The sequence below is a fragment of the Glycine soja genome, chromosome 19 (genome assembly GCF_004193775.1).
Source record: "Glycine soja cultivar W05 chromosome 19, ASM419377v2, whole genome shotgun sequence".
NCBI classification, from domain to species: Eukaryota; Viridiplantae; Streptophyta; class Magnoliopsida; order Fabales; family Fabaceae; genus Glycine; species Glycine soja.
The window spans coordinates 28,848,026-28,920,114 of NC_041020.1; the positions used below are offsets into that span (position 1 = coordinate 28,848,026).

The following is a 72,089-nucleotide window of genomic DNA, read 5'->3' on the forward strand; positions in this document are numbered from 1 at the left end:
ATATTTGAGCCATAGAAAAATCATTCACAACAAATCAATTAAGAAAATTTTTATACGACATCTTTTTAATTTAAAAAAATATAAAATTAAAGTATTTGTTTTATTCTGGATATATATTTGATATTGTTAATGGAAAATGGTGTATATTATTGTCAATTTAAAAGATTCCACGTATTTTTTCTTGTCACTTCTAACTCTTACAAATACAACTTACCTTAAGCTTTACAATGCAAGTATTCTTTCTCTTCCAAATCATTTATAACTCTTAAACAAATTAGTAGATTTGTTGAGGTTTGTTTGTTCACAAACTAGCTTAATTGTCTTATAGATAGATATACAAGTTCAACACTTAAACTTGTTCTCTCAAGATTTACAAGGTTGAGAGTTTTACAACTTAAGAATTTATAGAGAAAGAGCTTAGAGAAGAGGGAACAATGAATTTCAAATATTAGTGCATTGGTTCATGACTTTAGTTCTTCAAAAATTCTCGTATTTATAAGCACACTTCAGAAAGTGTCGGTTGTCTCTAAACAACTTTTTTTCTTCGTTGAATTTTTGCATCTAAAGATGTATTTGTTGATGCATTAAATGCATGTCTTCTCCGTGCTAAAACACCACTCTCTTTGGCTTTCTTGAATCACACTTCAACAAAAGTCAATGTGCTTTCGTTTAGAGCAACCTATCATAGCAGACACATCTTTTAAGATGAAGGGAGATGTTGCTCTTTTATAGTCTTTTATTATTTTGTTGCTTCTTTGGCCTTTGATAGATCCTGGGAAGAATGTTTTAAAGACAATTTCTGCAAAAAAGAATCTTAGACACAATATTAAATGAAGTCTTAAATGCTTTATCAGAGCTTAGCATCTTTCTGCTTTCGTCTAATCTATCAGACATAAATACAATGCATTTTTCTGATGGCATATAAGACATAGCTTTTAAACTTTATAATTATTTGCATCTAATCAAAATTATTGAGGGTCCTAATTTGTCTTATGGCTCAATAGAGTGTGTTTGTGGAAAGGATGACTTTGTTGATTAAATTGTTCATTACCCGTAGTAGTGAATTTACACTAAAAAGAATGTGAACCTATTAAGGTATGAATATGGAGTAATTAATTATCCTGAGCTATGAGGAGGAGAAATGTGGACTTAGAATTAAAGTTAGGTCATGTTGTGACCAATGACGTGGACATAGACATGAAGTGAAGTGAAAGGCATGTCAATCAAGTATCATGGTGCTTGCAATATGTGGTAGCAAATATGAATAGTATATAGATTAAGTGGGAGTTTCGATTGTGATAAAGGACGTGTTGTGGGAGATGAAGCCGTGTTTGGGGGTTGTTATGCCCACGAGGGGGAGGGAATCACCATATAAGCATTCTTGAAGCTTTGGACTTCCATTAGGTACCATTGACAAGGGAACCCACACCAATCTTGTTGGGCAATCCCAGTTGGGAGAGTCATTGAGGAGTCAGTCCTCAAAGAAAAGGATGGTTATACAATGGTACTTGGGAGATAATCGTATTGTGTGATCATCCTTGGGGTGTGGCACCAAGTTGTGACTATGGCTTATTGAACCAACTTAGCAACCCCAACTGAATATAAACTATCAGTAGTTGGTGAGAGCTCACCATTTTATGATGATGAGGGTGTACTCCCGACAATCATCCGACTAAAAAAATGTAAGTCCACTGAGTTTTCGAAGTTCCAATGCCAGTAGGCCCAAGTGTGAAAAAGTAGTAATCAAATTAAGTTATGATGACGTAATGTGTTCGACTATGAGTATATCAGTGTAGATGATTGGTTATTGTGTTATGAGTTTGTTTGGTGGAGGCACATGGTGATGCTCAATCGATGGAGATGGAATGGAAAGACTACAACAAAACGCAAAGGATGAGGAGGATACCTCTTGAGCAGGTACATAAGGGATTGATTTTATCAGGTCATCATTGTTCCGAGTCATAGATATTTTATTGTATACAAAAGGGTCTACTAGGCTTTCATTATATGATATAATATTTCTCTTGTATGTGACTCTGTTGTATTATGTATATATTTTCAAATTTGTATACATATATTTATATTTGAAGAGTAAACTTGTTTAATGATGCAATTTGAGTTTGTTTAAATGAAATCTTTTGGAATTCATTTTCTTAAAGGAAGTCAAGCATTTGATAAAGTGAGATGATTCTTTAAGAATGGTTTTCCATCGATGAACATTTTTTTTTCATGTATGACGAGTTAATGAAAATTAGCTTTTTTTAGGAAATTCCATACAAGATGGGTTTTTATATACAATTGTTAAAAAGGGAAACATATTTCTATATGCAGGAAGGATGTTTTTTATAGTCAAAATTTACCCACTATTTTTTAAAATAATCATAAAAGTCCTTTATAGAAAGAAGGGTGCTAAAAAATTAGCTTAAAAGAGAATTTGAATAAGTCAACACTCATAAATTAAATAACACCAGACAATAGATCAATGTCAATTTGTAGTACTTCAATCTCATATGCAATGTCAACATGACTCGACTCCATGAAGATTTCTATAACTTTTGGGTGGTCCCCATAGGCCTCATCCCCTACCATTGTCCTACTCCCTGATCATTCAGGAAGTCCATTGAGTTGTTTTATCGAATATAGACAAGTGTGGATATTTACTTACCTTTGTAAGATTTGCAAAACCTTACATCTATAAGAATTCGTCCACTCATCTATTCTATAAGCACTTCCCGTTAGCCACCAAGAAAACCTCCAACACTAGGTTGAGAGCCTACCGAGCACTCTCAACTTACGTTCCTACCCACATGCAATGTTATGTACACAAGTACAATATAGATACCACATGTTCCCTCTATGTTACAAATTCACCATTTCCTTTATAATTTGTTTTTGAACACATCTAGCAGTTCAATAAGCCTAGGTAAGGCATTCTCACACTTTAAATCCTTACCCACATCATAAGACTTTCCTTTACACAAAAAATGTGAATTTTCTAACATAGCTCTAGAACTCTAGTGTGGCATTTTCTTAATCTTCACACATTTGTGACCATTACAATTGCAAGTTCATTAGAAGCCATATGAATAACATTTTTTAGCATGAAATCTTGCTTAAGCCAAGTATAGGGCTCACTTAAGTGCAATTGTCTCCAAAGAAGCTCTATTTCATTATCACAAATCATGCTTAAGTGCACAACAATCTCACTTAAGCCACCACTAATCACGTTTAAGCCAACTTGCTTTTAGGGATCACCAAACTTATTTGCACCATTACATGCTTAAGCTAGAAAGTTTCATGCTTAAGCCATTCGGCAAGCTTAAGCGCTAAAAATTCTCAATTAAGCGAAATTTTGTCTAGAGGCAAGGCTCTTCTCTATAACCTAACATGCTTAAGCAAGATTTTTCTGTGCTTAAGCGTGATTGGTTATGCAAATTTTTGAAATTCTACAAAATAGTTTCAAATGGCTTCCAAATCTTTTCCAATCCAAAATTCACATCATATACCATACATACAAATCATTCCACACCCAAAAACAACATTTCAAGAATCAAACATTCAAACAAAGCATTCAATCAAATTAAAGTTTCCTTTACCCTAAGAATTAACCCAAAACCTTGAAGAAAGAGCAATGGAAGAGACTTGGTAATCTAAGGATGATCTTTACTCAACTTTTGCTATGGAATCAACTAGGAGGAACCTAGACCAATACCAAAACAAGCTTTCATCAAGATTTCATCTAACCCACAAAATTAAAATCAAGACCCATTTGAGAACTTCTTGGGGAGAGAAGAAGATGAGCTCAAGAACCTAAAAGAGAAGAGGGAAATTACTCACCAACTAAAAATCAACCAATGAGGCTATATGAATTCAGAAAACAAGGCTTCTTTGAGTGAATTTTCAAAATTCTTGCTCTAGAGAGGTGAGGAGAAACTTAGAGAAGAAAAAAGGTGAGAATAAGAGACAATGGGAGGTGAAACACTATGATTTTTGTAATGGTTGATTAAGTATTTAATTAGATTACAAGAGTAATTAAGTTAAATTTAATCACCTGTAATTAATTTATTAATTATGAAATAATGGCTTGTGGTGTTTATATCTATGTTTTTATTTATGTTTATGTTTAAACCATATTTTATGTGTGGTTAGTTGGTTCATTCTTAGAGTGTTTGGACCTAGTTGAGTGAGTCTTGATTGATAGTAATAATGTGTGTGAATTTAGTGAGTTGTAGAGTGCAAAGAGACAAAATAGGAGGAGTAATAAACCCTTCAAAATTGAACCACAACACAAATACTCTCATTTCACTCTTTTCATCCTCTCCAAGACAGCCTACCATTAGAGAGTGTGAGACCTTGAAACCCTAGCACAAAGGACCTTTTTGTTGAGCATCTTTTTCAAATTTGGACTAATTTAGAGGTAAGAGACCTCCTCTTTCCCCTCTCATCCTCCATTTTTGTTTTCCTCCATGGACACTTTTCAAAGCTTCATAAAAGTATGTTATTTCAAGGTTTTGATGTGTTTTATGTTGGCTTTTGGGGTTTGGGTGGTGTGGATGATGTAAAATTATTGTAGGAGTGAGGGAAAGCTTGTATCTTGGACCCAAAATCCCATTTTCCCCTTCCTTTCTTCATCTCAAAGAAAGTTCATTGATATGCGTATCTAAATGTCTAGATGTGTTTTTGTCTGTTGTTTCTTTCTTAGTATCTTGTATAGTGTTGGCTGAATCAGAGTCTATGAAGTTTATCTTCATAGAGCTGCCATGTCTATATGTGTGTTTTAAGATTAATGACAATCATCTCAGAGAATAGGGTGTCTGAAATTACTTCCCACCATTTAGTGAAGAATTCAATGTTGCTAGAGTTATTAGAAAATTGGCGAAAAACAAATGACTAAATTTGGTGTTGATATCTACTAGAATGAAGGAATCTATTTCGAATTATAGAAAACAAAAATGTCAATTGACATAACCACATGAAAAATGAGTGGTTTGGGGATCAATTGTATTAACCTAAACTGCCTAGCAAAGTATTATGATAATATGCTTCAACGACTTTCTTGTTGTTCCTAGAAGTAGGCTTTTCACTAAAAGAAATCCTATAGAAGTCAAAACAGAAGCTTAATTATTACAGGTAGAAACCTCACCTTCTTAAAGCTTAAAGATATTTAGCCGAGTCCAAGTTAGACTAGTTAGTCAATGGTGCAAACGAGACAAAAAATATTGAACTCAAAATCATTTGACTATAACCAGTTGGTGATGAAGAAGGATGAAGCCTCAAGCCATTGATGGTTATGGAGAAATAGCTCAAAACGCCTATTAAAAGATCCCTTTGTCAATGAATGTCAACAACAAAAAGCATAATCATGTTTTGTATCCCCCATTCCTTACTATATTCACTCTTCGCGGCTGCCACTCGCTTGAGCCAAGCATAATACTCTAGAAGTGCCTTGGGCCAAGTGCGAAAGTTAAAAGGGAAGGTATGAAGCCTATACCAGTCACCACTTGGGGAAATAATGCATTTTTCTTGGTTGAATAGTTTTGCCCTACTAAGGTCACTATTTTCACCATTAGCAACATGACAAAGGCCTAAAAGGAACTTCTTTTCCTCCTCATTGAAGGTGATCAATATATCAACTTTGTTTTGTGTAGCATATACAAGTGAACCATGGGAAAAACTCTTTATTTCCTCCATTATCAATTGACCATAGGAAGCATGGGGATCACTAGCTAAAGACAAGGTTTGGGAATCAAGGTTTCATGCTAAGGGGAGAAGAAGAAGAAGAAGAAGAAGAAGAAGAAGAAGAAGAAGAAGAAGAAGAAGAAGGGTAAACCAAAAAGGTTGTCATTGATTTTTTTAAAAATAATTTGGCAACAAAAATCAATTGAGAAATGAAAAGAGGGAGGGAAGTGAAAAGATAAGAGAAATTTGAAAATCAAAGAGGGTGGTTAGTTGTTTTACTTGATAACTTTGAAATTTGAATGAACTTGAGTTTCAGGTTTTTGTTTGTTGTTGTTCAAGGAGAATTAAAGATAATGATCATTGAATCTCGAAAGATACAATAAAAAGAGACAATTATGTTGGCACCAAAATTGTTTGTTGACAACAGTGTGGCGACCACCACTAGATGACTGATAGGTAGCTGATGGCAAAACATCTAGTTTAGCTGTTAAAAGATAGAAGGGGCTAAATGATAATAATGTAAGAATGAGATCCAAGATTCAAAACACAATTGCTTTAAGGAACATAGAGTTGCAACGTTTACAAAAGCTATGAGGTTAATGTCATGCAATACACAATCTCCCTAAAATCTAGGATTGTGGTTAGTTAAGGGTTAGGGATGACTAGAGGCTTGCAATAGTTTGTGGTATTATAAATGTAGAAAATACAATGTAATTTAGGTCCACAACCAAAATCAATATACATTCACCTTCTTCATTCAAATTTTCTATTTCCCTTGTTACTTTCATTGTTTTCATTTTTTTTTTCTACACTTTATATTAGTTGTTTATCACTTTCTTTTTTCGCACTTTACATAGGAGTAGCGTAGCATAGAAACCTCATAATGACAACTACAATAAACCTCTTTAGAGTGAGCTAGAGACTCGATCAAGAAACATAATCTCTTTCTTAAGTCAATCACTTAAGTGAGAATTGACTGGTGTTAACCAATATTACAACTGGTCGAATTTTACATGAACACATAGTAACATACATGTTTGACAAATATCATATTAACCGTGTCTAATGTTGAAAAAAAACAAACATAAATTAGATAATGCTTACAAGATTAACAAGAAACTATTCTTACATTCTCTTAAAAAACAACTATTGTTACTTTTCTAAAATGGACTCATCTCAACTCATACGAATATTAATTAGTAAGATGGGTTGATAGTTTATCCTAAGTATTATGAATCATTCTTTATGTTGTGTTTATGACGATAACAATTATATACGTGTATGATAAGTAAGATAGTTATTTTATGTTATAATAGTAATCTTACAAAAAATTTCATTTTAATTTTTTTTTTATTTTACTCATTTGAAAATAAACTATTTAAATTGAATTATAAAAAAGATACATCAACGAAGATATTTGTGTGGATTGTATTTAGACACATAGCCCAGGTGTTATTTTGTACACGGGGCTGCGGGGTTCTCACGGCAGACCAAAAGCGAAGAAAAAAGAGCGGGAAGGTGGGACCCACGCTGCACTTTTCTCGTGCAAGTCGTCGTCACTGTGCTTTCTACACCTCTTCCTCCGTCTCTCCCCTAATTCTAATTGCATGCAAACAAATTCATTTATCATTGATCATTATTCAATACACATGACTCCTCTCTTACCATCCTCAACCAATAACAAATTAATATCAATAATAGTAATGACAACAAGAACGGTTCAATTGGGGGATGATTGCATCTCAATATCAAAGAATAATTTAATTTTGTAAATACATAACTCATCAACTTTTTAACTTTTTTCTTAATAAACATCCAATTTAAATATAAATTGACATAATACCGTCTAAGTAATATAAATTAATTTAATGACATAATAAATAATCATTTACAACTCCTGTTAGTAGTAAATATTTTCATCAGCTATTGAGAACTTGACACTTACAGGAATACTAAATCAATTAACTCTCCTTTAAGAAATGATGTACTAAAATATTCATTTTATCGGAATTTAATATCCAATACATTATTTTTAAAAATACTAGTAGTATAAATTTATTAAATTATTTTAAATGTTATATTAGTATAAATAATATTTTAATAATTAAATTAAAAATTTAAATTTAAATTAATGTTATATACATTTCATATTAAATCGTAATTATATTTTTAAAATAAAAATGGAATGTGGCATATGTACTAATCTGTACACGTGAATATTCAGAGTTTTCTAAAACCTTCTATGCTTTGAATATAAGCAGAAAAAAAAAAATTAACAATTGGAGAGAATAATGTAAATGTAATCTAGAATGCCAATAAGGTAAGGAGAAGCTTTTTACTTTTTTAACACTTGCACCAATTCCTCCAAGCCCAATCTATCACCTCATCTATTCCAAAAAACGAAATCCAGATAACATTGGAATCCACTCTCCCATCCAATCAAAACCCTCCACGTGGTAGACGGGCAACACGTCACATCATCCCTTCATGCGTCCGTGTCCCACCCCACGAGAAAAGTCCTCACCTTTTTGCTCACTTTTTCTTTCTCTCTTCTCCCCTCTTAAGCCAGAAGAAACCGAAACTCCAACAAAGAAAAGACTCTCCAAAGAGTGAGTGTGTGTTTTTTTTTTGTGTTGGTGTGTGTGTTTGCGCATTCATTCAGTGAGTGATGTGCAACAAGAACAGTCCTTCTTCTTCGGACATTCAAACAACCTCTATTATGAAGAGGACGCGGAAGCCGAATAGAAGGTATTATCATAACTCTTCTTCATCCTCTTCTTCTTCTTCCTCGACGACGTCGTTTAAGCTGCACCGGCGTGGGAACAGAACGAAAACGCGGAAGCCCAAGTTCGTGAGCCTGAAGCTTCAGTTATCCGAGCCTAAGAAGAAGATGGCATCCACCAAGCCCAAGCCCAAGCCCAAGGCTGAACAACTACAACAACAGCAGCAGTTACAGCAACAACAACAACAACAACAGCCGCAGCTCAATCTCTTCCCTCTCCATCCGGACCACCACGACATGCACGAGGAGCAGAACATGGCGCTTCTCTTCAGCTCCGACGGCGGGGCAACCCTCAACGGGCTACTGGAGGAGGGTTCGACGACGACGACAACGACGTCGGTGCTGACGTGTCCGGCGGAGGATACCGGGAACTGGCTGGTTCGGAAGGCGATGCGGCGGAGGGAGAGCGAGGAGGGGAGTGAAGAACGGTGGGTGTGCTACTCGGAGGTGGTGGAGGAGAAGAAGGAGGCGATGGAGGAGGTCACGAGTTATTCCGTCAAGGGGGAAACGAAAACGACGTCGTTCGGATTTGGGTTGTTGTCGTTGAAGCTGGATCACCAGGGGATATTGAATGCTTGGTCTGATAAAGGCTCTCTCTACGTCGCGGGGGAGGAGGAGGGGGCCCTACAGACTGTCCCTGACATATTCAATGGTTTCCTCTTTCATAATGCCGTCGCCCCCCATGTAATTTTTTTTTCACTTCACTCTCAATTATTTTATGGGCTAATAGTTTTTGTTTATTTATTTTTGGCTCCGTAAAATTGGCAATTATTGGTTTTTGTCCTGACTTTTAAATTAAACCTCACTTTTGGTTACGCGTTTTTTAAATATGCATTTTTTATTTATTTAAATACCCAAACATTCGTCACATGGGTTTTGCTCCTTGTTGGACAAACCAATTAAGGCTATGCTTGCTTAATAGTTTGTTCTTCTTCAACTTGTTCAGTGTTGTGATATGTTTTTGATTTTCTTCAAAACTCAAAAGTAAATTTGCACGATAATATTTGGCTTGAAAAATTGAAACCAAGTTTCAATTGAGAAGTAATATCAAGATTGCTTTTGCAAACTGAGTTGGCAAAATAAATTCATTCAAATTTAAATTTACAAATTATAATTTTAGCTTGCATTAAGTAATTATACATAGAGATCTACTAGAATCGGCATGATGGTGAGAGTTGAATAGATGCATGAGGATTTGGGTTGGATCTTCATTATTGTCATTGTTAAAGACAAAGTATTTATACTGAAACTGTAGAGTTTAGACTCATGAAAGTTTGAGTATTTAAAAATTAGTGGAAGTTTCAATTTTGCGGGAATGAAAAAGCATCGTTAACTGAGTATTTATGTGAATATTTTATCAATTATGTTAGATCCATAGGTATGGAGAAATACTGTTGGAGAGATCACACATATATAGCGCTGTTTATAGTTTGAGACATCATTGACTGAGAATAAAAAATGAGGATGGGCCATGGTAGATTGTCACGGATTTGTTTGTAAGATTTGGTGGGCGTTTGTGAAGTACAATTAGTTTATTTATTTGTGTCGGATTGTGCCTTAGTTTAATTGTGTAGTGATGGGGGATTGTTTAAGCATTGGCAACTTTTTGGGTTAACTTTTTGGTAAAGGGTGTGCTCCGATTAAGATTTTTAATTTATATAATATTGGGGTATATTGTGGAGCTTTTCTTTCTTTTTTGTATTTTTTACCTGATTGGGCTGAGGTAGAGGAGCATGAGTGCATGACCCAAGTTAGTTGTGGTGAGAGGGGTTGGACACTGTTCAGATTTTTATCGATCATAATTAATGAATAATAATCAACCGTCAGAAAGGTACATGCAGGGTGGAGGGTTACCAGAAATTTATAGCTTTTAATGGAATGGCTAGATATTTTTTTTTTAGGTTGGGCTATGCATGGACACATGAATATGTGATGCTCTCACTCTCTATTAATGGGTTGGTTGGTTATAAAACAGGTTGCATGGGACGGTTGGGGGAGTGGTGGTGTTGTTGGGAACGCATGGAGTGTTCATGAAGAGTGTGGGGCTAACAAGGCGAATGTGAAAGAAGAAACGAGTTGGAAGTTGGCGCAGAGAGAGGCAAGTGTGCAGAGGTACAAGGAGAAGAGGCAAAGCAGGCTCTTCTCTAAGAGGATCCGTTATGAAGTTCGCAAGCTGAATGCTGAGAAACGGCCCAGGATGAAGGTACTACTCCCTACTTTCGTTAAGGGTGCCATAGTTTGATTGCTTCTATTCTCATTGCCATGCAACTTCATCAGAAAAGTGTTACTTTTTTTTTGAAAAATAGAAAGACGTTATGACCTTATATTAAAAGTTGTTTTTCTTTCACAAAAAAAGTTGTTTTAACAAAAGAATAAACAAGTTTTGAGACTAATGGTAATAATAATATGAAGGATGTTAACCTGCACATGAATGGATGGGGATTAGAAATTTTCTGGGAAAATAGATCAACATAATAACAAATTCAATATCAGAATAATAGGCCGTGAAAATAAATTCTCTCAAACTTGCAAGAACATGTGAGAAACACCAATAAGATATAGAGCGCAAAATAAAAATTAAAAAAAAAAATCAGAGGCAATTTGTTTAACGTGTAAAACCCTCAATGCAAGGGTAAAAACTATGAATTGTCCAGATTAAAGAAATAATTTTACTATAATCAATAAAGATACAATAGAGTCTCCAACCAGTGCATAAAAATGTGCTATAAACAGGCAAATCAAAATAGACACTCGATTGGTACAATAGAAACAAGAAGATGGAACTCCAAAATATAAAACAGAGAATGCGAAACACTTATCTCTCTCCATATATCTTTTTGACGATCCAACCGAACAATTTGAATTATCACGTGTGTAGAACCTGTTGTCTAAAAATCAGTCCGATCCAAGTTGAATGAACTCGTAATTGCAATCTGAAAAATGCTCTTTGGTGGGTATGTGAAAATCATAATAATTTTTCCTCTCTTTTCTCTCTCAATGATTTGTAATTATTTTTTCCTCTCAAATGAGTCTTTCTCTCTATTTAATCTGATCCCTCTCCACTTAAAAAAATGAGACAAAATGAACCTTCTCATTTGGGCCTTTACTCCACATAGGAAGGGAGTTAAAAAAATCCAACAAATCTCCTCCTCACAACTATGTGGAGGTGACCGCCAAACCGACGATCTCATAACAAGCTTTAAACTTCATTGCATCCAGTCACTTTCTCTTTTCTTCACTTTCGATGGTCTCTCTAAAGCACTCAGGTTCTCTATCATCTGTTAGGATCACATACTCATTAGGAGAATACCTCTTAGAAGGTTGTCTCTCCTTGTTGGACCTTCTGAGTTAAACTTGATTGGTTTGGTAGCATCACCAAGATTTTCATCTTATAACATGTCATGCTCCTCTTCATCATCATTAGCAGGAACATCTATCTCATCTTCAGGTTGTTGGACACCAACATCATTTTGAACATCAGTATTCATATTCTGAATAGGCGACTAAACTGATTGAAAATCAGCCACACCATTGTCTTTCTTGGGTGTAGACTTCTCCACATTATCAATGTCTTCAATGGTTTGATTTTCCATGAATTTGACATCACGACTTCTAACAAGCTTCTTTTCAACAGGATCATATAACCTATAACCAAATTCATTCTCACCATAACCAATAAATATGCACTGCCTTGACTTTGCATCCAATTTGGATCTCTGATCCTTTGGAACATGCACAAAAGCTTTGCAGCCAAAACTCTTAAGTAATCATACTTCACATTCTTGCCAAACCAAATTTTGTTCGGCATCTCACTATTCAAAGCAACAACAGGACTAAAATTGATAATATACACCGCCATGTACAGTGCCTCACCCTAGAAGTGTTTGGGTAACTTTGCTTTAGAGAGCATACATCTCACTCTCTCAATCAATGTCCTATTCATCATCTCCGCCAAACCATTCAGTTGAAGAGTTTTCTCATGAACAATACTATGCTGCTTGCAGTAGACATCAAATGGACCACAATAATCACCACCATTGTCAGTACGAATGCATTTTAGCTTGTCTGACTGCCTCTCAACTAAGACATGAAACTCCTTGAACATCTCAAGAACTTGGTCTTTTGTCTTCAAAGCATAGATCCAAAGTTTCCTGGAATAGTGATCAATGAAGGTAACAAAATAGAGTGCACTACTAAAGGATTTCACCTTCAAAGGATCACAAACATCTGAATACATCAATTTAAGCAACTTAAATTTTCTGAAGGGATGATGTTTCTTGAAGGATACTCTGGTTTGCTTACCAACCATGCAATGAGAACATTTCTCTAAATCTACATTCTTCAATCTTGGAAGCATATCCTTCTTGGCTAAACAATTCAGCCCCTTCTCACTGATATGACTAAGTTTTCGGTGCCACAAAAATGCCTCCATATCCATAGCACTCACACTGTCTCTAGCAACCAAAGTTTTCGTTCAATACAACTTTGAAATTTTCTCCCCCTTGACCACAACCAGGTTACCCTTGGTGAGTTTCCATTTTCTAGAATCAAAATGATTATCATAACCAGCATCATCAAGTACTTGCACAGTGATCAAATCTAGAGCATGTTTCACTTCTCTAAGTAGCAATTGCATTTCCATGTTGGTTTGCAAACAAACATCACCAACACCAATCACCTTGGACATGTCATCATTACCCATCTTCAAGACTCCAAAATCACCTGGAGTGTAAGATGTGAAGAACTCCTTCCTGGATGTAACATGCAGTGTAGCACCACTATCAATTATCTACATGCTCTCATCAGATAAAAGATTAAGCGAATCAGGGTCATGGAGAATAACAAGATCATCACTAGTAGCAGTAGTCACACGATCATCATCATGATCTTGTCTATACTTTTCTTCTTCCATAGAAAACAATTCCTCTGGATATGCCTTGTTTTGTGACAATAATGACACTCAACATTCTTGTATCGAGACCTAGACTTGCTCCTGCTCTTGTCTTTATCACCCTTCATCTTCTTTTTTTGGCTTCTCCCCCTGTATTTAGTAAAGCACCTCTGACTGAGAAGAAGTATCTTGCACCTTCCTTCTCATCTCTTCATTAAGAGCACTAGTCTTTGCCATTTGCAAAAGAACAACACCATTGAGGGCAACACTAATCATGGAAACTCGGAATGTCTCCCACGAATCAGCTAGAGTTATTAATAAGAACAATCCCAACACATCATTATCAAAGTTAATACCTGCAGCTGAAAACTGATCACGGCGTCCTTGAAATTCACTCAAGTGCTCAGTAAATGGAGTTCCGTCCTTGTACTTCAATTCAACAAAGTTCTTCAACAGATATAATTTGTTGCTCCCTGATTTAGAAGCATACAAGGACGTAAGAGTTTGCCACATAGTTCTTGCATGTGTCTCATGAGAAATAAGATTACGAATGGGTTCATCTACAAAGTGTCTAATAAAATCACATACACGTTCATGTTCAAAACCCCACTCTTCATCAGACATAGAATCTGACTTCTGTGTGCTAAAGATCGGAAGATGTATATTCTTCACAAATAGCAAGTCCTTCATCTTGCCCTTTCAAAAGTGATAGTTTGCTCCACTCAAGGATACCATCTTCATATGTGCCTCCATCGTTCAAACAAGTAGAAAAACAGTCCCTTAACCATAGAGCTCTGATGGGGAAATAGGCCAAGACAATAACAAACTCTATAACAGAATAATATCTGATGGGAAAATAGGCCAACATAATAACAAACTCAATAACAGAGTAATAGGCAGCGAAAATAAATTTCCCAAACTTGCAGAACCTGTGAGGAGCACCAATAAAACATAGAGCGCAAAATATAAATAAAAAAAAACCTAGAGACAATTTGTTTAACGCGGGAAACCCCTCAAATATAAGGGTAAAAACCACGGGTCATCCATATCAAAGAAATAACTCCATTATAATCAATAAATATATAAAAGAGTTTCCAACAAGTGCACTAAAACGTACTACAAACAACCAACTCAAAACAGACCCTTAATTGGTACATTAGAGACAAGAAGATGAAACCTCAAAATATAGGACAAAGAATGCGAAATACTTATCTCTCTCTTGAAATATCTTTTTGACGATCCAATTGGAAAATTTGAAATATCACTTGTGTCGAACCTGCTGTCCAAAAATCAGTCCGATCCAACGGTGAACGAATCCGCAATTGCAATCTGAAAAACACTCTCTAGTGGGTAAGTGAGACAAAATGAGTCTTCTTATTTGGGCCTTTACTCCATATAGAAAGAGAGCCTAAAAAACCCAACAATCGTTGTGTGTTTGTGTATATGTATTGACTTCATATTCTTGATGGAGGACATTTGATGTTGGAAAAGCACATCTTCATGCCATCGGTTATATTGATTGCAAAGATATAATAATAAACTTAATCTATGCTTTGTCCATTAGGCATTAGGAATTCCTCTTTGGCCTAGGGTAAAACACTCTTTGAGGTTTTTCCAGATTAAGGATAATATCTATCTTTGTTTAACGTTTACAACAACTTCCCTTATAGGGGTACATGATTCTTATTATTTTTTCAAATATATGGGGTGTTGATGTAATGTTTTGTTCAAAAAAGAATCACGTTGAGTGCATTTCAAAAAAACTCAGGGAGTACGAGTGGAATTTGCTCAAAAAAGAAATAGTAGTTATCTTCTAAACATTATAGCAAATCCGAACACATGCATAGTCATAACTTGTCAAAATTTCAACATTTTCTTAAAGAAACAATTGTATTTTTAATTTTTAATGACATACAAAACAAACGCTCTAATTTATTTATAAAGATACAATAAAAATGCATCCTTTTCTTGAGACAAATCTTGATGAAAGTTTTTGTATTGAGTTTATGGGTTGGTTTACTTCCATCAATTCTATGCCAAGAAAAAAAGTTCATTGGTTTCCCTATTTAGATGAATAAAAAATTTCGTAACATATCAAAATCATACTATTGAAGGATTTACAGATTCAAGAATTTACCTTACATGGTATAAACATATTTATAAAGTCATATGTACCAACTTCCCTATACTGTAGACTATGTACTAAAGCTAGGTAGTTGCCATTAAGCAAATAGGGCAAATGAATCAAAATACTAACTTTGTGTGTGTTCCATAGTATTGAGTATGACGATAGAGGATATAGGCGGAAAAGGGGCAGGAGGGGAAAGTGTTAAATAAAAATTGTTCTGTTCATGCTCCTGGGATTTAGGCTCACCTGGTCCTAAGGTAGAGGTTTAGAGCTCCAAAAGTTGAAGTGAGCAGAAAGTAGTATTAGGAATGACACTTCAATGCTTAAATCAATAATAGGTAGGAGGAAAACGTGTTTTTGAGATTTTATTGTTACCTGTGTTTGTCCAGATTTATAGTAGGACCTTCAAGCATGGTCCTGTGATGATAGGATAGGGATGTAATGTTCCTCATGATTGATGGGAGAGAGGAATGTTTAGTGGTGAAGGTAACAATTTTGAGAATGTGGTACTATCTTGTTTGGGCCAATTGGCATGCCCCCATGTGATGGGAGGTGGGCATGTTCTAGTTCCTAGGTCACTGCAAAGTTCCACTCCAGAAGAAACTAACGAATCTAAGTAAATCTTCAATTCTATAAAAAAAAGACCATTAGACTAAATTAGTACCTTTTTTCTCGGGATTGCATATTATTAATATTAATATTAAAATTTAATTTCTTATAAAGATTATAGTTATTGAGTACTGGTTTAGAAAAGGACAGTTGGAAAAAAGTAATAAATATTTTAGTCTCTGCCATTTTTTTTCTTTCTTATATAAGTAATGTCCTTTCATCTTTCCTTTTCTCTCCAAGCATAGCCTTTCTTCTGCCTTTGCTATTTGTTAGTCTACTCCGGCACGTATTAACACCACCTGACCAATAAATTACTTTCCCTATCACGTTCCATCCTGTATTGTCTCTAGCATGTGATCTTATTGGTACAAAAGTTCATGTTGGACTCAAAATGGTTCTACAATAAATTTACCAGTTCTACCCTAATAGTTTTTCTTAGGTTACATTGCCGTCTATCATTTTAATACAATTCAAATGTCATTGCAATTACATGGTGGTAACTTGACATTGTGCAACCCCATGAAACACTTCAACCACAGTATTAGAAATCTCTTGCTGACAGTATCCAATAAGCCGTAACACTATCAGTCTAACAGTAGCATTAGAGATCTCATTTCTTTTTTTTTAAAATAAAAATGACTATTTGATTCGGTTGAAATTAACAAGCTTACTTACAGTATGTCCGGCTTAGATTCACTTTTAGCAAAATCAACCAAAAAAATCACTTTCACAGTTAAGCAACAAAATTTAACTTTCGATTTTTCACATTTTTTTTATGTATATCTTGTCTGGTGGCTTCAATGCCAAACCCAAACCAAACATACAAAGTGAAAGCGAACTACTAAAAGATGAGAAATGCTATCAACATTTTCTTTCCAACACATTTTCTTATTGGGTGAAATTCATGTGGGTCTCACATATGTTGGTTTCATTTCATTTCTAAGTTGGTGCATCCTATTCTCAAACTAGTGTGACTTAGATGAATTTCATATAAAACATAAATATACTGGTTTGAACATGTTAACAATCATAAAGAATACATTCATATCAAACAGTGGAAGCAGAGAAGAAAATTAAATTTCAGAGGTACCTACTTTCAGCCATTGCTATCGACCTTCTTCAACTTTTACATTTTTAATTTTTTAGACCCTCATTCGCTCTAACTCGATAGTGTGCTTATCTGAAAAGAGGAATAGGCTTTGGTGATCAAAATTGAGAACACCCGGTTCTATTTATAGAGCTTTGTTCATCATGAAACTCAACTTTCATGGATCAAAACTTAGGTTGTTGTTTGTTGTTGAACGTTGTAGAAGATGAGGGTTGCACGTGGAAAGAAAATGAAACTTGTACAGAAACCCACTTCCCATAAAAACTTATTAAAGGGAAAAAACAAAAAAACAATCCGAGAAAAAAGGAACTAAAAATTCCAACATTCTCTCACTTGGTCCATTTAATCCAATATTAGTCATAACAAGAAACAAAATATGAGTCATGGCGATAGGTCCTCTAATAGCGAATATTATCTTTCATGTACCACAATATATCAAGTCTCTAAATGTTAATTCTCAACTTTATGAATAAATCATATTATTTCAGATCTAAACTTAATGATATTTCTCAAAATAAATAAATGAATATGTGCACAAAACATATGAGAAAACATCAAACTAAATAAGAGTTTAAAAAATAACAATTGTAATACAATGAAATCACATTATGGAATCAAGTTTCATTCACATTACATGATCCTTAAAATACTTTGGTGGCATGTCTTTAGTCAAATGATCGGCAATCATCAACTCAATGCTAATATGTTCAAAGTTCACTTTCTTTTCTTTAACATGTTCTCTTATAGCTAAGTACTTGATGTTAATGTGCTTATTTCGACTTCTATTTTTGTTGTTCTTAGCCATGAATATCGCGACAGAGTTGTCACCATACAACTTTAATGACCTAGAAATAGGATCCACAACTCTAAGCCCAGACACAAAACTCTTCAATCATACATCATGTGAGTTAGTCTCAAAACAGGAAACAAACTCAGCCTCCACAGTGGAAGTTGCATTTAAGGTCTGCTTGACCTTCTCCAAGATACAACTCTACTAGCTAGCATAAAAATATAATCAGATGTTGATTTTCGTGATTCAATGCAGCCAACACAGTCTGAATCTGAGTAGCCAATCACCTTTAGACAATCAGTTTGTCTATATATGAGCATGTAATCCTTTGTTCCTTGAAGGTATCTCATCACTTTCTTTGTAGCTTTTCAATGACCAATATCTGGATTACTCTAATATCTTCCTAAAACTCCAACAACATATGCAATGTCAGGTTTAATGCAAACCTGAGCATACGTAAGACTTCCAACAATTGAAGCATATGACATATTCTTCATGTGTTCTCACTCAATCATTTTTCGGGCACTAATTCAAATCGAGTTTGTCACCTTTCACAATGGGAGCTACACTTGGTGAACAATTTTTCATGTTAAATCTCTTTAAAACTTTGTTAATATAGGTCTCTTAGATAAACCCAAAATGTCTCGAGATCTTTTCCTATGGATCTTAATGCCATTGACATAAGATGTCTCTCCCATATCCTTCATATCAAAGTTCTATGAAGGAAAGTGTTTCACCTCATATAGCAAATCCTTATAATTAGTTGCAAGCAAAATATCATTCACGTATAATACAAGAAAACAAATCTTACTCCCACTAACCTTTTGGTATATACATTGATTTATGATGTTCTTTTAAAAACCAAATGAATTGATGATCTCATGAAATTTTAGATACTATTAGCAAGAGGCTTGTTTCAATCCATAGATGAATTTATTAAGCTTGCAAACTAAGTGCTCACTCTCACTAGAGGAGAATCCTTCAGGTTGTTTCATGTAAACTTCTTCTTCTAGATTACCATTAAGAAATGATGTTTTCACATCCATCTGATGTAACTTAAAGTCAAAATGAGCTACTAATATCATAATTACTCGGAAAAAAGCTTTCTTAGATACAAGAGAAAATGTCTCTATATAGTCGATTCCTTCTCTTTGAGTGAATCCTTGGGCAACAAGTCTTTTTTTATGTCTCTTAATGTTGCCTTGTGAGTCTTTCTTTGTTTTAAAGACCCATCTACATCCAATGACTTTTACACCATTAGACAACTCGACGAGATCCCAGACTTGGTTAGATGCCATAAAATCCATCTCATCTTTTATAGTATTGTACCACAAGTTTGATTCCTTAAAACTCATGGCCTGTGAAAATGATTTAGGATCATTTGCGGCTCCAATGTTGTAGTTTGATTCTTACAGATACACCACATAATCACTAGGAATTGTTGACCTTTTAACTCTAGTAGACCTTCTTAATGCTGCTTTGTGATATTCTTGAAGATCTTGTTGTTCTTTATTAGCAACTTGATCTTCAGGGTCATTTTCAACAGATTGTGGAATTTCATTCACTGGTTGTCTAACACTCATTTGTACTTGAGGGGTGTGAATGACAATCAATTCGTCGTTTGAGTTAGAGGATTGAGCTTCATAGTAATCCTTTTCAGAAGTAATGTCTTGAAATTGACCATTCCCACTAATCAAGTCATTCTCAAGAAATTTGTGTTTCTCATTTCCACAATCCTAGTATTATGTGATGGATAATAGAATCTATATCCTTTGGAACTTTCTACATATCCAATGAAATACCCATTGGTAGTCCTTGGATCTAGTTTCTTTTTTTGTGGGTTATAAATTCTCACTTCAGATGGGCATCCTCAAACATGTATATGTCGCAAACTTGATTTCCAACCTTTGAATAACTCAAAAGGTGTCTTTGAGACAACCTTGGTTGGAACTTGATTTAATATATACACAATTATCTTTTGTGCTTCAATTCACAAGAATTGAGGAGTTTTTCTATTTACTCATACTCTTTATCATGTCCATTAAAGTTTGGTTTCTTCTTTTTGCCACACCATTCTGATCTAGAGAATCAGGCATAGTGTACTGGGTAATAATCTAATGTTCTTGAAGAAACTTCGCAAATAGACCAGATGCTTGTTCATTCTCCGTGTATCTACCATAGTACTCTACACTCCTATCAGATCTCACGATCTTAATTTGCTTTTCACATTGTTTTTTCACTTTGGCCTTAAAAACTTTAAAGATATCTAAAGCTTCATCTTTAGAATGAAGTATGTAGAGATACATATATCGTGAATAATCGTCTTTAAAAGTGATAAAATATTTCAAACCACTTGAGTCCTTGTCTGGACAACAAATATTAGTGTGTATGATTTCTAATAGGATTGAACTCCTTTTTGCACCCTTCTTAGACTTGTTAGTTTGCTTACCCTTAATACAATCTACACAAGTTTCAAACTCAGAAAAATCCAAAGCACTAAGTACCCCTTCATTTACCATTCACTTAATTCTCTTGATAGAGATGTGTCCTAATATCCGGTGCTACAACATAGATGATTCCTCATTCACAACACATCGTTTTAGTCTAGCAGTAACATGCATAGAATTATAGGCAACATCACTTTACAATTCAATAGAGTAAAGCCCATCAAGTAATGCACCAGAACCAATAATTTTATATTTATTAAAGAAAAAACAGAATCCGAAAATTAAAGGAAAAACCCAATGGTGTAAGTCTTGATACAAATTCTTAGAAAAACTTGGAACGTAAAATGTATTTTCTAAACACAAAATAAAACCGTTGTTTAAAATTAAACTGTATGTCCCAGTGACTTCCATATGTGAGCTCATCTTGCCTCCTGAATAGATGTACTGCTCACTTTCCACTGTCCTCCTTAGGTTTTCCATACCCTGCAAGGTATTACAAACATAGATTGTAGAACTAGAATGAATCCACCATGTGTTATGATTAACATTAACCATATTAGATTTGTAACAAACAAAAGTAAATGAAGTACCTTTCTTGTCAAGCCATCTCTTAAATTTTGAGCAATCTTTCTACATGTGTCCTTTCTTCTTGTAAAAGAAATACTTTGACTCTTTCTTTATGACCGGTTGAGCAGAAATCTTGTCCTTATTCTTGGCTTGATCCCTTTCTTCTTTCCTTGAGTAGTCAAATATATCTTTTCACCCTCTTCCATTATCAATCTTTCCTCTTTTTGAACACGCATAGTCAATGGCTCATTAATTGATCACTTATCTTTATTTGTGTTGTAAGAGATTTTAAAAGGGACATACTGCATAGGCAGAGTACATAAAATGTAGTGTACTAAGAAAGAATCTGACATGGTAACTGCCAAGACTTTCAGCTGAGCCACTATATCCCTAATGCGCATGATGTGATCATGCACTCCCCTTATCCCATATAGCTTTAAGGATGAAAACTACATTATAAGGGTGCTAGCAAGGGCCTTATCAAATGTAACAAATTGATTATCAATGACCTTTAAAAGATCCTTGACCTTTTCATGCTTATTGGCAGAACTACAGATACTTGCAGATATATTGATCTTTATGAACAACATCTGGAGTGCTAGTTTCAGTAATATCTGATGGTTTATTTTTTTCTAATGGTATAGTCAATATCCATCAAGTCTAAATGAAAAATAATTCTCTCCCTCCAAACCTTACAATTGTCTCCTTTCAATTCAGGAATATCATACTTAATATCATAAATGATCACAGATTGATTAACTACAAAGTTCAAACATACATTTTCATTATTCATAATTTGAGACTAAATAAAATATTATGTTTTACCAATGTAAAACGTGTATTAATTTATGAACCTAGTGACATAAAACTTGCTTGTAGGCTAAAGTCTTACTCAATTAGATTCAAACTTATGACAGAAGGATTAGAGAATGTTTGTCTATTAAAAAAATGGGTTTAAAACATCTTAAACTTGTCATTCCTATTCTGGACATGCTGAACAACTTGCTCCTCCTGAACTCTTTTGAAATGGATTTTTTTTTGGTACATTTTGCAGGGACGATTCGTGAAGAGGGAATGACAAGTGTAGAAGGATAGGTACGGTTGATAATAAGAATGTTGTCATATTACAGCGTTGGAATATAATTTTTCGTGTCTTTGGTTTTGGGTAGTGCTGGGAAGCTTTCTTGATGAAAATGCTGTAGATATAATTATTATGCAATGTAAAATCCCAGTGGTACAAATATGAAATATGAACACTCCGGGAAAATCTATATTCAACTGCTGTGCTGGCGCAACATGTAAGGGGCAGTTTCTAGACCTTTGATTGAATGAGTTTTACAAATTTTTCACATTTGTTTTGATCTCAATCTAAGGCTTTAGAAACAGTCAAAGCATGTTGTACAAGTACAACAACCAAAAAATGTATAGGTTGCTCTGAAGACTTGTACAAAGTCTCACAAAATTAAATATTTGGAACATCAAAAGAACTGGAAATCGAAACATTACTCAGATCATCAACAATAGGGGAGTCTCTAGGAGGAAGGTGTTGTGTGACTACAACCTCCCATAGTCCCATTGATGTATCTTGGCATAAAATAAAATAAAAATAATCAGCATGCATGAATGAATATTCTTTATTGTCATGTTGCATTGTAAATAAAGTTTTATTTTCAGTCGGTATATTAGTTGAATTCGGTGTTTATGAAATTAAAGAGCAGAAGGGGGAGCAATATGCTATAATATGCAACTAGATTGTTCTGTTGATTTTAACAGCTATTTTTTGTAATGTTAAACAATCTCGGATAAAAAGGAAATAATATTTATAAAAAAGTGCATTTGAAATTTGCCATTGTATTGTATGCGAGAGAAATGTTAGAAATAAAAATTATGTTTCTTCTAAAGTAATTTTATGTCTCTTATTATTATTTATTTTTTCTTTTTTCTTTCAATATTCGACATTTGAAGTTTGTTTGTTAACATTCTTTTTTACAATTTATACATTCTGAGATTATCAAAAGATTTATGAAGAGAATTTCATGAAAGAGAGAATTCTACTATTCTAAAAAAAGTATAACATTACTCAATTTTGGTCTGGCATCAAGCATTAGTCTTTTTTTTTTTTTTCTCAAGATAATTTATTGTTGATTTAAATATGTTTTTATCTCCGTTAAATATGTTATTTTTATTTATTTATTTTGATTTTTATAAAATTATTTTTAAATATTCCTTGTAGTTTTATATTATATTTATCTTTGATCTATATTATTTTATTTTGGTTCTTATAGATTAGATATTTACCTTTTGGGTTGTCGTTATAAACTTATAATAGGTTGATAATTCAATTCGTCACTCCTATAAAATAAATACATTAAAAAAACCAATATAACAACGAATATATATATATATATATATATATATATATATATATATATATATATATATATATATATATATATTTCACAAAAACTATTGAAATAAATATAAGAATTAAAAAACCTTCAAATGTGAATATTTTTTTCGTCCTTTAAATTTGAAGTTACTTTACTTAATCCATAAAATTCATAATATTTTTTTGTTTTTTTGTAAAGTGTGAGCCAAATAGAAAATAAGAAATTCACAATTTTATGTATTTTTACTGTCATAATTTGATTTTCTATTTTATATTTTAAAGTATGATTTTCTAGTGATTTGAAATTGTCAAAATCAAGTCAATAAAAAAAATCAAAGCAAATTTTAAAGTGATTAATTGGTTTTTAATTTTCTTATTGACTTGATTATGACTATTTTTAATCACCAGAAGTGTATTTTAAAATTTAAAATAGAAAATCAAATTTGACAGTTAAAAGTTATTACAAATTGCAAATTTCTTATTTCTTGTTTGACTCATATTATATAGAAGGAGAATATTTTGTGAATTTCAAAGACTAAAAAAGTAACTTTGAATTTGGAGAACAAAAAAAAAAAAGATTTATCTTTGAAGGATTAAAAACTTATTTAATCCAACATATTTAAGTCTTTATTATTTATTATAGAGTATAAGCGGATCACACCCCATCCATGAATTCACCCAATTAGATTTTTGTGGGTTGAATTTGTTTTATTTTAGTGAATCCAATTGAAATTGGATTGGGTGACAAATTTTGAATTTTGGACCTAACCAAAACCCAAACTAACCCACAAACAGGAAATAAACATATAGCATATTAAATAGTAAATATTCTAATATGAAAAATCCTAGAGTAAGCACTCATACAAATTTTGTTCCTCTTTTCTTTATTATATAGTTTAAACTAGCTTCTATATTTTTATGATTACTGATTATTGTTGACTTGAGTATTTTAGTTATAAAACAATATTGCTTTATGAATATTGTAAAGATGTTAAATAGGTTAAGTTTTATATTTTATCATTATGAATTACTTAAATTGATTAGTGACTTATGGTTTATGATTTATCTTTTTTTTTCAAATAGTAATTGCAAAATTGATTTTTAAAAATATCTTTTACTATTTTTGAGTTTGAAGATTTTTTTATTGTTTTATTCTAGACTTAAAGAGGTGACATTTTTTTTAATGATCTACTCTAATGACAACCTTATCGAATCCAATTAAAGTTGGGTTGTGTTGTATTGAGTTGTAAATAAAAAATAAATTCAATCTAACCTAACCCGATGACAACCTTATTGAATCTCAATTCCAACACTGATATGTCATAAATCAATTTTGCAATTCATTTCCCATCAAATCAAAGATAAAGTGCGTCATCATCATGGATCATTAAGACTTTTAGGGTTGGGCTTGACTTAAAGGAAATCTTAGTTTTTCTTAATATTCAAACATAACTTGAGAATAAGAGAACAAATATAAAAACAAGCTAGCAACTCAAACGAATTATCACTTCCTATTCTTTCCCTTTTTGACCAAGTTTTCACTACTTCCTACACCAAGATCCAAACTTATAAAATTTACAATAACTTGTACAATTTATAACATAATGCACATAATTCAGACATTTATTTATTCACAAAGAACTTGTTTCCCTTTTCTTTCTTTTCTTTTCTATACAATAATTAAATATTTAATTTACCTTAACACCCTTATTTAAAAAACAAAGTATTCATATCACATTAGCCACCAAATGATATAAATCCCCAACAAAACACCTTTGCTTTTCTATCCTAAGGTAAGGTAGGAAACTTTTATCCTAGGTTAGTATTCCAACAAAATATGAAGTGTTTGGCTCAAAGGGCTTACAAATGGTAAAACAATATACATTGGGATAGCTTGTTGGACAGTGGCTTAAAATGTACAGAAAGAAAGAATGCCTAAATCATATTCATGAATCATATGTTATGACAATTAGAAATTCATGCAAAATCAATTGTAGAACATATCAATGAGGACACTCAATGTAAAATCTGTGGTTGCACACAGTCACTAAAGCTAAAGGCTTGTTTCCATGTTCAAATCAAATCAATGTTTTGAAAGTTGTTCTTTTATCAAGTTCATGCAAAAAAATATGAATTTATTTGGTATTTGGGAAGGCCATTCATTATTTTCATTCTCAATGTTTCCAAAAATATTTTCTTGCGTGTTCTGGATCAATCACAAGTAAGTTTCAAAAACACTAGTTGTTGATTCTTTCCAAAGCATGTTATGTCGAAGATTTTTTTTTTGTTTAAGTCCCAAAAAGAGTTATATATAATCTACAACTACACCAACATAAAAAAAAATATATCAAAGCACGCGTAAATCAATCAAAAACACAAACTCGTGTAAGTTTCCAAGCAAAAATCCAAAATATTAAATAAGGTAATAAAGTACTAAAGTTTAATGCAAAGCAATAAGTGAACATAAAGACAAGTCACAAGTTTTTGAAGATCATGGCTGAGGAGCTTAGTCTCCTCCAATGAAATAGTTAATAGGATCTGTCATGTCTTCATCCTCCTCTGTTCTTCCTCCTCCTGAAAAATAGGCCTATCCCCAAGCCTTGTAATGATAGCTCTAACAAACAGATTATACATTCAAAATAATTCTCCAATAGAGACTCAAAAATGAAGTTCAGAAATATAATTCAAAACATAAGACATAAGATTAAAGTAACACAAATTAAGACAGAGTTTAGAAACACTGGGTTGCCTCCCAGGAGCACTTCTTTAACGTCTTTTAAGATGGACGCCCTTGTTATGGCTCAAGCTTCCTATAATTGGAAAATAGGGGTGAGCCAATGGCTTCTATTGTGTCATCATCATAATTCTTCTCTTTTTTGTAAAGATATCCTTCATGAATTTAACATATGTTAGCATATGCTCTAACGCCTCAGAAAAAGGAATGTTAATCTGTAGTCATTTGAAAATGTCTAAGAAACATTTGTACTACCTTTCCTTATGTTTCTTTGATGGAGCATGTGGATAAGGAAGATGCTCAACTGGTGGATGGTTTACTACAACTTTGCCTTTGTCAGTTTCTTGTTTCTTTGATTTTTGACTCTCCTTTTCACTTACCAATTTCTCTTCCACTTTTTTTTTTATCAGTCACCACTTCATTTTTTTTATTTTTCTTTTTCATCATTTTTTTTCTACGACTCCTTTATTCTTTTTCTCACCATTATCCTTCAAACCAATCACAGTCCCCCACCTTGTTTTAATTGCATTGCATTGTTCCTTTGGGTTAACTTGTGTGTTTGCTAAAAAGGATTCAATTCCACGCTCAGACAGTTGTTTTGCAAGCTGTCCAACCTAATCTTCAAGATTTTGAATGGAAGCATCAGTATTATTTTGGTTTATGATGGACATCTGCATAAACTGAGTTAGAGTATCTTCCATCTTTGACATTCTATTCGGCTGAGCTTGTTGTTATTGTTGTTGTGGACCCCTATTTGAAGGACCTGCATAAGAGTTGTTAGAAGGACCTGCAAAAGAAGTGTCAGTGGGACCTGAATATGCATTATTATTTTGTGGCCTCTAGCCATAAGGCTGATTTGAGCCTGATCCACCCTTGTAGCCTTGGTAATTTCCTTGGAAGATATGTTGAGGTCCGCCTTTGTTTTGCAAATAATGGGCCTCCTCTTTCTGTTGGCAACCTCCAAGTGTTGGACAATGGCCATTCTAATGGTCACCACCACAAAAGTCACAGTTTAGAACTTGTTGAACTTGATGAGCTTGGTGTGTTTTCTGTGATCCACCTTGTTTAAACTGTTGAGGAAGTTGGCCTATTTATTTTGTTAAGGCCTCTATTTGTTGAGTCAAGAGTTGTTTTGAGCCAGAATTGCATTCTGCGTATCCAGCTCCATTATACCTTTGAACCCGAGCCATATCATGGTGACTCTGATAATCATTGGCTGCAATGGAGTCAATGATTACAATTGCCTCCTCTAGGCTCTTAGACATCATAGTAACTCTAGTTGTGGCATCAAGAATCATCTTTGTCTAAGGTTTCAAACCACTGTAGAAAATAAGTAGTTGCACAGCATCATCAAAACTATGGTTGGGGAAACTCCGCAACAAAGACTTGAATCTCTCTCATATTTCACAAAGAGGTTCATCAGACCCTTGAGAAAAAGTAGTGATGGCTGATTTTGCACTACTGAATCTGGATGGATGAAAGAACCTTGCAATGAATTTTTCCTCCACTTTTTCCCAAGTGTTGAGACTTTTGTTTGGATGTGATTCGAGCCATGTCTTTGCCATACCTGCCAAGGAGAACGGGAAAGCTCTGAGGTAGGCAGCTTCAACATCTTCGTCAGAAGCTCCCATGGTGCTGCACAACTCCATAAAGGTAGACAAATGTGTGTATGGATCCTCATGATCCATTCAAGCAAAAAGGTGTGAACCAATTAGACTTTGTCTTCAACTCCACAACCTTGTTACTGAAATGAGGAATGACTATGTTGTTGTAATTCTTTGGTCCTTGTTGAAAAGCAAAGTCACCAAGAGTCGTCCTTGGTGGTTTTTTCCTTCTCATCCTCTTCTTACCATACTATCAATTACAAGTGGCTTTTCTCGTGAAGGAGATTCAATAGAAGAAGATTCACCTGGCGGCTTAGTGGTTGCTTGTTTCTTTTTCTTTCTATTCTTCCTTTTAGTCTTGACAATTTTTGGATCAAATACCAATTTGTCTGTAGAAAGTTTACCTTGCATAAAGGAAAAAGAACAAACTACAATAAACCGTAAGCACCAAGGTTAGCAAAAATAAATTATAACAAGAGAGAATTTATACAAAATCAAAATAAAAGAAATAAATACAAAAGTAAGGAAAATAACCTATCTAACTGAAAATTTAAATCCGAAAGAACTGAGTTTGCGACTCAAGTCCTCGACAACGGCGCAAGAAACTTGTTAGACTATCGGTAAGCGTACCAATGTCCTCGCAGGTTACATATTTTATAAAAGAGATAATCTCCACAGGGACTTGAGTTACTTAGTTTCTCAAGATAAAAGTAAACAGTTCAATAGTTATATACAACAAATTCAATCAAAATATCCTGGATTTAATGGAAATAATGAAAGTAACGGAATAACGAAAATCACGAAAACAACGAAATTAGTGTGTCCAAAATACATAAAATTACGAAAACAATTAAAACAGATTTAATTAATTCATTCATATCCTCAGTATCCAAATAATATTAATACATATGAATATTTTTCCAACATCACTAATGCACATATTAAATCACCTTGAATCGATCCCTCGCATTCGAGAATCCTAAGAATATTTATCGAATATCGGTTCCTTGCGTATGAAATAAATATCCGAGCATTACAATTATAATCTTGTGCTCTTTGCAATCAAAAAGTTATGCTTTATTCCTAGCAACGTAACATAAAGAGTAAATTCATTCAATTCAAATTTTGAGAGTACTTTCCAGTCAAACTTAAAATCCAGTTTCATGAAACTAGTGATCAAATAAAATCGAGCATTACAAATAGAATAAAATCATCAGTAATGAGTAGAAAAGATTCATACATATATAAAATATCAAAAGAGATGCATAAGGGTACAGAGATTACATCTAATTCTGTAGAGAAACTAGCTGATTATTGTGTAGAGCACAAAGACAATAAAAGAAATGATAAAGGAGGAGATCCACGGTCACAAAACTACAACTCAACGCCACTTTTCTCTCTTTTCTCTAACCTCTTTGTGTTGTTCCTCTGGTTTCTCTACACTCCATCTTTTCTTCCTTGTTGTGCATTTTTTTATATACAAAATGAGCCAAGGGGTGTCAGGCCAACTTGCCTAGGTGAGTTTTACTCGCCCAGGTGAGCTGGTTACTTATGGTTGAAGACATTTCACTCGCCCAAGTGAGCTATACTCGCCTAGGTGAGTTGTTTGCTTAAGGTTGAAGAAACTCCACTAGCTCAGACGAGTTAGTTGCTAGCCTGAGCGAATGATACTCTAAAATATTGCAAAAATGACCCTTTTTCCCTTCATCTTTGGCTTGGTTTCTAGATCTAACAAACAACCATAAAAAAAATACGGAATGCATGGATGAATCTTCCATATTTAAACAAAAACATTAACAAATGTACAATATAAAAGATAACTAGAATTAAGGGAAGTTTATGAGAAAACTATTACAATCGAAAGATAAGTACTAACATTTTAATCCCAAAAATAACTAAAATATGACACTTATCACATAACATTTTTCCAATTCTTGTTCTTAGTGGCTTCGTGGAAGCTCATGGGCTCATAATCAGTAAATAGACAAAAGAGAGTAAGATTATCTTGATTTTTAGTTACCTCATAAATTTCTTGTAAGCTCTTTAAGCGTGGAACTCTTTTACTTGAGCTTTCGTCTTCTAGAGAATTTGAAATTGGTAAAGCTAATGGGGTAGTAAGCTCCTCTCTTGCTTGGTCTATCCTTGATTGCTCTATGCCATCCTCTTTGGAACACGGAAAAAAGTTGTAGTTTCCATTATGTGGTCCCCAATCCTATTCTCCTTCTTCATTGAAAATGACATCTCTACTTATGATTGTCTTTCATGTATTAGGATTGTAAAGCTTGTAACCATTGGAATTGGAGTCGTAACTGATGAAGATGTACTTATCGCTTTTATCATCTAACTTGCTTCTTTTCTTATCCGGCATGTGCACATGAGCAATGCTTCCAAAAACTCTTAGATGGGAAATGTCGGGCTTCCTTCCACTCCATGCTTCTTGTGTTGTTTTTCCCCATACACTTCTTGTTGGAGGCTAGTTGGAAAGATAAACTGCATAAGTCACTGCTATTGCCCAAAACTCCTTTGGGAGTCTTTTACTCTTGAGCATGCTCCTCACCATGTCTAGAATTGTTCTATTCTTCCTTTCCGCCACTCCATTTTGTTGGAGGGATTTCGACACCATTAAAAGGAGTCAAAAAATTCCATGATCTTCACAATACTTTTGGAATTCATTTGATGTGAATTCTCCTCCACGATCGAATCTCATGGATTTAATCTTAAGACAACTTTCCTTCTCAACAAGGGCTTTGAACTTCTTGAAATTCTCTAACACTTTTGATTTATGCTTCAAAAAAATACACCCATGTTTTTCTTGAAAAATCATCAACGAAGAGAAGGAAACAATTACGCTTACCAAGTGAGCTTAACTTGATCGGACCTCACACATCTGTACGTATGAGTTCCAATGGCTTTTTATCTCTTGAGTTAGACTCCTTTGGAAAGCTTTTATTGAATTGCTTTCCTAGTAGACATTCTTCACATACTTGATCAGGGTGACTAATGCAAGACAATCCTATCACCATTCCTTCTTGGAGAGCAACTCTAATGCTCCAAAATTAAGATGCCCAAATTGAAGATGCCAAAGCCAAGATGCATCTTTGTAGCACATCTTGAGACATTTTGCAACATCATTTTGAATGTTGAGCACAAACATTCCATTTCTTGACATCAACACCTTAGCAATCAAGTTATTTTCATTGTCTCTTGTAGAAAGGTTATTGTCTTTTAAGCGAATCTCATAACCTTTCTCTAGGAGTTGCCCCAGGCTCAAGATATTACTTTTCATATTTAGAACGTAATAAACATTTGAGATGAATTGATGCTCACCATTCTTCAAACGAATAAGAATGTTACCTTTTCCTTTCATTTCTACCTTGGATTAATCTCCAAAGGCCACGTTGCAGCTCACTGATTCATCAAGCTCCTTGATGCTCACCATTGAGTTAACTTGTGTCTTGAGTAGTTGCTCCATGATCCCTTCCTTCTTCCTTTTCTTTTCTTCATAAGCTTGTAACGAGCCCAAAAGTTGCTCAATGGTCATAGCCTCCAAGTCTCTTGTTTCTTCGATTATCGTGACAATATGTTCATACTTTGGATCTAATGATCTAAGAATTTTCTCCATAATTTTTACATCATCAAGCTTTTCACCATTTCTCTTAAGTTGATTGGTGACCATTATAGCTCTTAAAGTTTGAAGACATACCTTCTTGACCGGATCTATTCCCTTATATAAGGTTTGAAACTTCTCCCACGCTTCTTTCACCGACTTTGCTTTCAAAACCTTCTCGAAAGCATCATCATTTAATCCTTGATAGATTAGATAGAGAGCCTTCTTATCTCTCTTTCTTGAGTCTCTCAAACTATCTCTTTGAGTTTGAGAGAGACTATCCTTATTCTCTGTCTCTGTGTGACCTTTCTCTACTATCTCCAAAACATCTTGCACACCAAGAAGAGCTTTCATATTGATACTCCAATTGTCATAGTTGTTATTGTTGAGGATTGGAACTTGGAATGGAACCATGCTGCTACTTGTCATCTTTTTAGAAAGGATCTTCTAGCTTTGATGCCAATTTGTTGGAATGAAATTTTAGTAGTGAATGAAATATTTGAGAATGGGAGAGATTAGAAAGTTTGGAGGAAGAGGTTACTTGTACAAATGATTAATTCTTCATTTGTGACTTGTTTTTTGGCTTCATACAAACTCTAATACAATACCCCTATTTATACTAGTGGCTCCTCCCAAACCAATGGTTAGGGTTTTACCAACACACACTGAATCTAATGGTTGCAAATGACTCTCTAGAACCTTCTTTATACATATAAAGTTACTCACAGATTCTAGAATATTCTACATACTATTATAATTATCTTCTAAATAGATTATTTTGGAACATGCTTCTAGAATTTTAGCTCAGCATGTCTTCTAGAATCTTCTAGAACTTGAACTTTCTTGTTTAGATAAATAAGGCCCAAAATCAAGTTTATATTTGAACGCTAAGGAGAAAGTGCTGGTCTAGTTGCTTTAGGCATACAACCATTCTGAGTAGAATTGGTTTGACAGAAAAATGGATGTGGCTGGTGGATTTTCAAGCTCTTTCCAAACCTTTTCATTTCTGCTCTTCCATATGGACCACAAGACGATAAAAAAAATTGCATTTTAACTCACAATTAAGATGTTGAAGGGAGTCAAAGATCAAGTCTTTTATCCTATCCACTGCATGAATTTTACTGTCTATATGAGACCAAAGACCAGCTTCATGAATTTTACTGTCTATACGAGACCAAAGACCAGCTTCATGCCAAAACTGTTTTGCTTTATTGTAGTCAACAAAGAGGTACCACTCATGTTCAAAATTGCTCGAGCAAAACGGACATGCAGGAGGACAAAGAACACCTTTTGTGGTAAGTCTTTGTCTTGTTGGTAAGCAGCCCCTTAGAAGTCTCCATAAAAAATGCTCATTGTCAAGAATGTTATGATTAACGCTTTTAACATTATAAATAGTTAAATACCATTATGGCTGTACCTCCAAATAGGGGTAGCTGCCGAATTCGGATAGAATCTTCATCGAACAAATTGCAAATCATCAAGAAGCTCCTTTCTCAATTCCCTTTTCTCGTGATCAATAAGGTCTCCGACATATAAATCTTCCAGACCAGAAATAGGAGGCTGCCTATCGTGTATCTTTTGGGACAAGTTTTGCCACTTCTTGTGGTAAAGCACTACTCTTTCTTATAATATATCAGTTGTTTTTGCTGTGCAAAAAAAAAAGTATTGTTTCTTTAATCCATCAAGATGTTACAATTGTAACTGCTGATTACATTGTTTCATCATTTATTTATCAGTACCCACAGAGAGAACTATGACATTTATCTGAACATGATTGGATTATTCTTCAAATAGTGTTTTGAGATTGTATGGGCCAGCAATACTTTGGTTTCCACTCCACATAAGCTGGGAAATAATCTGATTAAACCTTTCAGTAGGATGAATGGAGTCAAAGAAAACATAATCGCTAGGATTCTCACATAACTCGTAATCTTTCACTGCTCTTTTACCTCCGCAACTATAATATCTCCTGTAAGGGCCACTGCCACAGCATGCCATGCCGCCTTCTTTTAACCCTTTACAGAAAATTAAGGCACCAAAATCAGAACAGAGAGATGAGATTAAATTTTCACTTACTATAAATATACGCAGTTACATTATACCTACCATATTTTGAGGGGTTGTTCATAAGATCAAATGATAAGTTAAAAAAATCAACGTATGAATATTTAAATCCTTCTAGTTGTTTCTTTAACTTCTCAAGTTCCACAGAAAGCACACCGTTATGTAGTTTGGCTAGCGCTGAAGCTTCTTCCACGCAGGAACCTTTAGATCCATTTAATAGTGCCTTGACCAATGGAATACAACCCAAAGCTGACTGGTTAAGAACCCCAAATTTCCTCCCTCCTGTCTTGTGAATCCCCTAATGTAATTAATGTTTCAGATTACATATATCAATTAGAATGGTATACGATTCATAGCAAGTTGAACTATGATGCTTAAATGTAGAAGTTTAGAGCATGTTTGAGTAAGTTTATTCAGAAACACTTGTAAGAGAATAAATTATATAAGAAGGGAAAAAAATGAAATGAGTTTTTTCATAAATTCAAATTGACTTATGTATTGGTTAATTTATAAATACTTTCTCATCTTTTAAAAAAGTTGTATGAGAAAACTTTTATAAATTAACTTATGTATAAATTAATTTTAATTTATAAAGAAATTCATGTATTTTTTCTTATTTTCTTCCGGAAGTGATTTTGGATAAGTTTACCCAAACAAGTAACTTCTAAATATATACCTTGATCACAGTTGTAAGGTTACCAACTACCATGTCGACATATTTCTCAGCAGTAAAGACACTCGAATTTTCTGTCAGAGAGACTAAATAATCATTGCTTCCAATGTTAATCAAGTACACTGCCTTGGCCAGCAGAGTTGTGGTTTCCGCATCTCCTAGTTCCTGACTCAATATCTTGCTGACTTTCTTGAAATAACTTAGTTGAGTTTTCAGATCTATCACCTGGAAATTAAATACCAAAATATATAGATGCCATACGCTCATGCAGTTGGATATAAATTAGTTAATGCCTAAGCCAAAAGAGTACAACAATATTGAATTAGTTAACAATATAACATACAGCAGACCAGTCCTTGATGGGTTTCAACCAAAGCCCCAGCTCCTGCTGATGCAAAATTGACTCCATCAAGGTATCTTTGATAACCAGGAAAAAGATATGGTGGGCTTAGAGGCAACTTAGCATAATCAGCTGCAATATAGCTCTCATATTATTGCAGGTATAGCTAGCTGTTAATTAATTAATTAAGCTCATAAAACCAAAATTATTACATACCTATTAAATCTGGAATCACGCGACCATCAGAAAATCTACCACTTGGATAATTGAAGAAGGTTTCCCCATATGGAGAGTAATTTGCCTGATTATCAGCAGTAGTATTGATGTAATTATTATTTCCAACATCAAATAATGAATCTCCAAATACAAATAAGGCAGCATGTTCTTTTGGATGCCATATATCCCCTAGGCAGCAAGTTATGCCATAGCTGCTTACGAAAAGAACTAGGAAACAGAAACTGAATTTTGGGCTTGCCATCTGAGTTTCACTTCAATTTCCAATGAACTCAATAATTAATAAGCAACTTGTGTTTATATAGGTCATTTGTGAGCACATGCAAAATGAAAACCAAATTTCCTGCATTATCTAAATAATTTAATTATTAAAAATGTATTGTGGAATCTTCAGCATGTGAGACTTTTACGACAAAGAATACCGTGTACAAATGGTATATTAACATAGTTGAACAACGAGGAGATCAAGCCTATGAAGACTAAATATTAAACCTTATCTCTGATGAAAAATAAGAAGTAATATATAGTTGGTATATTTAATAATATCCATGGACATATTTTGTAAGATATTTTAATTAATTTTTAATTTTTTTAATAGTTAAAAAATTTATTTGATTATTTGATAAATAATTTTATTAATAGATTTTAGCATTTTTTAAGACATTACTTGAAGTAATATTTTTTAAAATGCTAGTTTCTAACTTCTTATATTTATTCTCTTTTTGTCTTTAAATATTTATTAGATTTTTTTTATTTTATTTATTTATGGTAAAATTTTGGATCAATTACGTAATAATGTGAATGCTAGGTCGTTGCCCGGAAGCAACGCGCTGTATGGCTCGAGTACAGTGTCAAAAGAGCAAGGGCCGCTGCATCGCCGCCCGGATGTAGTGAAAAGTAAGCAAGGGTTCCCACATTTTCGTGAACGGGTGTGGGTAAAGAAGCTAGTTCATGACAGGAGGATTCGCTTTGGTACATGGAATATAGGCACACTTACTGGAAAATCTATGGAAATAGTGGATGTTATGGTGAGGAGGAAGATCAATTTTATGTGCCTACAAGAAACTAAGTGGACAGGTGAAAAAGCGAAAGAATTAGACAACTCGGGATTTAAGCTGTGGTATACCGGAAAAATCAGATCAAGAAATGGGGTAGGGATTATTGTGGACAAGGAGTGGAAGAAGGATGTCGTGGATGTAAGAAGAGTAGGAGATCGTATCATAGTCTTAAAATTGGTAGTGGGACATGACACCTTTAATGTTATTAGTGGGTACGCACCTCAGGTTGGGTTAGCAGAACACTTTAAGGTAAAATTTTGGGAGGATCTAGAAGGGGTACTTCAGGATATACCCCAAGGAGAGAAAGTTTTCCTAGGAGGGGATCTCAATGGACATGTAGGTAGCGTGGCTAGAGGTTTTGAGGGGGTGCATGGGGGTTTTGGCCTAGGGAAGATGAATGGGGAGGGTAAATCCATCTTGGAGTTTTCGGAGGCTTTGGATCTTTCTATAGCCAATACATGGTTTAAGAAAAGAGAGGAACATCTTATCACTTACAAAAGTGGAGGGACATGTTCTCAGATAGATTTCTTCCTTATCAGGAAGTCTGATAGGAATTATTGCTTGAACTGTAAAGTTATCCCGGGAGAGAGCTTGACTACCCAACATAGAGTTTTGGTTATGGATGTAAGAATTAGAGATAGGGCAAAGAGAAGAAGTCCTCTGGTAGCACCAAGGATCAAATGATGGCACTTGAAGGGTGAGAAACAAGGAATCTTCCAACAAAAGATATGGGAGGGTTGGTGTGGACAATCACAAGGAAGTGCAAATGATATGTGGAACAAGATGTCCCAAGAGATTATTAAAGTGGCTAAAGAGACGTTGGGTGAATCTAGAGGTTTTGGACCTAGGGGTAAAGAATCGTGGTGGTGGAATGAAAATGTTCAGAGCAAAGTTAGAGTAAAAAAGGAGTGTTTCAAGGAATGGTCTAGGTGTAGAAATTCTGAAACTTGGAATAAGTATAAGATAGCTAGAAATGAAACCAAAAAGGCGGTGAGTGAGGCAAGAGCCCAAGCTTTTGACGGACTATACCAAGCTCTAGGAACCAGGGACGGAGAAAGATCTATATATAGGCTTGCTAAGGGTAGAGAGAGGAAGACTAGAGATTTGGATCAAGTAAAGTGTGTTAAGGATGAAGAAGGCAAAGTCTTAGTGCATGAAAAGGATATCAAGGAAAGGTGGAAGGCGTATTTCCACAACTTATTTAATGATGGATATGGATATGACTCTAGCAGTCTAGACACAAGAGAAGAGGACCGGAACTATAAGTACTATCGTCGGATTCAGAAACAGGAAGTAAAGGAAGCGTTGAAAAGAATGAGTAATGGTAAGGCGGTGGGGCCAGACAACATACCTATTGAAGTGTGGAAAACTCTTGGAGATAGAGGTCTTGAGTGGCTCACCGAACTCTTTAACGAAATTATGAGGTCAAAACGCATGCCGGAGGAATGGAGGAGAAGCACGTTAGTGCCAATCTATAAGAACAAGGGGGATATACAAAATTGTGCAAATTATAGGGGAATCAAGCTCATGAGTCATACCATGAAATTATGGGAAAGAGTGATCGAACGGAGATTAAGAAAGGAGACTCAAGTTACTGAGAATCAATTTGGTTTCATGCCGGGAAGGTCGACCATGGAAGCGATTTATTTATTACGGCGGGTGATGGAGCAATATCGCATGGCCCAACAAGACTTGCACTTGATTTTTATTGACTTGGAGAAAGCGTATGATAGAGTGCCTAGAGAGATTTTGTGGAAAGCTCTAGAGAAGAAAGGGGTTAGGGTTGCATATATTCGAGCTATCCAAGATATGTATGATAGGGTATCGACTAGTGTTAGGACACAGGGTGGAGAGTCAGACGATTTTTCCATCACAATTGGTTTACATCAAGGGTCAACCCTTAGCCCCTACCTTTTTACCTTAATTCTGGATGTCCTCACGGAACAAATCCAAGAGATAGCGCCGAGATGCATGCTTTTTGCAGATGACATAGTCCTCCTTGGAGAGTCGAGGGAGGAGTTGAATGAGAGGTTGGAAACTTGGAGACGAGCTCTAGAAACACATGGCTTTCGCCTAAGCAGAAGCAAATCGGAGTATATGGAATGTAAGTTCAACAAAAGAAGGAGGGTTTCTAACTCAGAGGTGAAAATAGGAGACCATATTATCCCTCAAGTCACACGGTTTAAATATCTTGGGTCTGTAATACAGGATGATGGGGAAATTGAAGGGGATGTGAATCATCGCATTCAAGCAGGATGGATGAAATGGAGAAAAGCATCGGGGGTGTTATGTGATGCAAAGGTACCGATCAAGCTAAAGGGAAAGTTTTATCGGACTGCGGTAAGACCAGCGATTTTGTACGGAACAGAATGTTGGGCGGTCAAGAGCCAACATGAGAATAAAGTAGGTGTAGCGGAGATGAGGATGTTGCGGTGGATGTGTGGTAAGACTCGACAGGATAAAATTAGAAACGAAGCTATTAGAGAGAGGGTTGGAGTAGCGCCTATTGTAGAGAAGATGGTGGAAAATAGACTTAGGTGGTTTGGGCATGTAGAGAGAAGACCGGTAGACTCTGTAGTGAGGAGAGTAGACCAGATGGAGAGAAGACAAACAATTCGAGGCAGAGGAAGACCCAAAAAGACTATAAGAGAGGTTATCAAAAAGGATCTCGAAATTAATGGTTTGGATAGAAGTATGGTACTTGATAGAACATTATGGCGGAAGTTGATCCATGTAGCCGACCCCACCTAGTGGGATAAGGCGTTGTTGTTGTTGTTGTTGTATTTATGGTAAAATTTATTATTTTTATCCTTCATGTAATTTTATATTTTCTTGCTACTTAAGCATATAATTTTACTAAATACTTATCATTCAACCAGTTAACTTTTCAACTTCTAGCTAATTAACTTTTTAGTTAATTTTATCCAACATATCCTAAATAACATAAATAAATTATAAACACACATGAAAAACACAATTTAATTAATGTAAAAGTTTGATGCAGTAATATTAGTCTAGAAGTTTGATAAACATTAAATTTTAAAATTCATCAATAGGATTGACTTTAGCCGATCCAATTACCTTTCGGCCCCGCCGTTAACTTTTTTTTTATTTGTTTGAGCTTGAATTTCTGTTTCAATGATTCAAGTTTTTAAAATTGATTTTAAGTTTAAATATATATTTCCAGATCAAATATACATAAAAAATTTGAATTTAATTTTTAAGAGTGAGTTTCCTTTAATTTTAAAAAAAACTACTTATTTTTATAAGTTATTTTTAAAGAATTTAAAAAACTAAGTGAGTTCTCCAAATTTAAGTGTTACAACATGCATTAAGTATCCAGTTTTTAAACCAATAAACAACTTCCTACTATAACGCCATGAAATTGCAATAGCTTAATGTTTAATGTAATTCTTGTGTTATTTAATTGATTTGGATGAGTTGAGGTGCTGTGTAAATTTGCTATGTACGATTTCTTGATGTGGATGCTAGGTTATGTAGAGTTTGATTGACCTATGTTGAAACTGTGGGATTTCAAGTTTTATCTAAATTTGTTTTAGTAAAACTGTAATCCTGAATTCGTAAACTGTTGGATTGCCTTCAAATTTGGGCTGTAGGTTCATAACCCACATCTTCACGCTTTGACCATTAGGATTTACAAAATAACACTTTTGGATATCTCGCTTAGTGAGACAAGCACGCTAAGCGCAATTGCAACTCGATTAGTGAGATGAGCTTGCTAAGCGAGATCTACAGATTATAAATACGTTCTTTAGCATGAAAAACACGATTTCACGCGTCTCTCTTTCAAAATTCCGCCCAAACAACCCTAGAAACTCCTCTTCCACCACCCACGACCACTGGTGGCTACCATGAATAGTCGTTGCTTGCTGCTGGACCACCACATGAAGAGGAACGCTTTAATCGGAATGAAATCCGTCGGGCCACAGGTGGAGAACAAGCTTCCAATTCTTTCTTTTGTAGTTTCTCTAAGGTAATCTTGACTTCTATGCCTATCTCCTAGTTAGTTTGAGCTTCTCTTAATGTCCCTTGAGTTTTGGGTATCGTAATAGGATGTTTTTGCACTTCCTTCGAAAAACCATTAAAAATGTGATGTTGTAGAAGTTATTTTTTTATAAAATTGATGTTATTTTTATGAACTTCGCTAAACCCCGATCACATTGACGTGGTCGGAATTTCAAAATGATGTCTTTTTGTAGTAGAACCCGAACGCCCCATAGCCCCTATATATATGTATGTATATATAAAATTAAAAAATTTACAATCACGATGCAAGCAAATGTGAAATGTAGCTAGCAGAGGAATTTTAGACCATGAAGATTATGGACTAAATCCACCAGTACTTAGAACTCCCCACTGTAGGATAGCAATAACATTATTTTTTTTAGCCGATTGAAAAGATATGAATGTACCTATGCTTTTTGAGCTTTGGCACTTGGAAGGTATCATAACAAAATATAAAAGAAATGTAGAAGGCAGCCATTTGGCATTTTAGAAATTCTGACATAGCAACTTACATGGCAGTGTTACGGTCAACCTGAATGTATATGTTAAAACAGAAGTCATCAAGCACTAATTAAATGTAAAAATTACTATTAACACTCATCGATTTGACCACCAACTAAAAGTGTTACCTGGTTTAAAGAACACCGACAACCTAAAATCTATAGCCTTCAAAGCTGCAGTTTCCTTTTTATTTGCAAACAAAAAGTTCTCTGGCTTAAGATCCCGATGCATCACACCTTGCTTGTGGCGCATCTGCAACACAACAACCACGATTCAATCCCTATGTCACCAAGGTACACACTGGTGCAAGAAAAGAACAAAGATTCCCCAAAGCACACAAACTGAAAAACAAACCACACACAACCAAACTTTCTAACTTCAAAAATTAAAACAAAACCCTTCATTATATAAAAAAAGGGCACAACCTCATAAAACCCAAACACAACAGAGTAAACACCAATTAATAACCTATACCCCATCAATCCTCACTGTGAAAACCCACATAATAAATAGTTAGCTTTATAGCAATTTTAAATGATTTATATATAATGATATTAGATAATTTTAAACAATAAAAATTAAAATGATTAAAAAATTATAATTATAAATATCAAAATGAGATGTTTTAAACTATAAGGAGTAAAAGAAAAAAGTTATTGTAACTACAGAAAAAATAATTAAAATTTTATTTTGTTATGAAACAAGAAGACACTTTAATATTGTTAGGTAGGATATCAATAACATATTGGAATCGTCCGTAAATTTTCAATTAGATTAATTTGATCCATTTTTTCCTTTTCTATTTAGATTGTTACAATAATACACTTTTTCTTCATTTCAATCTTTTTACTATAGGATTTATTATTTTAAGCTTAAAAAATTATTATTTTAAAATATCTATAATAGTATAATAATAAAATATACATAAATAATTTAAAAATATGAATAGCAATAAAGGCAACCCATAAAAATAATTTTAAAAAACTAACTAGTGTTATGCTAGTTAAAATTGAAAATCCTTACCCAAAAAGAGTGTGGCATTCAATGGGGTGCCTTTGGAAGGATGCACTTTGGCTAACCAAGTTTTTGGCACTTCCATTGCAATAACCTGCCACAATGATAAATCCAAAGAAAATCACATGGAAGGCTGTCATGATGAGATTCAATCTGGAGCTTTCCTTGGTACCGGAATAAACCAAAGAATAATGAGTAAAAAAAAAACTACCACCCCTCTAGAATTCACCGAATTTCTCAATAAGCAATTAGAAGAAAATAAGAAGGGTAAAAGAAATTAAGTTTTTCCCATAAGTTATTATCAACTTTTGAAAAAGTTAAATAAGAGAGTTTTTATAAATTAATTTATGCATAAGTTAATTTTAATTAGAGAAATACTCAATTTATTTTATCTTCTTATTTCTTTTCTCTTATAAATATTTATTGAGAAATTTATTCTAACACAACTTAAATTTAGTCAACACTGTTAAGAGCACTCAACTATTCGATAAAAAGAACTTTAAGGGAAAAAAAACAGATACAAAAGTAGTTAATCTGTTTCGCAAGCCAGGATAATGAGAAAACCTATTTGATTCACTGGACCGTGCAACAATAAATTCCTTTGCTGAAATCCCTGGATTTTCATTGCAACTTCCAAAACTAAGTCATATGCAACTGTCTCTGCTGCAGAACCATTCCGAGATTGCAAGAAAAGAGAATAAAATGTGAATACGTGAGGCACAAATTAGAAAACTCAAGAATTTAAAATAGCACATCATTGAGAAAATAAATACTCCAACATAAAGCACATGAAACATTTTTATTTTCCTATTTCTAATATGTTGTCAAAGAATAATGATATCGTTGTTTCTTTTTGCGTTTTTTGTTGAGGATACATACAAGAAAGGAAAGGGGGTGGCAGAGAGTGACACCTGCCTATGAATTGAAAATTTTGGGCCAATATTATTTGAGAAATGTTTCTTGTTTTCATTGTTTTCAGGACCACTAGTCCTATACAAATCACTAAAAACAAGAAACAAAGTATGTCTGATGGCAACTACCATGGCTGACAAACAATGTGGCAGTTTTGTAATTGTTTTTGAAACTAAACAGATCCTTACATTGCATCTAAACTAAAATGTAAAATCATACAATTTATATGTCTGATGAATGAATGCAAATAAAGTTTAACATTAAAATCAAAATACTTAATCAAATAGTATTGTATTTTTGGCAGCCCAAAAACACAATGGCTTGTAATGATATCATGTAAATTCAGTTCTAGATATCATAAAATGGATTCTAAAAAATAAAAATAACTTCCATTATCTTATATAAGAAGCCCTGGGAATTTACCAGGAGATATAATTATCTTTTCTACTTTAAATAATTTATCAGTTGAAGAATCCCTAGTTTTTTTAAGTTGCCATGATAGTTTGATGGTGATTTAAGAAAGAACTGCTCACAATATCTGAGGCTCTCACTGCTACAGCTTACATGTCCACAAAAATCAAGTCATTGTTCACATTAACTAACCTTGAGGTGACTATTGTCATCTGCACTTGTTGAATAATTTACATACAGTTGTAACTTGCCCATAAGCTCATGGTTTGGTTCACGATAAATAGGCCACCAGCGTAATTTGTCAGCCTGTTTCAGTTGAACATGAATTCTATCATGATGATCATCACTCATGATAGGAACCAATAACGTCCAAAAAAAATAAGGAACATATAGTATTACCGGATCATCAGCTATAGTAGCCACTTGGACAAGAACACGACCAAAATGCTTTCCCTTGGATTCTTGAAATTCAACAATCAAATCATCTCCAAGGCTATCTGGAAAACTGTACAAGTATTCAGAAATTTTTTCAAGAGGTACAATCATAAAGATTAAAAACACAAAAAAACAAACAAGTAAAACTTACAACATATGGACTTCACTAGATCCAGGCTGCAACCTTATTGCATCTTCTTCAACTGTGTTTTTCAGCCTTAAGGAACATGAGTATGTCTCTGATCACATGCATAGATAGAAAAATAAATAAAATGGAACAAATCCAAGCAAAAACCAAACTAGTGAAATGAGAATCAAATATGTGCATTTAGAACAACAACATCATGATAATGTTTTTTTTAATTGTGATAAGAAAACCTCCAACCTTTTGTAAGCTCCATTCAAGTTCACAAAGTTTTGCCCTCTCACGCTCTCACATATTACCTAAATAAAATGAGAACACAATAAATTAAGCGTTGGAAACACATGTAGGCAAGTATGTGCCATTTCTAAATCCTATGTATATCATCAGTATACCTCACGAGTAAAACTCATGTGTCATAGGAATTATTGCAATTAAAATCAGACACATCTCACAATTTGTTTTCAGAGCCTCTGTCATAGATTCACCAGGTGTGACTACTATAGCTGAACCATCATTAGACTCCACCTAATTCAAAACCCACATGACAAAATCAACAAGCAGTTCCTCATGACATAAAATTCTGCATTCATACATCCCCAATTGAACCCAAATTATATACTTGCCTATTTCCATTATCACTCAACCCCCAACTCCTAAAACAAAAAATCGAGGGAGACCCATATTAATCCATAAGAAGACACGATAAAAGGTTGCAAAAAGATACAAAAAAATCTCACCTGGGCATTAACAAAAAAGGATGAAAAGGAGCTTCTTTTATGGAACACAAAAAAAAAATCTCAATGACCAGAACTCAATTTTAATTTTAAAAAAAAATTAAACAAAAATCAAACAAATTGAGTCCTTTGTGACTTGCTTGATCCATGAAGAAATCAAAGTGGTAACGCAGGTGGTGATTGATTATGCGTCTCCCCTTTACTACTTGATACGCCATATCACACGCTTAAAATGTTGCATATACAAATGTAGTAACATTCACTGATAAACAATACCTGCAATTTCGACAACCTTTACCATTATTGTTTAACACAACAACTTATATACTCATTTTCCTAATTTCAATAAAGTAACCTAAAGTAAATAAAACCTAGATTCAAAATAAGGTTTCAACGAAATTAAACGACAATTGATCACGCGTTGACTCAAATAACAATAGTACACCAACAAGTTCTTGGGTTTGGGTGTCTATGATAGGTTGGAAAAAACCTGGTTAAAAAAGGAAAATCTCACCAAAAGTAACCAGTATAGTTTTCCAATGAAAGTTAGTCATAGTTATATAACAAAATAATAGTATTAAAAAAAACATCCTCAAACAATTAAGGAATAAAAACAATTATAAAAGAAAAAGAAGAGAAAACCTTAAACCTGTATTCCTTGTAGCGGTCAAAAGAGTCACCGCTCCAACCATGGGTCTTATCCGCGGCTATAACTAAAAACAAAATCAGACACGGTACTACTTCGCTGAACAAGAAACCAAACGCCACCTTTTTCGCCATCACCTCTCTTTTTTGCACCATCGGACTGGGCGGCGCCACCGCCCTCAGTCACGTTCGACCAACGGCGCTCGGCAACCTCGTCTAAAGCCTCATGGGATGGGTGATGAAGTTCTTCGGTGACGGGTTCCAGTGCTCGGATTCCAGCGTGAGGGACACGGCCTGGGCGAATTGAGTTGATGTTGTCTCAACGATGACGATGGCGTGGGAGTTGTCGCAGAGGTCATTTTGCGGCCAGTGGAAAGGGTCGCCGTTATCAGAGAGCGGGGAGGAACGGAGAGGTGAGTGAGGCGTCATTGTCTCTTCTCTCTCCCCCGCTCTCTATGACAGCAATGAGAATGGAAGAGTCAGGGTATAGAAAAAGTAAGATATAGGGTTTCTAAGCTAACCCAATTATAACGTGCCATGTCAGCATAGAGAGTGGAAAAACATATGTTTTCAAAGACATTTTTAAAACCGTAAAGCATTTTTTAAGCCAGTTTTAAGGTACCCTTCTTTAAAAAGTTAGAATTATCCACGAAAATGTCATCGTTTTACTTACTACATCTGTTTTTGTATAACCGATGTAAAAACAGTGTTGTAGAAAGCCTTTTTTCTAGTACTGTTGTCATGAGATTTCTTATATTGTAAAATTTTTTATAATATTTTTACAAAAGTCATAAGATTACTTATACCATAAAAGTTTTTATGATATTTTTCTTTGTAAAAATATTATATAAGTTTTTCTTGCCCCCACTAAATAAGTTTTTTGGGTCCATCCTAGATAATATGTATAAGTTTTACCTACCGACATACATTTACTTACAATTGTATTTGTTTGTCATTATAGATAATACCTATAGTTTATTTTATATGTAGGTAAAAGTCATTAAATTATATCTATTATTGTCAGTTGTAAGTAAAAACCATTAACTTATAACTATATTTATTTTCTTTTTACTTTCTCCCTCCCTTTTATATTATTATTCACTCTAAAATTGGGGTGGACATTTAATATTTTTTTAATTAAAATTAGTGCCATTTTACACCATTTTAATCACAGAAAGTTATATACTCCCTCTATTTCTAAACTTTGGATGTTTTAAGTCATGTTTGACAAAACTAACTAAAAATTAAAAAATAAATGAAAGCTAAAAAACTAGCTAATAGTTGAAAAGTTGGTACCTCAAAACTTTTAAGTTAGCTTAATATATCATAAGTGTTCGATAGAATTATTTGTTGAAATAGTTGAAAAAATATAAAATGACAAAAATAGACATATTTATATAATATTTTTAATAAATTTCAATGTTATTTTATTGATTAAATATATTCTTGAGGTGTTATGATTTTAGTTTTTTAATTAATTCACTACTACAAAATTACATTTCTACATCAGTTAAAAGCGTCTTTCTACATCGATTATCACGCGTCATTGTAACCGGCGTTGTTGAAACACCCGCGTCTTTCTACATCGGTTGCTCGACCGTCTTAGAATTGTGCGGTTCAAAGACGGGTCTTGAGGCACACCCGTCTTAGAATTCTGACCATTCTACATCGATTGTCCTAATAACCGATGTAGAACGTCTGGAATTCTACATCGGTCGTGGCCATGAAAGCGACGTAGTCAAAGTGACCCACTTTGAATCTAATACACTTCAATTCTTGCTTTCATGTTCAAAATCATAATATTAAAGAGGTTCTTTGTTTGTACATAGCACTATTCAAAACTCAAAATGACCCACCTTAGGACCAAGTTTACACAAAATAGGATAAACTTAAAACATAGCACAAGACTAGATTCATATTAAACATCATATATCAGTAGGCTTAAAATTTTTTGTTAATGTTGAATTTGAATGTCATTCAAATTTAGGAAACAAACAAAAAAAAAGCACCAATGGTACCTCAACAAGTGCAGTCAATCTGAGTAATTTGCATATTTTAATCATGTATTTGATGTCAAGATCAGGCAAAACAACAACAATTAAAAGGACTACATCTGCACTTTTAGTTTGAGCATAGTAGAGTTGCCATGCATCTATGATGAATTCTTTGCACAACAAAGGGCACTGCATATTCACAAAACATTTGATGGTATAATAAATTCAATATCAGGGACTATGCAATTCACAAAACAAACCTTTATGCCATCCTTTCTTATTGCCTCAACATTTTCAAAGCTTCCCTAGACCAATATTAAGTTAGTGTTAATTTTGTTGCAATATCACCTAGTACTGAATCAACCAAATATTATCTAGCAGTACACACATAACAAATTCCAGGTTTGTTGGTTTACCTTAAAATACTTTTCATCTGTCAAAGGGGTAGAAAATTAATTCAAAGAAGCAAAATGCTTAAGATGCAAAGAAGAAATTGATATGCATCATAAAATAATTTAAGACATATCTCTGTAAACATGACTCAGATCAGGCACTTATTCTATAACAAGAAGATTCAGGAAGCCAAATAAAATTGAATAGACTGATTTTAACCAACTAGATACAATAGGTTGTCTGTCAGGAAGCCAAATAAAATTGAAATATTTTTTATAAGCAAAGTAATTTATGGATTTAAGAATGCTTGCAATGAGAACAAGAGGTGCCCAAAACAATACTCAATACAAAAAATGATGCTGCATAATATAAAGATCAACAGCAAGCTAGCCTAAAACAGAACTTCAAGTGTATGGAATATCTACATGTGGAAGTTCCCAATCATCAATATCATCATTAGCAGCATCCTTTTTCTTCTTTATAGAACCATGTTTATTTTTTGCCCAAGCTCTTGATTGTGGCTTCCTGACATGACATCAATCAGAAAAATTAAATAAAACTAAATAAATATGGGAAACATAAAGTTGGCTACATGATTGAAAAAGAAAGGAAGGAAAAAAGATCATAGGTCCGAACCCTCTTCCCGCAGAAACAAAAATATCAAACTAATTTGTCAATAAAAAAAATATAAAATCATTTTTATTTTGATAGGGAAAGGAAAGTAAACAACCTTTTTCGGTTCCTTCTAGAAGCTTCGTGGGCCTTCCTCTTGATCTTGTCGTGTTTGTTCTCAAAGAACCTTGTGTGTTTGCACTCCTGAAGCACACTGGCTTTGAGGACCTCCTTCTTAAAGCGGTTGATGATTTTGTCCTCGGGCTCATCCTTGCCCACCATGATCTGCACGTTGAAGTGAAGAATGTTGGAAAGGGAGAGTGCAGGGTATAATATACTTTTAACTAAGGAATCATTATCGATTCCAATTGCATGAGCAGATGCAGATGCTGATGTTGTGACAGCAACTGCTGAAGACCGTGACGAGGTTTTGGGAAGTTGATCTTCGCTCTTAGCGCCATCTTCTGCTTCTCCATTGTCTACGGCAACACCTCTCTCTGCTACCTCCCTGTTTCCTTCAACCAGGCCATCGGCGCAACGACGCCATTCTTCACCGAGATTTTTGTGTTTTTGATCACATGCAAGAAGGAGACTGGGGAGGTTTACCTCACGCTGTTGTCGGTGGTGTTCAGTATCATCGTGGCGAGCAACAGTGAAGCGGAGAAGACATCACTGCCTTTCTCTCTTTGGCGCGATGGAGACAGCAGAGGCCTTGGGAGCAACGTTAAGGTTGTTGCTGGTTGTATTTTGTATAATATATTTATTTCAAAGGGAAAACCGAAATAAATAAAATAATTAAAGATTTTATAACTTCAATCAAAGGCGATTTTTAAAACCCGTAGTAGGTAGGTTGATTAACAAAGATGGTTTTTATAAAATAGCCTTCGTAACATTCACATCAAAGGCGGTTGTACAAAAATTGTCGTAACTGGATTAAAAGAGTTTGCTTTATTTTAAAAAATGTCACCGTATCATTTACTACATCAGTTATAAAAAACCGATGTAGATACGGCGACGTGAAAAGACATTTTTCTAGTAGTGATTTTAATATAATTTTTTATTTGTAGATAGATTATTTTTATTACATTTTTAGTTTCAATTATTATATTTTTTCATAGTATGCATTCTACTATTAATCTTATACCTCTAAAATTGGAGTATATCTTAATATTTGTAAGTATCTAAAATATACAATTAAGTAAACATTATACTTTTATTATGTTAATTAACATAATAATAAAAATAAATAATCTAATATAAAATTATTCAAAAATAATAAAAATAAGGTAAAATATATTTGAGATCCCTATAAAATTAATTGGAAAAATATTAATCTCATTCTCATAATATTTTTGCTATTAATTTGGTCATTGTACAAATAAAACATATTTTTGTTGGTTCTCAATAGTAACTGCGTTAGAGGGTTCTCTGATGTGGCTAACAAACTTAATTATTTTCTCTCTCTACTTTTCTAGTTACACTCAGAAAACACTAGAACCCATTATTGCTTCATCTTCTCATCTAATCTCATTAGAAAGTGAGAGAAAATTTCTCAAGAAGTGACAAAAAATTACAATTTTTGGAGGATTTTAACCGGAAGAAATTGTTTAATTCATTTTGGGGGTTTTAACCGTCACAAATTTTTTAATTCTAACATTTATTATTTTCAATTTCATGAAGTATAATGTTTAAATAATAATTTGTTCTTACATTTGGCCAAATCTTGATGTGATGTTGCTCCTCCTAGTATGGTGGTGGGGGTATACCTATAAAGGTACTCTAATGATGCTCAAGCTATAAGGATAGAGGTAATGAACAATTATCAATGAATGAGTTAAAATGAGGTTGGTTACCTTGGATGTTAGGAAGAAGATGCTCTGCCATGGAAATCTGCCATAGGGATAGTTATCATTCTAGAAACAGTTATTGTGGTGGTTATTGTAGCGGTTATTGTAGTGGAATTGCGGTTATTGTACATATTTGATAGGCCTTTAAATATCAAGAAGCACTAAATAAAATGTAGAATATTCAGACTTAAGTTTTTTATTTCCTTTCTTCTACTTGGAGACTTCCCTTAGTCTCAAACTTAAAGGAACCACCGCTAACAATTGGTCCATCCTGCCGCTCTTCAATGGCAGACACCAAACTTTTGACCACCTTGAGGATGCCATAGCCAAACTCACTGCAGCCCAAACTTCCATGGCTTCCAAACTTGATGCCATTCTCCAAATATTGAATACCATGGTACCCAGACAACCCTCTCCATCTTCTGCCTCTGCGAAGTCACCACCCATGTCGCCTCTGCTTCTGATAACTGCTAAATAATTGTGAATTAATAGTAGTTAAATAGTCAAATTTTGGCTTAAAATTAATTATTTAGCAGTTATTTATAATTAAAAGTTGAAAAAATTAATTAAATTGAATTTCTGGTTGCAGATACGAAAAATGAGGGTACATTAAGCAAAAATGGCAACAGAAATGAAGAGAAAGAAGGAATTCTGAAGCAGGCCCAGCCCAACAGTGGCGCTAAGCGCGCATCAGGCGCTAAGCGAGCAACCAACTGCAGGCGCTAAGCGTGGCGTTAAGCGCGCATCAGGCGCTAAGCGAGCAACCAACTGCAGCGCGCGATCTGAACGCGCTAAGCGCGAGGTGTGGCGCTAAGCGCGACTACGAAGGCCCACAAGCCCACTTCAACAACTATAAATAGAGAGCCAGTCCCAAGGAATCATCACCTCATCTCAGGGCACTATTCTCAGCACTCCAAGCCTGAGCTCTCTTCTCTCTCTATATTCTTTGTTTTTATTATCCCCATTCTTTCTTTCACCCCCAATTGTAAGCCCTCAATGGCCATGAGTGGCTAATCCCCTAGCTAGGGCCTGGCAGGCCTAAAAAGCCAACGATGTACGATGTGCTTCAAGAGTTATCAATGCAAAAGGAATTTATTCCAGGTTTTTCTGTTCTAATTCTTTTCTTGTTATCTTGCATTCGTCCTTAGATTTCTTTTGGGTTTTATTCGCTCGGGAGAGGGTATTTCCTAATAAGGGTTTAAGAATTAATGCATGCATTTGTTTTAGGGGTTATACACTTGGGAAAGGGTAACACCTAACAGAACATCTTAAGAAAAGAATCATTGGGTTAGCATTGCTAGGCATAGAATGATAATCCACTGCCCATGCATTTAAGCAACATCTAGAACTTAACTTTAATGCATTTTAATTATTGAATCTTCGCAAAGGCATTTGGGAGATAGGTAGTTAAAATAGGCTTGCCAACGTGAGGCATCAAGGGCAAGTAATTAACAGATGTGGGTAGAACTAATACCAGTGCATTGGTAATGAATATCATATTTACATGCATCGTAGGCCAATTGGGTTTGTCCGCTCTTGGCGTCTTCATTAATTGTCTTTCTTTTTAAACTATTTGATTTAGTAATAGCACTCTATTCCGACACTTATTCCTGTTTTTATTATTTTACTCTTACTTACAAATTGAGAAGTATCTAATAAGTGCAATAAAATCCCTGTGGAAATGATACTCGGACTTCCGAGGTTTACTACTTAAGAGCGATTTGGTACACTTGCCAAAGTCTCAACAGCTTCCCAAGGTAACCAACCCATCTTTTTCCTCTGCTAAGCCACCACCAATAGCAAAAACAACGCCGCCTCCACCAACAGCAAAAACTATGCCGCCTCCCCTTCCCATAGTAGATTCCCACCTTCCTGTTAATAAGCACCACACACTCTCCTCTGACCCCCTCCCTGCCGCCAGTCTCCGGTCCCACACAAAGCCTTCCAGCCACGGCATCCATCCCTCCGACATCCGCTTCTCCCTTTCTATTGTGTGTTTCGCCACGGTCAGGGACACAAATCTCCACCACCCCTTCTTCCTCCTCCTCTTTGCCATTCTCGTCGCTGCCAAAGGGCTCTGTCTCCACAACCATCTTCAGGCACTAATTCCAACACCCATTTTCATTTGGGATCCAGGTTCTGTTTTCTGCACCCAACACCTTGAGGACAGGGTGTTTTTGATGGGCTAGGGAATGTTAGGAAGAAGATGCTCTGCCATGGAAATCTACCATAGGGGTAGTTATCAGTCTAGAAGCAGTTATTGTGGTGGTTATTGTAGCGGTTATTGTAGTGGGATTGTGGTTATTGTACATATTTGATAGGCCTTTAAATATCAAGAAACACTAAATAAAATGTAGAATATTCAGACTTAAGTTTGTTATTTCCTTTCTTCCTCTTGGAGACTGCCCTTAGTCTCGAACTTAAGGGAACCACCGCTAACATTGGACCTTTAAGATCCCTTTTATAATGGGGAAATTAGATCCATGGGCCTAATTTCCTTGATTAGATAATGTTGATCATAAGATAAGATTGAATCTAATCTTATCTTACCTTATTCGATAATTTTGTGTGATCTTACCTTAAGCTTTCTCCCGATAATTAGGAAAGATAGAGTTTCTGTCTTTCCTTATTTATATCAGTCGAGTTTCCTAGAACAGAGTAAGAGATATACCAGATTGGTTGTTAAGTATGGAAGTGTGTCAAGTTTGAGTAGTACATAAATTAAATATTATAATTGCATAATGGTTAAAATAAAATAATGTAAGATATAAAAATGTGTAGCGTGAATGAGTGAAAAAAATATAAATAAAAAAATTGTTTTATTTAAAATGGGTAATAAATATTATAAGGATAAAAAAGGAATAAAATATCAAAACCTAGAAGTTAACATTTCAAAAAATGTTATCTCAAGTAGTATTTCAAAAAATGTTACTCTAAGTAGCATTTTAAAAAATATTACACTATTAGAAAATATGTTTTTTACATCGGTTATTTATGACTTTCTACATCAGTTTTTAACCGATGTTGAAAGTATTATCTTTAACATCGGTTTTTTAAAACCGATATTAACGTAAAATTGACAACATCGGTTATTTCAATAACCGATGTTATATAATAAGAATTACACCCAAAAAATGTATGAATGTTGAAAGTTAACATCGGTTTTTATATAAAACCGATGTTAACTTATAAACGTTAACATCAGTTTAAGTAAAAAACCAATGCTAACTTATTGTAGAAAATCGATGTTAACATTTTTTATGTTAACATCGATTTTTAATAGAAATCGATGTTAACGTATAAGTCAACATCGGTTTTTTTTTTACAGAAATCAGTGTTATTAACATCGGTTTTTCAAAAAACCGATGTTAATATATACAAACACCATCGGTTTTTTGAAAAGCCGATGTTAAGTTATACGTTAACATCGGTTTTCTGGAAAAATCGATGTTGTTTGTGTATATTAACATCAGTTATTTTAAAAAACCGATGTTGTTATTAGGAATTTTTTTTAAATACTCTGTTTGTTTTTACAAAAAATCCAAAATTTAACCTGTAAATATAAAATCAGATCACACAACACATTACATATTATTTAACAAAGGATGAACAAGAGAGCAACAATAATAACAATAGTGAGGGCAATGTGTCCCTAGTTATGGCTGGGAACTCTTCAAATAGTGTGAAGGAAGACAATATGGAAGACATAGAGAGGCATCACATTGAGATAGATGAGGGAGAGTTCAGTGATGGACTCCCTTATAAGCCTAGTTTGATGTATCATAGTTCTAATAACCAACAATCTGAGGACTTCTTTGCTGGATACTTGATGAGTTGGGCATAACTTATGCAGAATTTAATTAGTTTTATATGATTAATAAAGTATTTTGTTTTAAAAAAAATAAAACTAAACATCTGATGTAACAAATATATATATATATATATATATATATATATATATATATATATATATAGTGGGAGAATTAAGATTACAAGGATTCATTAATTAGTTACTTTATTAGTCGTTACAAGGGTTCATATGCTAATCAGCCTGTGTCATTTCTATCAAGTGGCTTAATCCATTTAGAAACTGTACAAGTTATAGTTGATGCTGAAGAGACTAATAGGATTGGTGTCAACAACTCTGCTAATATAGGTTCATTTGAAGAACACACTACTAGTTTTGGTTGAAGGCAGATGTGTATAGGCTACAAAACCATTGCAATGCCATGCAGGCACAGATGGAGACAATGGTGGTGGAAAAGAAGAAAGGCTTCTTCAAGTGGAAGTAAATATTAGGCAAGAGTGGGCATGACAAAATGGAACAAGAGCTTGAAGGAAATGGAATGTACATGCCTGTGGACCTTAAAACTAGATTGGTCAATGCTAAAGGTACTAGTAAGAATAATACTCACAAGTGGAGAAAATCCATGTCATGAAAACCACAGCCACCAAAACTTAGTTTCTTATGTTCAACAAATTAATATATTGTGTATGTTCGTTTTTTGGTGTATGAAACGTAAGATCAGCTTTTGTATCTGGAATAAACTCAATAAGGATGTGAGTATGCCATACTACTCACCTAATGGCTTATGTTCAAATGTTATTGTACACTAGCAGGTTTGTAAATTTAATTTGAGTTTGTTTAGGTATTGTAAAGTAGAATATTATTGAAATTGTTTTTGAAAGCTTACCTCAATAAATTGAATATTGTCTAATATTAGAAGTATGTTTGTTTATTTTATGTAGCATGAGAAAAATTATAATTATCCTCCCATTTTCTCTTCTATTTCATTTTAATCCATGTAAATGAATATTGTTTTTGAAAGCTTACCTCAATAAAATGATGGCTAAAACCATTCAAAAATGATGGCTAATAGGAATGGTTGCACCAGCTCTGCTAATATAGGTTCATTTGAAGAACACTTTACTTAATAATTGTATTTAACAGTCAATGCCATAGTTTTGAAAACAAAAATGGATAGCATTAAGATCACTAATTGAACCATATTAACTTAATACTACTACTCCTTTTGTTAAGAAATAAATAATAATAGGATTATTTGTTTCTTATAAAAATGACAAGAGAAGTATCATTTGCAAGTTGTCACTCACTACTTCAGTAGTGTAGGTTTTTTTAATTTGTGTATTTTTTCCATGCTCATAGTCATGGTTGCTTCAAGGTCTCTTTTGAGGATGGAACAAATACCTGCTACGTTCTTCAACCATGACTGTGTTCCCAATACATGCAGGTTTAAGTATGAGGACAGTACTAATGATGATTATGGACACAACAGTACTGGCATTGTTATTAGGTTGATTAAGATGTAGATGAGGGGAAAGAGGTTTGCATCAGCTATTTGAAGATTGGTAGGGACTATTGTACAAGGAAAAGGATCTTGATGGAGGATTATAGGTTTACTTGTGGATGTGATAGGTGCAAGATTGAAGCTAATTGGGATGGTGAAGAAAACAACAGTGACTGACGTGAATCTTACAGGGCAAAACGTTTGATACAGGATTGTTGACGGAGAGGGACGCCACTTCCAGAGATGGAAGATAAGTCACGGTGACACCACAAGGAATCAACCTTGATAAGTCAGAATTTGGTTCAACTGGAACCTTGAGAGAAGCTTTCTCACGTATTTGAAAAGAATGCCAAAAGTCCATACATTCATTTTGAGGAAAATATATATAATTCACCAAACCCTAAAACAAAATAAACTGGTGCAACTGAAAAGGCATAGGTTTCAGTTACAACCACCAATTTATTTATTTAATTGCAATTATTAAATAATAATAAAATAAAATTAAAAATTATGGAAACATGGGCCTTCAATCATCATCAATGACAGTTATACAAATGACCAGTCTTGTCTCTATGACGTGTTGGGCCTGTTTAAGTCTGCCTCTGGTCACGGGCCCTTCAAGTGATTCATAGTCCCTGCCCTTAGTTGTGTCCTCATCACTGTGTTGGGCCTTTTTAAGTATGCATCTGGTCATGGGACCTTCAAGTGCTTCATGGTCCTTGCCCTTAGTTGTGTCCCCATCAGTGACCTTCCATATGTGCGGTTTCTTAACAAGTATGTTTGTGAAAGGAATCAATATACTAAAAACACCTTAATATAAAGCAAATGGCATTGGCAAGAAGGTAGATCCAAAAATTGAATTCTATACTCAACATCTAGGTTTATCTTCTCCTAAGGAAAAATGGAAGTCTCTTAATTGAACACGAAATCTCATTTTCATGCTCGTTCAAACAGCATGCCCTCTAGACCATACCCTCTCATCCTACAGTCCAATAAGTACTTGGACAGGTTAAGGTCTTCCAATGAAGCCTCCTCTTCCTCTTTATCCCTTAATCATAAGCTAGGAAGGTTGCAAGATCTGCATGAATGTGTTGAAAAATTATTCCAGCTTTCCATCTCCCAAGAAGCACTTAACCATGAGTGTCAAGAAAACCGGGTGAATGAGCTTTTGAATGGATCCTTAAGGCTCTTAGATGTGTGCACAATCGCAAAAGACTCTCTATTGCACACAAAAGAATGCATGCGAGAATTTCAATCAGTTATGAGAAGGAGAAAGGGGGGTGAAGTGGAGCTCAAGGTAGAGATTAAGAAGTTCTTGACTTCAAGGAAGGTGGTGAAAAAGGCCATCTCAAAAGCCTTGGCAAATTTGAAGGGTACTTCAAAAAATTGCAACATCTCATCTGTAAACAAAGACAATCAATTGATTAACTTATTAAAGAATGTGGAAGTGGTCACTCTATCAACATTTCAGGCATTACTTCAATTGATCTCAGGGACCACACAATCAAAGTCAAGCAGCTGGAGTTTGGTTTCCAAGAAACTAAGTTGCTCACAATTGGCATGTGAGAGTGAATTTGCCCAACTTGATGAAGCATTACAATCATGCATGTTTGCCAAGACAAGCAAATTTGAAAGCATGAATAAGCTGCAAAACCAATTGGAGAAAGTGGAGTCTCTTACTCAAGATCTTGAAGAAGGGCTTGAGTTTTTATTTAGGCATTTGATAAAGACTAGAGTTGCCCTTCTTATTCCCCTAGTTCCCTAACAAGTACCCACAAATAACTACACTGCCTCTATATTGTTCTGACATCAACCAACATTATATTAACTACTGTTCAGCTTCCCAAAATTTATATAAATAAAGAAGATAATCCTCATAAAAAGAGAATCATGCAAGCACATTTCAAAATTTAAAATAGGAATAACTCAAGTTAAAAACTATTCATTTTTTACAACTCTAAACAAATTAACTAAGGTACACTTGGCAAATTTGCTTTCACTAATATTAGTAAGTCATCACCATTCAAGTTAAAGTTAGGTTGCTATGAACACGAAGGAAAAAAAAATATTAACATTCACTTAGTAAATGAAATAACAATATGCACAAACCACTTAACATGCCAAAACTTGTGTAGGTGAGTACCTTATGAAGAGGCCAACTAGCTTGTGACAGCTAATAAGTCAGAATTGAAGAAATTTCTACATATATAATTGAAGAAATTTGTTATGAAACAAATGAAGTTAATACGATGTGCTCCGTAAAAATTTTAATACACCTATGCAAACTAATTACAGCTTATTTTCCTGCAAACTACCCAAAGACCTTGTCAGTAGCCCATTACCAGTGGCACGTCCAAGATGATGAGCTTCAATAAACATTAAAATATCATGTTAAAATACAATAAAGGAGATAAAATGGCAAGGTGTCAGCCTTCAAGCATAAATCAATCTGCATTCTGCAACCAAACATCAAATCTCCTTATTTGTGCCTTTCTTTTTAAGTCATGCAATATTATGTATTGTTTACTACTAAGCAAGATGAAGGAGAAATCATAACATCATGGGTCAGCACAAACAAATATAATTATTTATACTTCACATTAGCTCAGGCATTTCATCAAATAGGTTGTAGGCAAGTAGGCAAGTTGAAAACGAAAACACTACGAGACCACATCACGAGAACACATCATGTTATCAACACAACATGAACTATTTATACTTCGCATTAGCTCAGCCATTTCATGAAATAGGTTATAGGCAACTTGGTTAAATACTTAAATCCTGAAAGTCCTAACAACTACCCCAACACAAGGCATCAACTACCATTGAAGATCATGTAGCACACGTAAACAAAGCACATTATATTGGGTGGCAGAAGGACATACCTGTGGACCTTGCGACGCTGACTATTTTTGCACGATGGAGAAGCACACCTGCGTCGGTGGTCAGTGTGGTGTTGCGCGGTGAGTGTTTTGGCACGCTTGCGACGGTGGTCAACGTGGTGTTGCGAGAGTGGGAGCGAGAGTGCGAGAGTGGGAGGGAGACTGCGAGAGTGCGTGGGCAGTCCAGTTTTGGATTTTAATTAAGTCACCCAACATTGATTTTCTGAAAAGAAAAAAGAACTTATGTTAACGAGTGAATGTTAACATTGGTTTTTAAAGAACTGATGTTAACGAGTGCATGTTAACATCGGTATTCACTCGTTAACATCGATTTTTTAAAAATCAATGTTAATAAACTTATTTTATTTACAACAATGCCACCTCGTTTTTATTAACATCGGTTTTATCAAAAACCGATGTTAATATGTCGATGTTAAATCTGCTTTTTGTAGTAGTGTTAGAAGTTATTAAAAAAACTTTACCAAACAGTCAAACAAACTTTTCAACCAGTAAAAAATATTAAAAATTAGTTGAAATGATATGTCAAACATATCGTTAGTTTTTTTTTTGTTTTAAATTGTACCCTTGGTTGTTTTAGAATTTCAATATATAATTGTTCAAATTGTAGCCTTCTATGTAGTTAATACTTTTTAGTATTGATAACTTATGATGTTATTTCTTAGTGAAAATAATATAGAATACCGATTCATAGGAGGATAAATGCAGTTGATGAAAATAGTACAGAAAATTGCAAAATAATAAATGAAGGTAATGTAGTCTAAATCTGCATATATTAAATACTAGTGCGTGTATCCATGCATTATATGTCATTTTTTTATTTACACATAAAATTCTTTAACCTTATTTTGTTAAATTATGGAGAATCATTTATAAAAATATACTTAAACCCTAAATGTATGAGTCGCTCAACAGTTGAGTATGGTCTTTTGACAAAACAAGGTGTGTTTGAAAAACCATTTACTCAAAACATATAATATATACGAAAACTATTTACAAGAAGACAAAGGAGACAAAGGTGATTTTCTGTAATTCGTGTTGTAGTGGAAGATGCCATCTTTGGTTATGTCACCTAAGTGTCAATCATTTCAGACTTTTTACATCATTATATGTATAATTGATGTAAAAAAAGTATTTGTTATAAGTATAATTGAAGTAAAAAATTTTATAAACATTAACATTGATTTTAAATATAATCGATGTGTAAAAAATCTTTTCTTTATCAGTTATATTATAACTGCGAGGTAAAACGTAAAAAATAATTGACACTTGGTGATGCCACTTAAAATGACACCTTCCGCTACCGGACGAACCAGTGATAGAAAATCACTCTTATTGTATAAATAGTTTTTATACTACACCTTTCGATCAGTAAATAGTTTTTCAAAAACATCTAGTTTTGTAAAAAAAATGGTTTAATATGAAACAGTTTTGCAAATCACTGATGTCCGTGCTAGATAATAAACATACAGCCCTTGTAAATTGTTAGACAGGTGAACAGTGATGAAAGTACACCTTATTTATATTTTTAGATGCATACTATACCATGTAAAGTGTTAGAAACTTGAAGTGAATGGAATAAAAAAGAGAGCAAAAAAATAGATGTATGTAATAAGAAAAGAAGAAATAGATTAAAAAATATGATATAAAGGAGATGAAAAGTGAATGTGTGAACAATGTAACTTTTAATTTTCTAATCTTTACCATTTATATATAATTTAGATTTGTATGTGTGTGGGTGTTTTAAGAATTGTTTATATATATATATATACACATACTTTTATGTTTACTTTAAAAAAAATATTTGAAGGACATTAACATTAACATCTCTCTATATATGAATGAAAGAGGCTGGTAGTAATTTACCAATAACTGCAGGTTAAGGGAAATAGACGAGAACTTATGCCTTCAATGCATGTCAAAAAAATAATTCAAGAGGTCGGTTTGGAAAGTTTAGTGAGTGTTCAACCAGCAAGGAACCGATATATTGGCAGAAGAAAAGAGAGCATGTTATATCTTATGCATGTGTTTGATCCTTAACCTGCAGCTGAACTTATCCTCATACACAAAGCCCTGTTGGGTAAGTTCAGCTGTGCTCTCTATCTTCTGTCAGCATGCTATATCTTATGCATGTGTTTGATCCTTCACCCTCTCTGCATAAAATACGAAAGAATATTATGCATTAAGATTATCAACCCCATATAACTAGAATAAAGGGAGAAAGCAAAGGGATACATAATATTGATCGATAATAGTACCTTTGCACAAGTTGTGGCATATGCATGGTGACGTTCAATCTCACGGCAAAAGAAACCCAAGAGAAGATTGAGAAGAGGAAACCTACCAAGTGTTTTTGGGTTTGGGAAATAGAAGTAATAAGAAATTAAGAAACCACGAAGAGGGGCTATTTATGGTTATTACGGCAGGAGGCAACCTAGAGAAGAACCAGGTTAGCTGTTGAAAAAGTAGTTAACCAAATTAAGTATTGTCTGGTGAGATTTAAAAAACAGTACGCAGTTTCTAGACCTGTAGAAAAACACGTGCTATGCTCAATTTTGTATATGGCTTAAACGATTATAGGATTATATCATCTGTTTATATATATATATATATATATATATATATATATATATATATATATATATATATATATATATATATACATACGCAAATCATATTACAAGTAAAAAAATATTTACTCACAATCGTCATTGGAGAACTTGATTGACACAAAAGAAATAATTAGAATTTAATTAGATTTATTTGAACCAATGTCATATTCATAAAATCATCTATTTTATGTTTCGTATTAGTTTTTTCTGTTTTAAATTAAAAATACTTTTTAATTTTTGTGGTTAATTTTTTTTAATATTTAATTATATATTTAAGGTGATCATCATATCTTCAAACAGAAATTAATTATTAATAAAGTTATTTTTTTACCAATAACATGATTATAAAAATAATATCTTATTATTTTTTTAATTTAAGGGTACACACCACAAGAAGCAAAGTGGTGAATTTAATGACAACCATAACAGTTACAGATTTAAAGGTTTTCTAAAGCTTTCCTTTTCTTGATTGTCTGGCCGAATTGCAGAACAGTACTGACTTGCATGACCAACAAGCTTTGGCATTTGACCGTTCCAAAATGATAGATTAGACCATTATTACAGTGACTAATATTATGCTAACGGAATTGAATTTAAATATCTTGAATAAAGATTTAGGTTTGAGTTTTACCGAAAAAAAATTATATAACAATAGGTAATTAATCAACTAAGTTTTTAATGAAGATTAAAATTAATGAATAGTTCATATCTATCATAATAATGTATGATTAAAACAAGCTATGCTGTGCACGATAGGAAAAAAGATATTGAAAACAATACTTTTTAGATTTAGATACTTACACTCATTCAAGATTTACGCCATTTTAATTTCCACATTGAAAAACACCTTCATCATATCCTTCTGCGTGTCTTCATCAATCCATGTGACACAATGGAACGGATAATCTATATATTATCTACAACACATCTAGGTGTCTAGCCACCAATTAACGGACCAAAATTCTGGAATTTCATAATGTAACGCATCCTAAGGTCCCACCTTTGTTTGATTTTGAAGGAGAAAACAAGCTAGTCAAAAACTGCATCCCTACTCGCTTGGATATTGTTTCTCAAAAGTACAAAGTTGGGGAAAAACACTATTGAGTTTTCCCTTCATTCAACATTTGTAGCTGATTAATGTCACTGTTAAGTTACTTAGAGACTTGCTACGTTTCAGAATTCTATTGGACAAAATAGAGTAGAAGGAGATAAATTTTTTGCCTCACCGCAATTCTGACAAGGGCTATTACGTGGTATTTGAAACATGAACAAACAAACAACAATACTATTTGGCACCCATTGGTTTTTCGAAAGAGGGGTAATATTCACAGGCCCTCCCGTTTTAAAATCGGGTTATTGAACCAACCCTTAATATAGATAGATAGATAGATAGATAGATAGAGATAATAATTCGTCTATTCATAAGAGGAGATGAGATCATATGAAAAATATAACCAATTCTTTCCTTTGTTTGGGCTACTGGCCATCCGTCGAAAGTTTCGGGTTTAATACAGATATTTTAGCAACAAATCCAATAAATCTTAGTGTAGTGTTAGGTGTATTGGTTTTTTTTTTTTTGGAAAGGGAGTGTGTGCTAGTTGTTTATTTCAAAGAATAGATTGGATCCAACCAAACTGCACTTTTTAGAGATAGAGATATAAAGATAATGGATATGATTAGTCACTAATTATAATAATTAAATTTCAAGAGAATGAATGATGAAGATATGAAGTAACTCGAAAAGAGTTACTCTTGAACTAAGTTGATCAACTACTACAAAAGTAAGATTCAACATTGGTTCTAATCCATGTTCAACATCGATATTAAAAGTATCTCACTTTCAACGTCGATTTTGAAACTGATTTTAAAAAGGACATTTGGCATTGGTTTTTTGCAAAAATCAATGTGGAACTTGTTGTCATAGATGCAATTCTATCATACTTTAACATCGATTTTGGCCAAAATCGGTGTTGCATCTTATTTCAACATCGATTTTTTCTGAAATTTCTCATTGTTGGTTCTACATTATTTGCATAATACGATAATCAATTATTCATAAACCAATCCTTAATTTTATGTACCGATTGGAAACTTATGATATGTTAGACCATCAACTAAAGTAAAGTAAATCATAATAATACTAACAAAAAAGTATATATATTTTGTGGTGGACACTACATAATATGCTTTATGTCCAGCTCTTTTCCATGAAGTCTCTATTTACCACCACCATCATCTTTGGAAGAGGCATAATTCCTTTGAAATTGCTTCTACCATAATCCAAATTAAACCCAAATCACTCACAATTACCCCTCATTCAACATAAATCCACATCACACACCCCCTCCACATATAAATACAATTACCAATTTGATGTCAAAAACACATGCCACATAACCACAAACCATTCTCAATTTCTCATCAAATCAAAGACTCATACATACAATTTTATTTAGAGCAAGTAAATGCAATTGAAGAACTTAAGAGAGATCAATACAATGTACATACATCACATGCAGGTTCAATACAACCATACCCTTTATCTGACAATCACTCTAAAAGATCATTTAGTGAGACAAAATTATGTTAGGCCCTGAGGGTACTCCCAACAGAAAATATAAAATTACAACAAATAAAGAATTGCATCTAACATTTTCCAAAATAAGCATGATTTCATATATTTTGGAAGTTCTAAATATGATTGTAACAAACTTTTGTCTACTCAAAATTTGTATTGAAAGAGTAAATTGTAATCAGGCACAATTACATAATTCCCAGGGCTAAACAAGCAAAAACACAAAATATTAGCAATTGAATGAATGGTATAAATCCTGATTTACTATTTTGCATGTATTACATACAATTCATACTAGTATTATGTGAACAGAGAGAAGTATCAATGAACCAAAGGGAAACTCTCAGTGATGCCAAATAGAATCATCATGTAGAGAATAGCTACCAATAGATCAGGGAAACTCTGAATGAGATTGAACAAAGATTCTCCTAAGCTCTTCACTTGTTTTTGATTTTGGGGGATATGGTTAGCGATTTTGTTCCTACAAAGGGGGCAAGTGGTATGATTCTTCAACCAAGCACCAATACAATCAGTATGATATCTGTAATTGCACAGTGGAAGAGACCTAGCCTTTTCCCCTTTACAAATTTGGCTTAGACACACTAAACAATAATCATCCTCATGCTCTTCATTGTCCTTCACTTCAGTGGCATATCCATAATGCTTATAAATTTTGTGCACACTCTGGATCATGTAGTTTTAAAATGATTGAGCCACAAAAGCAATGGCTCCAAAGAAGGTGAAAATGGAAGTCATGTTTCTTCTTGTGAATTGAGTTCAGAGAAACCACAAGGGAGGTTGGATTTAAATTGGCCACTTCCTTATATAAGTCTAGAAACCTTATAGGCCCCACTTGATTCTTTTTTATTTTTTAAAAGATTGAAGAATATTCCAACTTAGTAGTTAGGCCAATGGTATTGCATTTATGAAGTTCCATTTTGCTTGTGCAATATTGCTATGCAGCCTATACTAGAAGAAACAATCACCAAAGTTGTTATGCGTAAGCCAATGGAGAATAGACTGAGGTAATTTAGAAGGATGTCAAGTGGAAACTTATAACACGAACTTGGAAACCTAAAATGGCTGTCACAAATTACCATTGAAAATTCTTATCTTATACTAGGGAGGTTGATGTTCTCACAAAAGGTAATGCCTAATTCATGACTAGATAGCTTACGAAAATGTTTGTAATGCTGAAATTTAGGTCCTCTGTTTTATAGAAATACTAGTGATACTTGCAAATGATTCTATATTACATCTCTAACATAAACAATGTAGACCATGGCAAAATCAGAAATTTCAAAACTACCTGAGGTGAAAAATTTGCTCTAACAACAATGGCAGCCTTAGATTCCCTAAGCACCCTCTTCCAATCACCAAATTTTCGTGCATTAGTGCACCAATTCAAATGCTTCTCAAACAACATTAGCTTTTTCTCCTCGGGCTGATCCTCTTGAACCACATGGAGACATAGGTGTTGCCACAAATTCTCAACCTTCCTAAACACTTGGAATCCATAAGGAAAACAGGCAAAAAAAAAATGAAAGCATGAGGAAAAAAGGGAAAACAATTTGGCTCACGCGAGAAATGATATCACAGAAGAAGGGCGACGTGGTGTGGGCAAGCGGCGGCACAGTGGCAACATGAGAGTAAAGGGTTTCAAGAGAGAGAAGGTTTCAAGTGAGCTTGAGGCGCACCAGAGTAAGAGATCATTTAGAATTATTATCAAAATGTCAACGTCAGTTTTTAAAAACTATTGTTAAGTTATCTCGAACAACATTAGTTTCACATAAAATTGATGTTGATTGAGCACACACAACATCGGTTTTTTGAATACCAATATTAGCTGAGTTCGAAAAACATTGGTTTTATGAAAATCGATGTTAAGATTCTGCTATCAACATCGGTTTTTTAAAAACTGATGTTAACAATGACATTTTATTTACAAAAATCTCATTACGCATTTTGGAAAATCAGTTTTCGTCAAAATCGACGTTAATTGGGTTATGTTGAATCCTTTTTTTGTAGTAGTGATCCCTCATCATACATGTATGTATGTATGCATGTATGAATGTGTGTATGTATGTATATATGTATGCTTGTATGTATGTATGTATGTATTTTTCCTTACCATAACAATAGTGAGAACTGTAAATGTTTATCAACTTAGTCGAGGATTAATATTTGTCGTGAATTCTAACTAACCATTTCTATAAGAGTTGTCTTTCTAGGCATGCTTGTTCCATTTGCAAGACTTAAACCTAAAACCTTGTTAAAAAAATCTAAAACTAGTTCAGACTAATGACATATTGGACATGTTTGTCAAATGCTTAATATTTGATACATTGTTGTTAGTTTTCAATAATCGTACTCAAGTGCTTAGATCTCAAAGTGTTTAGAAAGCAATAGAGAATAGAGAAGAAAAAGTGGGAAAATTATTAGCTTTTCATTAGTGTTAACAAGATTAGTTATAAGACTTTACAATCAACACTAACAACTAACTAACTATTGGATATATTTTGCTATAAAGGATATAACAAAATTATCTAACTCCCTAAAACCATAAAGGTTCAAGCCACACTTAACAATTCTCCACCTTGGCTTGACCTTATGCTATACAATCAATAAAATTCTCACACAATGTTTGAATTTAGGCCTGAGTAATGCCTTGGTCAATGCATCTGTAGGGTTATCACCAAGACTGAACTTTTCTAGAATTACCTCCCCTTTTGCAATTACTTCCCTCACAAAATAGAGCTTGATATCTTATTTTGACTATCACAAAACACTTTGGAAACTATCTTCCCTGCATGCAAGCTTACTACCATTCCCTTCATCCAAATAGCTTTCTTTATTGCCTTAGTTAGAGCAATGAATTCGGTTTTAGTTGTGGACAAAAAGACCACATGCTGAAGATTGCATTTCTAGCTAACAGTGTTACCACAAAACTTAAACACATAACTTGTCAAAGACCTTCAAGTATCTAGACATCCAAAATAATCTGAATCAACAAACCCAATAACATCAGTGGTACTTTTCAAATATTTGAAAATCCATTTCAAAGCCTCCCAATGCAGTTTTCCTGGTTTCCCCGTATATCTATTAACCAAACTAATAATATATGCTAAGTCTGGCCTACTGCAGATCATTACATACATGAGATTGCCTATAACATTTGCATATGGTACCTTTTTCTTATAAGTAACTTCATTTTATGTTTTGGGTGAATCTTGATAAGAGAGTTTGAAATGTTGAGCCATAGGAGTTATCATTGCCTTTGACTATTTCATATTAAAATTCTTCAAAAACTTAGCTATGTAGTTCTTTTGATTCAAGGATAATGTCCTCTTAGATTTGTCCCTTAGGATTTGCATGCACAGAATCATACTAGCAGCATCCACGTCCTTCATTTCAAATTCACTCTCAAGAATTGCCTTCACCTTTTGAATTTCTTCCTTGCTTATGAAAGCTACTAGCTTATCATCTACATAGAGAAGCAAATAGATGATAGTACCATTCTCAGTTTTTCTTCAGTATACACAATTATCATACTCACATCTTTTAAACCCATTTTTCACAATGAAGGTGTCAAACTTTTTATACCATTGTCTTGGAGATTGCTTCATGCCATAGAATGTCCTTTTCCGCAGGCTCACCTTGCCTTCATGACCTTATGAAGCCTTTTGGTTGAGTCATGTGAATTTTCTCTCCCAATTCTCCATGCAAAAAAGTTATCCTCACATCAAGCTGCTCAATTCCATGTTCTCTTGAACAACCATAGGTAGTACTATTCTGATTGAGGGGTGTTTCACAACAAGAGAGAACACCTCATTATAATCAATGCCCTCTCTTCGTGTGAACTCTCTAGCCACCAATCATGCTTTGAATCTAGCCTTTTCAACCCCAGGAATTTCTTCCTTTAGCTTAAATATCCATTTTTAGCTGACCACTTTAGTCCCTTTTGGCTTGTTAACTAAAACCCACGTGCCATTCTTATCTAAGGAACTTAGTTCTTCATTCATAATAGAGGTGTTCGTGGATTGGATCAATTTTGGAGTGAAAATCCATCCAATCCAATCATTTTGGTTTTGTTAATTTATCATCTAGTCGATTTGGTTTAAAATTTTAATTTGATCTGATCTAGTCCAATTTAAAATGGTTTGATTGGATCAATTTTTGGATTTAATCTTATGATTTATTTATTTTTAGAAAATATTAAATAAAAGGTAAGATATATAATAAATATGATTAAAATAATATCAAATATCAAATATTTCATTCAAATTCCATTATATAACTAATAATAGTATATTTGTGCATCTTAACTCAAATAGTTAGTAAAAAAATATCTTTAATTAAATATACAATCAAATCTGTATTTCGATCCGATCCAATAAAATATTTTGGTTTTTCAAATTTTTTATCCATTCGATTTTCGGTTTTTTGGATTGGTTTCTTTAATTTACATTAGATCGGATTGGTTTATTAACTCCCCTAATTCATAGTAGCAATCCAATTTTGAGATTTCTTGCTATTAGCAATTTCTTCATAACATACTTTGATCTCTCATGCAACATTAAGTGCAAAAGCAACCACATTAGCATAATCAAACCTAGTTGGTGGGCTATTAGATCTTCTTTGTCTATCACTAGCTAAGAGATTGTCTTGTAAATTTGGTTGAGTGTTAGCACCATTCTGCTCCTGACTTTCAACTTTAGCGTCTGAGGTTGTTAAATTGTGTAGTGGCTCCACCTCTAAATGAATACTCTTATCATCATCTACTTCTGATTGTTGTTGACTTAAGACTTCCTTTGGGTAAAACATTTATGTCTCTCTGAACACAACATCTCTAATTTTTATAACCCAAGGATGTCTTGCTTCCATGCACCATAATTTGAACCCTTTCACTCCTTGAGGGTATCCCAGAAACATGCATTTTAGAGCTCTTGGTTTAAGTTTACCTTGCCTTATGTGAGCATATGCCACACACCCAGAAATTCTCAAATTCTCAAGGCTGGGGGGTAACCATTCCATATTTATTTTGGAGTCTTCATATCAATGGCAGTAGATGGGCTTCTATTTACCAAATAAGCCACAATCATCACAGCTTTGGCCCAGAAGTGTGCAGAACAATTAGCATTAGGTAACAAGCACCTAACTCTTTCCATAATTGTTCTATTCATTTTTTCAACGAGTCCATTTTGTTGAGGTGTTCCTCTTACTATTCTATGCCTTTCAATTTAATTTTTCTTGCAAAACTAATTGAGTTCTTCACAACAAAATTCCAAACCATTATTAGCTCTTAACTTCCTGACATTTTATTGGTTTAAGTTTCAACTAACACCTTTCACTACTTAAATTTTTCAAAGGACTCATTCTCACTCTTAAGAATTTAAATCCATACTTTCCTTTAAAAATAATCAACGATGGATAGAAAATACCTTACTCCATTGTGTGATGTGTGACACCCTCTACCCCTCACATATATACTAATAAGGAATAAAAAAAATTAAACTTAATTCAAGTTTTTAAAACATATTTAAATACAAGCCTTTCAAGAAGGTAGCAGGCTCACATTCACCTTTCTAACATTATCATAAAACTTTTTTAAATAAAAAATAAATTCACATCGGCTCAAACAAGGTCGTCTATAAAAACCTATACCCCAATGTCACATCCTATCAGAGCGTTGTGTCCCGACGTCCTTCAGCACATGGTTCCTTAAAGCAATTCACCTAGTCATCTGCTCCCCCGAACACAAAGTTCAAGATCATCACAGGATCCAAACACAAACAACACACGGGAGTGAGTTATTACATTCCTAACTAATAGAGAAACAAGACAACTAGATATACATATCATATAAACCAAATAAAACTTAGTTACACGAAATTCATGTAATTCCACCACTTTGTCATTCAAAGTTCACTTTTCAATCATCAATCACATTACACAAGAATCACACGCTCTGATCAAGACATAATAACACATCAATTTCATAATAAACAATTAGCAAGCGCATGAGACAGTTATGCTAAGACTCAAGCCTATATGCAATGTGGTACCATGTCAGTGAAAAACCACCCTGGGGCGCTTAGGAGTACATAACAAGACACACCACACAATGGGTTTGTCAGGTCACTCTCACTAAGTAAGATCATAGGGAGACCAGTCAAGGTCACGATGTTTTGCAAGAATACTCCAACCATATGGGATCAACATAGGCTTAAAGGAGTACTCAAATCCGGTGACCCCCAAGGCCTACACTCCGAAGAGTCCGTCTGGGTCTCTCCCTCCTGATTCAGGTCCAACCCCTAAAACAATTTTGCATGCAGACACTGCTTATGAATTATACAATACCCACGACCTCACGCTCGTGTTTTAAACACGTTCAACACAATTGCACTATGATTTAACACGGGTTCCTAAACAGGAAACCTACACTTTCTCTTTAACACTGGTTCCTAATTAGGAACCTACACTTTCTCTTTAACACTGCGCATCAACGCTTTTCTCAAGATAACACTGGTCGGGTTATTGTACAATTCATAGCTTACAACACAAGTAATGTCACATCAAGTGTTAACTACACACTTATCCACAACCAAAACTCATTCACAATTTCACACCTCATAATGTCACAATCCACCATCAGATGTTTACACGTATCTCACAAATTAACACATGTTCAACTTTACACTTATACTCAATCTCAATAACAATATTATAATCTCAAAGCAACATGTTATTTCACAATTTATCACATATTCCATTTATAAACACTACTAGTGAATTACACAATACCACGACCTCACACTCATGTTTCAACACATTGAACACATTGCGCTACAATTTAACACTGGTTCCTAAATAGAAGACCTACACATTCTCTTTAACACTGCGCATAAACAATTTTCTCAATATCAACACTGGTCGGGTTATTGTATAATTCACAGCTCATAACTCAATACACACATCTCAATACACATGTATCTCAAATCTAAACATAGTATTCTCGAACTCCAACATTTGAATAATTTTTGGAATCACACAATAACAACACTACAACATTATTTACATAAAATATTAATATAAATAAATATATAACTAAATCTATATATATAAATCCAACAACGTATATCATATTTGATCATGAATTTAAAGAAAGTTTTCAATGTACCAATTTTAAATAATTATATAAACACTTTCTCATATATATAAGTATACATGAATTCATATATATATTATCTAAGAATACAACACATAGTCTATTAGAATTCTTTTCTCAATTTCAAATATAATATCAATTTTAAACTATATAAAAAAAACTAAACAGCATGAAAAGGGGAAAATACAAACTCAATATCTTCTTACTTAATTTCATCAATTCATACTACGGTTCACACTCAATACAAGAGCACATTAATTTCACAAAAATTTCTCATTGGGACATCAAATGATTCATCAAACATATATAATTTATATATAACTCATAGTTATAATTATAAGGATAAAGTAAAAATTGTAGAAACACCCCAAAACTCATTCCAATTGATACTCTAAGGATCCCTCCACATGTTCTCACTAATCCTCAATCGTGAATAACTCATCCCTTACCTCTGAGCGGACTCACGTGTCTTCAGCCAGCGATAGCAGCATCTCTAGCGGTTCCCTGAGATTCCTTCAGTTATTCCTCCGACTGATAGAATTCCCAAACGTCAGAGAGATGGAGAATAGATTGAAACCTCCACTTGTATTGTCTTCATGCGATTCCTTTTTCTCCCTCCACAAATATTATCTCGCAAATCCCAACGGTGGAAGTGTGAGCAAATGAATTTCGAACAACATATCCAAATTTCATGAAAATCCAACGGCTAACGAAACCGGGATTGTAGTTTTACCGAGACAGTTTTGGGTTTCTGCGGGAAATTAAAATGCTACAATGCGAAGGGTTTTCCTCTAAGCTCAGATATGATTTTGAAATTCCCAACGGTGAGAATGTTCAGAATTGGGTTGCGAACATGATACTCAAATTTCACGACGATCCAACGGTGAACAGGTTCGAGATCGTCGTTTTTCTGACACAGGTTTGGTGGGCTGCGGGAAAAAGAAAGGGTTTTGAGAGGAGAAGGGGAAAAACGAAAATGAGGCCAAAAGGAGGCAGCTGACTTAACATAACTATTTATACCTAGGGTACTCAGCCTATTATTTGCTCTATATTTATTTATTTATTTATTTTTACTAAAAATCTTTTTAAATTTATTTATGAAAAAAAATGGGATGTTACATGATGCAACTCTTAATGGCCCCCATACATCACTATGAATGTATTCAAGAGTGCCTTTTGAGTGATAAGTAGCAATGGAACATTTTAGCCTCTTTTCCTTTCTGAAGATGTAGTGTTCACAAAACTCCAATACATCAATGCTGCTTCTGCCAAGCAGTTTTGGTTTGCTAAGTTCCTTTAATTCAATCATTGTTGCAACAATGCTTTCAGAATGCTTTGTTGAAGGAGATGCAATACAAACCATCTTCTAGTTTTCCTTTCATAAGCTCCATAGAACCTTTTGTGACCTTTAGAAGTCCACCTTCAGCTTTACAAACATATCCTTGTTTATCAACCATTTCAAGAGAAGTTATATTTCTCTTTAAATTAGGTACATGCCTCACTTCTTGCAAGGCTCTTATTTTCCCATCAGCATGTTTTAGCTTAACAAGTCTAATACCTATCACTTTGTAGGCCTTGTTGTTGCCAAGTAGAACCTGCCCTCCATGGCTTTCATCATGTGAGTTGAACCAGTCCTTGTTATGACACATTTGAAATGTGCATCCTAAATCAAGAACCTATTCAGGTTTGATTGTTTCCTCTTCATACCCTTTTAAGACAACATTAGCATCACCATTATGATTTCTTTGATCGCCATGTTTCTTTTTCTTCTTGTATTCAAGGCGTTCCTTCTTGAGACGCTCTTCACTCACACAAATGAAGCATTTTCTCTTCTTTCCCTCCTTTGACATGGATGTCGACCCTTTCTTGTTCTTAAAATCTTTCTTTTCTGACCCACTTATAGTGTATAGCCCTTCAGCATCTTGTTCACCTCTTTCTTCAGACTTCCTCTTTAATTCTTTTGAAAACAAAGAAGTCTGAACTTCCCCCATTAAAAAGGAGTCCCTACCATATTGAGTGTCTATGAGAGGCTATCAAATTCACTTGGCAATGACCTAAGTAATAACAATGCCCAATCTTCATCATCAAGCTTATTTTCAATGTTTTCCAGATCAAGAATGATCTTATTGAAATCATCTATGTGATTTCCAAT

The 72,089-nt window shown here is 34.0% G+C and overlaps 3 protein-coding genes, 1 long non-coding RNA gene and 1 pseudogene across 5 annotated transcripts; 2 read left to right on the plus strand and 3 right to left on the minus strand.

Moving 5' to 3' along the window:
* Positions 1 to 8,230: 8,230 nt before the first annotated feature.
* LOC114400647 lies at positions 8,231 to 22,681 on the plus strand. The gene is made up of 3 exons (XM_028363194.1): positions 8,231 to 9,145; positions 10,437 to 10,664; positions 22,056 to 22,681. Exons 1-3 carry the CDS (start codon positions 8,348 to 8,350, stop codon positions 22,077 to 22,079), a joined length of 1,050 nt encoding a protein of 349 aa, XP_028218995.1. The 5' UTR covers positions 8,231 to 8,347; the 3' UTR covers positions 22,080 to 22,681.
* Positions 22,682 to 31,107: 8,426 nt separating this feature from the next.
* Positions 31,108 to 31,764, minus strand: LOC114398694. The gene has a single exon (XM_028360858.1). The coding sequence runs from the start codon at positions 31,762 to 31,764 to the stop codon at positions 31,108 to 31,110; it is 657 nt and encodes a 218-aa protein (XP_028216659.1).
* A 1,031-nt stretch (positions 31,765 to 32,795) lies between these two features.
* Positions 32,796 to 35,204, minus strand: LOC114400156 (GDSL esterase/lipase 5-like). 2 transcript variants are annotated; one of them, XM_028362467.1, is made up of 5 exons: positions 34,629 to 35,204; positions 34,423 to 34,544; positions 34,076 to 34,297; positions 33,556 to 33,697; positions 32,796 to 33,350 (listed from the first exon to the last, which is right to left on the minus strand). In XM_028362467.1, the coding sequence occupies exons 1-5, from the start codon at positions 34,888 to 34,890 to the stop codon at positions 33,115 to 33,117; spliced, it is 984 nt and encodes a 327-aa protein (XP_028218268.1). In that variant the 5' UTR covers positions 34,891 to 35,204; the 3' UTR covers positions 32,796 to 33,114. The 2 variants fall into 2 exon arrangements, with proteins under 2 accessions (XP_028218268.1, XP_028218267.1); XM_028362466.1 differs by having other exon boundaries at positions 33,442 to 33,697; positions 34,629 to 35,198.
* Positions 35,205 to 38,789: 3,585 nt separating this feature from the next.
* Positions 38,790 to 45,010, minus strand: LOC114400157. The gene is made up of 10 exons (XR_003663904.1): positions 44,532 to 45,010; positions 43,541 to 43,673; positions 43,389 to 43,447; positions 43,155 to 43,242; positions 42,968 to 43,073; positions 42,761 to 42,874; positions 41,810 to 41,908; positions 41,255 to 41,339; positions 40,360 to 40,483; positions 38,790 to 40,262 (listed from the first exon to the last, which is right to left on the minus strand). It is a non-coding gene; the product is annotated as an uncharacterized LOC114400157 (long non-coding RNA).
* A 10,573-nt stretch (positions 45,011 to 55,583) lies between these two features.
* On the plus strand, positions 55,584 to 56,447 carry LOC114398695 (annotated as a pseudogene).
* Positions 56,448 to 72,089: the final 15,642 nt, after the last annotated feature.

Coding starts and splice junctions, on each gene's coding strand:
- LOC114400647 (XM_028363194.1), top strand. CDS start 8,348: ATGTGCAACAAGAACAGTCCTTCTTCTTCGGACATTCAAACAACCTCT. Junction 9,146..10,436: donor ATAATGCCGTCGCCCCCCAT/GTAATTTTTTTT, acceptor GTTATAAAACAG/GTTGCATGGGACGGTTGGGG. Junction 10,665..22,055: donor AGAAACGGCCCAGGATGAAG/GTACTACTCCCT, acceptor TACATTTTGCAG/GGACGATTCGTGAAGAGGGA.
- LOC114398694 (XM_028360858.1), bottom strand. CDS start 31,764: ATGACAAGTAGCAGCATGGTTCCATTCCAAGTTCCAATCCTCAACAAT.
- LOC114400156 (XM_028362466.1), bottom strand. CDS start 34,890: ATGGCAAGCCCAAAATTCAGTTTCTGTTTCCTAGTTCTTTTCGTAAGC. Junction 33,698..34,075: donor ACCTTACAACTGTGATCAAG/GTATATATTTAG, acceptor TAATTACATTAG/GGGATTCACAAGACAGGAGG. Junction 33,351..33,441: donor GAACAACCCCTCAAAATATG/GTAGGTATAATG, acceptor TTTTCTGTAAAG/GGTTAAAAGAAGGCGGCATG.